The sequence below is a fragment of the Benincasa hispida genome, chromosome 11 (genome assembly GCF_027475165.1).
Source record: "Benincasa hispida cultivar pf3 chromosome 11, pf3_genome.v1.1, whole genome shotgun sequence".
In the NCBI taxonomy this organism is placed as follows: Eukaryota; Viridiplantae; Streptophyta; class Magnoliopsida; order Cucurbitales; family Cucurbitaceae; genus Benincasa; species Benincasa hispida.
This window is the reverse complement of record NC_143488.1, coordinates 74,996,906-75,068,994: the sequence shown is the minus strand read 5'-3', so window position 1 is coordinate 75,068,994 and position 72,089 is coordinate 74,996,906. Positions and strand designations below refer to the sequence as shown.

The following is a 72,089-nucleotide window of genomic DNA, read 5'->3' as shown; positions in this document are numbered from 1 at the left end:
AACCTTAGTCCCTATATGAACAACTATAACATGTGTACAATATTTACAGTAACCACCTAACAGACGGGTTACAATATCCTTATCCTTTAGTGGCAAAGCAGATGCAGAGCTTATCTTCTGAGGGTTTGACCACTACCTGGGGGAAAGGAAAACATTTGAAAACGGGGTGAGCTTGCTAGCCCAGTGAGTGACTTAAGAAAGATAACTAATTCTCATGCAAAATTCTCAATAAAGAGTTTAAACTGAAATGTAAACTTCCACAGTACTTTGGACTGCAGTATAAACATTTTCCAAGCATAAAGCATATAAAACTGTTTTAATCATGAAACATTAAAACTATTTTTCAGTTGAGAATAACCCCACTGTGGGTAAAAATAATCCCAACACCAACAGCTAGTCAAGAGATAACCCTTTTGCTCAATCTCTGACTCTATCTACCTACGTGCACGTGGCCATACTAAGTACCGTCATACCTTAGGTACTTCTACTCAGATACCTTCTCAAATGTCCTTCAGTATCAAGCTGCTAGGATACCTTCTCAAATGTCCTTCAGTATCCGGTTGGTTTGGTACCTTCTCAAACGTCCTTTACTACCAATAGATACCTTCTCAAACGTCCTTCGGTATTTAGTTGGGTGGATACCTTCTCAAATATCCTTCGATATCGTGTTTTAAGTAAAACTAGTCATAAATGACTTTTTCTTTAAAGCATGTAAAGTATAACACATATAAAAACATGGCTTTAAAGATACTAACGCATGCTAGGTATATTTAACACATATAAATAGCTTTTCAACAAACTTCCCACACATGCATGCGTTTAAAACATCACTCATGGTTTGCTTGGAAATCACTTTGTAAAACTAGCTGGCATGAGAATAATCTTCTTTAAAATATGCTTTATTTAAAACATTGTAAATCAAACATTTTAGTCAAATGTTTTAGTCACTCACCTCGATCGCTTAGGAACTTTTCACTCTAGTAGTTCCTTTTCTACCTCGGGTTCCCTTTTCACCCCTAGAATCCAGATTCAACTTACAGCTCAGATTACTCATAGTTCTAAACCTTATTTTGAGATATTTTCTTCTACAAAAATATTCTAAAATGTCTCAGGAAGCTTACCCTAAAATTTTAGCTCAGAAATCCTCGTGGTTTGGCCGGAATCTCAAAATCTTCAAGACTGACCCAAGCTTATCCGACAGCCTGACCCTTCTGTCTTCTTCTCAGTTTTAAGCCTGATCCCTTCGAGCTTTTTCTCCGGCAGCCCTACCCTGAAAACTAGACTTCCAGAGCTTTCAGGTGGCTTTGGAATCACTCCAAACGCGTGAGTAAATTGAGAGAACTCCTCGTCCCAAGTTGATGTTGTTTTCTAGATTTCACTGTCCAATGCGTCCTCTTTGAAATTCTATGATCAACGCATGAATTTTGCTCTCAACGCATGGATTTTGCTCAACTTTCCCACTCTTTTTAAACGTATTTTGAGTTGTGATCTGAAAAATGAAGTCTTTGGCCCTATTTATAGGCGTCCAAACCTTTTCCAAATTCGGCACCTCCTACTTGGCTGCATGTCCAAGTGTTTCTTCCTCATACTACCAACACATCTTTTTTATCAACGCAATCTAAGTGTCCTTCTCCTATGTAGCCAACGCATGAGCTTCAAATTGCATGTCCTCTGATGCAACCACCTCAAATGCTTAAGGCCTAAGGTTTCCTCTCAAGAAGACACATGGTTTGATGACGTTTTCTAAGTGATCTCATCCTTTATATGCGTCCAACTCTTGGATGTTCAACGCATAGTCCACTACTCAACGCCTAGCAACCCAACTTAGCCATCGCAAGAGCCAGCCATCACCAACGCATAGGATGGCCGCTCATCCTCGACGCATGGCTCACTAGGTGTCACCGCATGGCTTGCTTGACATGGCACATGGTGCTTGGCATAAGCGCTGGTGACCAACGCATGGGCGTGCTGCATAGGCTGGCCACTCAACGTATGGGCGTGCTCGGCGTATTGATGTTCGGCAGGGTGCTTCGACGCATGGGCATGGTCGTTCGACAAAGCGTTCGCTGCATAGACATGGCCGCTCGACGCATGGCAGGGGCGCTTGGCTGGCCATTCGACACATTGGGCAAGGGCGCTTGGCTGGCCACTCGACGCATTGGGCAAAGGCGCTTGGCTTCGACTGCTCGACGCATGGGCTGCCTTCCAACACATGCCTTGCCTATCTTTGTGCCTTCCAATGCGTCACCTCCGTCTTTCCTCCTTCAGCCGCATGCCATCACCAGCAACCCTTCCAACGCATCAATACAACCCTTCCAACGCATCAACACACAATTTTCTATACTTAGCCAAATTTTTCAAATTTTTTCCCAAAAGTCAAACTTCCAAATTTCCTCTTTTCTTCTAATTTTTCACCCTTTTCTCTACCATTCCACTCTAGTTTCCACATTAACCTACTCACCTCACTGGTCTCAGTAGGGAACATACTTAAGTAGAGAAATTAGGATTCGGGGTTCACATTGTTAATTGTTATGAGATTATCACATAATCTCATCAATTTCCACTATGGCCAATAGTTCTAAACAATCATAAACTCTTCCTTTTAGAGACCATTACATGCAAAACATGCAACTTTGAGTTTGATGAGAATTTGACACTAAAAAATATACTAACTCAAAGTGGGATTTAATGGGGCAAGTGTCTTCAAATAAAGACAACACTTAGCAATGTAAAAGTTGGAATTTCCCACTCACAATTTGTTAGATCTTTCCACTAACTTGGTCAATGGTCAAAGTTTGACCCTCAAAGTCAAAAGTCAACACATTTGAATTTTTTACTTTCAAAGTCAAAAGTCAACAATTTGACTTTCATTGCATTTTTACCTAGTCAACAATTTGACTTTTAATGTAATTTTGACCAATTCCATTTAATTTCAAAATTAATTCTAACAATCAATTCTAAAATTAAATTAATATTAAATCCAACAATAATCCCAATGAATATGAATCCCTATTCATAATCTTGATATTTAAATAAGATTTAAATATCTCCTATTTTCTCTCTCTTTATGTTTAAATCACAATTAAACATTAGGTTAAATATATCGTATATATTTACCGCTTTTCTCCAAAAACCGAATTTGAACACTTCAAATTCGTTCATCACACTGTTCTAAGGTTTAGTCCGATATGAGCTAGTAGGGGGACCTCATGGACCTACAGATCATGGGTTCCAACGATCCGTGATTAACTAGCTAAACTTTTTAATATAATTAATCACCACTCGTTAACTACTGGGTCACTTTACTAAAGTCCAGTAATTGCATTTCCTTCACTGTAGATATATTATGTCCACTCGGTATAACCATGATTAGTAAGTTAACCCTTCACAGGTTGTTCGTAATAACGACTAGGTCAAAAGTTGTTTTACCCCCGATATTACATCTTGCTCCTTAAGTCCCATTGATCCTCTAATGAATAATTGGTTTGTGATCCAATCACTAAACTGAGTCCCTCTCATGCCAATGATAGGGTGTGGCCCCTTGTTTAAGATCCGAAGTCAGCACTTTAGGGAACAACCTCTTTACTATCCCTAAAAGCAGGTAGGAGTGAATTTCATCTTGCACTATAAGTCCTTAACTATCTACCTGGTCTTACCTCTGAAATGGGAGGTTTATTGAGTCGGCACTGTTGAGCCAACCCTCGCTCATGCAAATCTAAGGATAATCCCGAATAAATAGAAGTTCATAGTTAGCTCAGGATTAAGGTCAAGTTACCTAAGTCATCGCATTGAAATAGTCAGTCTTAAACAGTAAACAGCATTATAGAGTAAGAGTGACTTATTTGTTGGCCTGATCTTATGCAAACTCATTGCATAGGACGCCCCCACTTCTCATGTCAATACAGGAACGAATCAGGATCACTTCGTTTGTAGTACTTTACAACAAATTGTAACAACTACAGAGTGAGTTGCATCCAATAGTGTTACCAGAATAAGGTACCCAGCCTTATTCATATACTATAGACTATTTTGGCTATTTACTGAACTTGTTCCACCCTTATGTGTCCACATAAAGTTCATGTATTCATATAATAGTCATGGATCTTTAGTTTATTGGATTTAGACTTTACAAGTGCAATTCACATATTCAATAACAGTTTTATTGAATAAACTTCAATAACATCTTTATTGATAATAGAGTATGTATAACATTACAAACTACAAGTTTTAGGACATACAACCTAACACTATCTAGGTTTTTACTAGTCCGGGAAGGTTTTATTCGGTCATCAACTTGTTTTCCCCCTACTCTGGCTCGAAGGATAAGTATTAAGCTTCCTAGACCAAGGTGGCAATGTAAAACTTAATGGAACCAATTTTATTCTACTTTTTTTTTCTTTTTCTTTTTCTTTTCCTTTTTTTCTCTACCTTTTTCTTACTTTACGCAAAAGAGGAAGCCTTATCCAGACTATGCCACACACCTTTGTTTTGGCTTGCCCATACAGGTTACGTGAAAGACATCCAACTACGAGCAACGTATCCTTTAAAGGTGTAGAAGTTTACTCATTCCTCAAGGGAATTTTAGCTCAGAGGGAAACTATAGGTGTCATAGTCGCTTCGAGTTAATCACACCCCTAAGGAAGAGGAGTAATCCCCTTCAAAAATATCATACAACATACTTTTACTATACTACAACATGCTTGCCTTTTATTCATCATACAACAGGCTTTTACTTTATAGAACAAGAGTTTGGAAAAAAACCTAAGCATACATTACTAAGTTGAGCTTCAGCTATTTAACAACTATCACCTGGACCTTTCAAGAGGTGACAACAAACATATGGACCAAATAACCTAATCCTAAGCATTCAAAACTACAAATAAGACGACTATGTGCTCAAATATGCAAGGGAATCAAGAAAAATGTTTAAATTTGGCCTAAAATCATGCATGCATTTTGTGAATCCTAAACAAAGTGAATAGAGAGTTATCTAAAACCTATCACAGAAGGTCATCATCACAATACATGCATCACAAAAATCATATCAGTAACTTAATCATAAAGTTCGAGCTCAGATGCTCAAGGACTTGCTAGACATGCATATATAACCACCATCTCCAACCTAAAATGATATCTTGTCTCCAATGTATCTCTAATCTAAGCCCAGAGAAAATAAAGACAAGGAAACAAAAAAACTCCCTTATAGACATTTTCATGCAGTTCTTTGAGGCGTGGTAGTAAGGCTCGCCTCTCAAAAGATGCTCTTCTCTTCTAGGGGGTCCCTACAAAAGAAAAACAAGAAGTTAATCTAGAAAGAAAATAAGGAAGATAGTAAATTTTATCATCTGACTCCCTCCATGAAGGAAAATTTTTTAGCGTTGGTTGCTCAATATGACCCGTCCCCCTTTCAAGGTATGAAGAAATTCTCGTAGTTCTTCGGCCCCTTCTTACTTGAGTTGATGTAGAACTCAACGCACTGAAGAAACTCATCTTCTGAAGGACGTCGAACAGGTCAAATTTGGGTTTTTTGATATATTTGGGAAAAAAAAAGAATCAAAAGACTCAAAGGAGTCCAAAGTAGAAAAAGACACAACAAAATCTTGAGAATAAGAAGAAGAAAACTAAAAATATACGAAATACCAGATGACAGAACAAGGCGAGGTCTTTCATCCTCTAACTCTATCACCTGAGATTCATCGGGTTTAAGCTCAGATTCTTCTTCTACCTCGACGACTGGGGTTGACCATGGTGAGAGATCCACGTCATCGTCTTCATCATCAAAGTGAATTACCTCATAGAGGACCGCCTCGGTAGCCTGAAGGTGATACAGCTGTAGTGGAAACTCCTCCAATCTCCTAACTGAGACAGCAATTTGAGCGAGCAAGTCACTCAAATGTTGTACCTCATCTCTAACCTCCATCTCGAACTGAAAGCTCTTTTGCTAGATATAAAGAAAATCATGTTGCATAGAGAACTGATAGTTAAGTAATTCTCTAACTATACCTTCTAAATACATACCTCGATCGGCCTTTTGAGTAAATTTTGACGGCTTGGGGCTGGCAGGAATGTAGTAGTACAGTTGTTGCACGTAGAAATTACCATATCCACAGGAGCGAGCGGTCCATCTAAATGGGTGCAAAGCTTAGGTTCCCAGTGACTAGGGTGACTTCTGAAGACAGAGCTCGTTGGCATCGGGCTACTTTGCAATTGCCCTTCAACCAACAACCGAGCAAACGAGATAAAATCACCAAGCAAATTTCTGAACTCAGAAATCTGATTGGCTCCTTGTTCTCTCTCTTCAACAACTTGCCTTGCACGCAACACAAAGTACATACTAACCACTCTGTTCTCCATGGCAAATCTGCACAAAAAAAAAAAAAAGCAAAAGCAAAAAAAATGTCTTAACTAGAAACTTAACCAAACGAACATAAATGGCATCCCGACAATGGAACCATTTTGATCAAATAAAAGAGGTCTCACAAAGCTACATAGGTTCCTTGCTCCTAATTAGAAAAACTTATGTACCTTAACAATCCATAGAGATGAAGAAGAGAGGTAGCACATTGAAAGTTACGGCCAAAATACCAAAGAGCAGTTTTTATAATCGCGTGAGGCACTACAGGCCGTAACGCGCGGCGTTGTGCCCTATTTTTTTAGCTTCTGTTTAGAGCGCCGTTGCACTCTCACCTGGGGGCTGTTTTGACATTTTCTCTTTCGTTTGAAGCCTCGGAAGTCCCAATCACTTCTAATAGCTCCAAATTAAACTCGAATGGCCCGTAACGCTTCAAAATGCATTATTTGCTCAAGAATCTACAATTATAATCATTTAAGCACATTAAACATAAGAATCAAGATAGATTAAAGGCATAAAAGTAGCTTTTTTGGAGAGCTATCAAGGTGCTTTGTGTTATGAGGGAGATTGTCTCCAAATCGGGTAGTGCTTCTTCATCTCGAGGATGGGCTACTTAATTTTTGTTGGCAGAAAGGGGGGAGAGCAGACTTGGTTTGGTTAGTGTTTTGTTGACTGTCTGCCCTTTTTTGGTTGGTGGTGCAATTGAAATTTTTTTTTTTTGTTGGTTCATTCGGTCTGTACTTATAATTTCTCTGGACATCTGTAGTCTGGTTTGTTTTTTACTGTATGTTCTTCTGGATTTTTTGTTATTTGAAATTGGGCTTCTGTTAATTGCGTTGTTATACTCTTGTATTCTGCCTTCAAAAATATATTAGCCAAAGAGGGAGTTTGTTAGAGTTTTGACATTGATTATATATTTATTTAAGGCAAGGTGTTATGGTTCTAACTATTTGCATGTTGTCACAGAAATTGTCTCAGTTATTGATGTAACAAGCGTCATTCCTATTGTCTGGACTTTCCTTATTTGAAAATTTTGGTAGATTTTATTTTCTGGATTCTTTCCATCTTTATAGCCTGTTGAATTCTTTTCGGGGATGTTTTTCTTTTCCAAAAAAATTATTTATTGAAGGTTTTGTGTCCTTGCTAGGATTGGCCGTAATTATTAAATATTTTGTAAATTTGGGTTTTATAGTGTGCGAGGACATTTGATTATCAAGAGAAAGTATCTTTGTTCTTGGTGGCCGATCTGTGCAACATCGTGTTATGATCTTTACTCACTGTATTCTGTTGTGCAAATTCATCAATTGATAAGTGTAAACAATTGAAGATAATTTCGGTGTTAGGGGGAGTCTAAGACATTATAAAGAAGGGATTCTTGGTCTTAAGGGGAGCTTGAAACTTTAATTTAGAGGATTATCTTTCCTAGGTACACTACCCCTCAGACGTAGGTGGTTTATCGTCGAACTGGATTAACAAACTCTGTGTGCCTTTACTTGTTTTTCTTATTGTTAGTTTATTGTTGTAACAGTACTCATTAGTGCTTATCGTTTAACGTCTATATTTTGAGTGAGGGGTCATCCTATCACTTTTTCATAATGTTTTCGAATGTTTGGTAGCAGATTTAGAAATTATTTTAATTTATATAAATGTTTTAAATGTGTTTTAATACTACATTCATAAACCATAAAATTAATCTGAGTTATCTACTTAATATTGTGTTGAATATAAATAATTGTTAATTAATTTATAAACATGTGACATATTAATCGTTAGCAAATTATTTTAAATGTCAAAACTGCTAGCAAAATGTCACAGTCTACGATAGACAATGATATTTTTCTATATTTGAAAATATTTTGGTTCATTTTACTATATTTGAATGCGCTCTTAATTTTTTTGTCTAATTATTATTTTATAATATTATATAATTTATAATATATTATATAAGACATAGTTTGCTTTCTAAAAAAAATATAACATGGAAGACTATTTTTAGATATTTTTCTTATTTATTTAAATATAATCCTTATTATAAAAGTTAAAATTAAAAATACAATGAAAATAAAAAATGCCGTTTTCAAAATTTGCACAATCACACTATTCCAGAAATAGTTTTCAAAAATAAATTTCAAAATTACCCGATGAACACATTTGCTAAAATTTTAGTAAATCTGAAAATACAAAACAGAGAATTAAACGTATCTTTGTTGTTATTTTTTAAAATAATATTAGAGTAAATTCTCATACTTTATATGTAAAGTATCTACTCTTAAGATGTATATACTTCTGTTATACATTAATTGAAGCCTTGTTTTTTCTTTCTTGATCAAGTAATGACCTTGAATCGAATAAATATCTCAAGCTAAATAGTAAAATTTAAAATTTATGAATATTTTATATTAAAGATGATACGTAAATTTAAATATAACAAACTTTAAAATATTGCATGAGACTGGCAAGAGTTCAAGTACCATATAATGGTTATATCATCGAAATCTTTTCGAAAAAAAAATATCTTTCAGTCCCTGAATTTTTAAGAATATACACGTTTGGTCCTCAAAGTTTCAATTTGATAAATTTAGTCCCTAAGTTTAAAATTAAGTTTAAAAGGTCCTAATTACGTTAATTAATTATTTTTATATTATTTTAAAACATTTTTTATTTTAAAAATAAATAAATAACACTAAGGGACTGTTTGGGGTCCAACATGAGATGATTCATTCTCACATCCTATATCATTTCAGTGTTTGGAGGCTCATTATCCTATCTCGATTTTAATTGTTTGTGGGCCTATTTTCGAAACATGTTTCGTATCTCACTATCATTTTCCTTCCGTGTATCGTATATTATCTTAGTACTACATATTCGATCGTTCAATTAAAACTCCTCAAATATCAGAATAACACATTCTATATCATCTTAGCACCCCAAACAGCCTCTAAATCTTCTCTTATCTCCTCCTCTACAGGCATCCCCACTTGTATTTCCATCTTAACTTCCCAAGCCATCAGAAATTTTCTTTTCTTTGGATGTTTTTTCAAATGACTTGAATTGCAATGCAACATTATTTTAGTGAGTTTAGTACAATGAGTCTCTGAGTATTGGTTGATTAGGGGGAACAAGCCTCGTTAATATCTCAAATTCTTCTTTCACTCTCTTCACCCTCACAGTCTCATCTTCCCACCCTAATCAGCGTAGATTTTTTGTGCCTTTTCTCCTTCAACACCAACCCAAAACAAAAACCCACTTTTGGTTTTACATTAATTTCTTCTTTCTCCATTGTTTGCATCAACAAAATCTCTACATGGGGAAGAAGATAAAAAGTCAACTAAAATGATAAATTAATTTTGTAAAGAAGAAGAAGAAGAAGGTTTCTAAAGAGGAAAATAACCAGTTGAGAGTTGAAGATGGAGAAGGTGAAGAAGAGATGGAATGGCGTGGAGGTAGAGTTGGAGAGAGAAAATATTTATTTTTTAATTATAAATACGTTAAAATAATATAAGATTACTTTAGTAGTATCATAAGGATATTTTAAACCTATTAGTCAAAATTAGAGATCAAATACACACATCCTTAAAAACTCAAGATCTAAAAAGTTATTCTTTTTCAATTTTCTTTTTAGTACTACGAAAATACTATAATTCTTTTGTTCATATTGTGTTCATAAATACTAGTGGATCACACCCTATTTATAACACATTGACGTAGTAAACAATAAAGTGAGGTAGTAACAATAAAGTGTTGGTGTAAATGATTTATCTATATCAATTGTAAAATGAAATGAAACAAGTAAAGAAAAGAAAAGTTAGAAGATCAATTCTTTTCTCTTGAATGTGTAAGGTGGTGCTTTCCCTTATGTACTTCTCTTAAAGTCAAAGATTCAATCTCCAAACACACCGAAAAAGGTGTAAGAAAATTAAAAATAAAGGCTAACGATAACATAATAAAATAATAATATTACTTCCTCTGTTGAATTCTTGAATACATAAACTCTAATCTAATATGACAAAATTCCTCCTTGAAAGAAAGAACTTCAAATGGTAACCCATTTTACGCAAATTCTATGTTTTAAGTGATGGAAAGTCCAAAAAAATACACATCTTTCCATCTTATTTCCATTGCCAATCAACTCAAATTCTAATCTTCTTTCCAGGTTGTATATCATCATCATCTCCATTCATTTCCTTCTCCATTTTCTTTTTTGCTAGTATCTTGTTGATCTTATGCAGTTCATTGTTGAGTTTCTGGTCCTTGTTTTGCTTTCGCGTCTTCCGACCATCTTGCATCTTCACACCGAACTGGAATGCAGCTTTTGGCATGGCTTCCTTCTGCTCATTGTACTTCGCCCACTCTTCCTCTGTCTCAAAGTCCCACCGGTGAAGTCGGCCCTTTGCCTACAAATATGAATTTCATAGACAATATTCAAATCCCAGTACGCTAACTGATAAGATTGAGCTTGCACTAAAGACTAACACAAAATAGTTTAAAAATTAAGGGTAATTGCAATTGGTACAACTTTTAGGGACTCTGTCGTGGATAGACTCCTATTAGCAAATATGATATGTAATTAATAGAATCTGAAAGTTGATCTAAATTTTGCTATATTTGCAAATTCTTTAGCATTGTGCTATATCTGCAAATACTTTGGACTTGATTGCTATATTTGCAACTGTCCATTTAATTAATTAAGACTGCTACTGAAGCACATTGTTAGAAATTACCCGGCCTCCCATGTCCATTTTCGATAAGTCATCTTCATCGTCACTGTCCACGACTTCACGGTTATACTCTTGATATCCTGGGTAACATTCAGAATAACTCTCTGATATGAAGTTGGGATCCTTCTCTCGTGCATCTCTCTCTCTCAGTTGCTGTAATCTCTGATCATCTCTCTTGAACACCGAGCCTAAACCCCTATCTTTCTCTTCTTGAGTCATGAGTCGGGGGTCCTGTTGAATGTTCGCTCCTGCTTGCATATCATACGCCTGCATGTTGAGCTGAAGGTACTGTTCAGAATAAGCCAGTTGATCAGAATATTGGTAGTCCTGCCAATCTCCTTGGTAGCCCGCAGGAAACGCTTGAGGTTGCATCACCCCATATCCATTCTGTAACATCATTGAACTCAGATAAGAACATAGAGGATTAAGAAAATTGGTCATAGCAACACGCTAATGACCGTGTATTTGCTTGCAATTCCAAATGCTGTTACGAATCTTGACGATGAGTAAGTAAAAAGGTCAACATACTGCTTCTTGCCATTCCTGAGGTGGTCCAGAGGGTGGGACAGGCCCATAAGCAGGTTCAGAGAAATAACTAGGTTTCTCCTTATTTCGGGGAGATTCTTCCATGTCTTCGGAAAGAGGACTCTGGCTAAGATCCTTACCAGGAACAGTGTAATCAACACCGTCACCGACAAAAATATCATCCTCTTCTACTCTTGTGACAACTGGCCCTTGCTTCTCTTTTAAAACTACCTGATTTTTCTTGAGAGGAGGTGGAGGGGGCAACATTTCTCTTTCCGTTTGCTTCTTTGGCACGCCAGTATCAAGTGTTGATGGCTTATTGTTTCCAACATATTCATTAACAATAGCTGAAATCTTCCCTGCAAAGAAAATACGAAAAGAATGGTGAATTAAAAAGTACAAATAAAAAAGGGATATGAACAGGATCCCATTTGCTTGATGAAAACTTAAATCATCATATCAAATAAATGTAAAATGGAGAAAGAGAATACGGAAGTGTAATACTTGAATTAAAAGGGCAAGCTGATCCATACATAAATAATGGTAGAATATTCTCAGACATAACATTGTAGTTCAGGCATTCAAAGAAGAAAAACAGGCTTCTGTTAAACCCCCAATCTTATTCAAATATAAAACAAGGGATAAGTTGGGAATTACACAGGAAACAAACAATGCAAAGGATGTGGGAGGGGATGAAAACCGTTGAGGGGCCACCAAAAGCTGCTATAAAAGGACAGCCTAGGGATCTGTGATGGCAGGTGATATTTTGGGTAAAAGCTGAGGGAAGCTTTTAAGGGAGAGACTGTCCAGCACTCTCAAATTTGCTGGTTTATCTTTTCTTTTATGTTTTCTCGGTTCTCTTTCCGAATTCGTACTAGAGAGGAGTTAGGGTTATTTGTTTTCTTTCCTTGTATTGTCATCTGAGGACTTCTGGTTTTATTGCTCTTTTCGAATATAAATAAATCCATATCAGAGTGCTGTGCTCTGTTTCTTGGTTTGCTTGTTAGGTTTTTGATTGCAGGTGAAGGGGAACCTAACAGTTTCCTAAATTCATTAAATGCTTGCACTTTTTATAACCACGTACACGTATATGTCAGAGTAACTGAGACTCCCAATAAACTCTACGAGTGCGAAATCTTTTCTTCAAACACAGTTCCATGAATTACAAACCTACATTGGCATGAGAGAAACTGAAGTACAATAATCATGCTTCCTATAACAGTTATAGAAAGAAGTGCAGTGACACATTGGAGAAGCAACTTTTCTTTCCTATCCTTTCATGTTACTCTAGCAGCATTTAAATAATGAAAAGAGGTGCAAGTGCCAACTACCTTTCACATCTTTATCCTTCTTTTTCTTCTTTAAAACCTTCCCGGAGGATCCAAGACGAAGATATGACATAATTTTAGCAATTCGATCTAACACAGAACCATCAACATTGACGGTTACCATTTCCTGCACCAGTAAATCAATGATGAAAATCAGAACATTGTACAAAACTTAAGAGGTAATGACGTGAGGAAAGAAAGATTTGACCAAGAGATCAAGAAGAAATGAACCTCTGGCACTGGACAGTCAGCTTTACTTCTATGCAAGGTAGTTGGAATATCGTGAGAATATCCACCCTCCTGCGAAAAAAGATATCAGGTCAGGTATGTAATATAGTAAAATTCAGTAAGGACGTCACAAGCAAGTGAGAGAATAAATTTAACTGGATTAAATGAATGACCCATGCCACTTTTACCAAACAAGGAGAAGGATACAGGATACAGGATACTCTCTGATGATTTAGCATCAACTATCTTCTTAATTGCTGATGAAGTGTGTGGTTGAAATCCGAAAATATAAAACAGCCCAATATTTAGGTCCATTGATGTTCAAACTGTTTAGAGCTAAACATCCTACTCAATGGTTGAAAACAGAAATAAAGAGAACTCTTGAAGAAGACTTTTGCACAACCATCCAGAAACTCAATGTTGAGTTCGGAAGTTTGAATCCTTCTTGAAACATCACCATGCAGATATCAAGGATTTTCATTCATTGATTCAACAAACCAGCCACCTTTATGTACTCTTCCAGACTATCATGATGAATACAGAATATTTCTAACTTCTAGTATTTCATTTCACATCCACATTACATGGTTGCGCATGAAACAAAAACAAAGTCTTCTTTATTCTCTCCCTTTTACTGATGAGATTATTTTTAAAAATCAATGTAAATGCAATTTACACTCTTTGTTTGTGCAATCTGAGGGTCCTCGAATTGGTTTTAAATATTTGGGGTTTACTTTGTCCAATTCTACTTATGTGCACCAATTCCATCCACATGGTCACACACGGTACAGATCATGAATGTAAAAATTGCAGAAAGCCATTTGAGCACATTTTAAGTTCAGATCAACAAGCAATAATGTGGGTAATATTCCAAAGAAAACACTGTTATGTTTGAATGATACCCCAGCTGAATGGAGGAACGAGGGAGGACCATGATATGTCCATCAGACAGCTTAATTTAAAAGATAAAAGGTAAACATTAATTACCATGTTATAAATAAATGATGTTCTACCAGGAAGGAACGTCTCATTTGACTTAATCCCCATCTGGGGCTTGATGATCCATTTGTATACAGACTGAAATACAGAAGAATGGCCAAAAAGAGTTAGCACAAACAGCCCAAATCTTCAAAGAAATAGAAACACTATTTAACAGAATTTTAATAGTTAGAAAAATAAAATACACCTTTGCTGTTGCAGTGCGAAACAACACTTGTTGATCTTCCTTGGGTGTACTGCAATATGCATTCAGAAAATCATTATCATTGATCATTACAATAAAAGAAAAGAGAACGCTGGAAAAAGAAAATCTCGGACACTATTATCCATACAGAATAGATAATACGAACAACGCCACAATTTGTTTCTCACTTAACTATAATGATAATTTTTAACATAAATCAATAAGTTATCAACTCCTAATCTTTTAAATATTTAATGCGTGTATGAGATGAAATAGGGAACTAATCACAAAAAAACGTAAGATTCGAAGACAAATATTATCCTGCTCTATAACTATATTGGCAAAATGAACATCAAGATAAATGGACGGCAATCAATTACCTAGCCTTCCCTTCAGCATCACCCCCAGCATCTGGCTTCTTGTCAATCTCACTTCTTACTTTATTGAGCAAGGCATAATCCAAACCTTTCACCAAGTGGGTATGCTCAACGTCCCCTGCATAAAGCAGTTCAAAACATTTATATAAAATAAAAATAATAACAACAAAAATGACTTGGGAATGTCTCCTGATTGACTTCAGCCATAACAGCTATAAAAATCAAAATTCCGAACAACTCCAGACACATAACTTTATGGTTAAGAACTTATCTGAAAGGCCACATCTCCATTACTTATAGACTAGCAAGGAGGAAAACGGGTGAGTTGTACTTGTAAAACACACTAACTATATCTACCGTCTTTGAATTAAATGCAAATGAAAAATAGTTCCTAATTTTACAGAGACAAATAACAAAAACTAAAAAATCTCATTCTACTGGAACGAACCTCCAAGGTACTTGCTCTTCTCAATGGATAACTTATGTGCATCAGCCGCCCTGGAAAAAATAAAGACTAAAAAAACGAACATAGGAAAGCAAGAAGCAAATACTTAACAAACAAATTACAGAAGAAAATTGCATTGAGCAGGTCTAACCGAATGTCGACAGTCCCAGGAGGTGCAACAGCATGAAAACCCAGCTCAGTGGGTTCATAATCAGGATTTTGATCTTCTCTACGTTCTTTAGCTCGGTCTCTGTATTTTGGCGTTTCTGGTTCTTCAGTTTTCTCCTCCCTGTTACAGAATGCATTGAAATACGGCGTATAAATAACATTGCCCTAAAATTTCTAACAAAATTTATTGCGGGAAGAAACTACAGCATGGAAGAATCAAATAAAACAATAGAAATCACAGATATTGGAGCTAAACTTACTTGTGACGAGCAAATTTATCCTTGTAATGCTTTTTTGCGGAACTCATTTACAGAAATTTTGAGATTGGAGGCTCCAACTGGATGAAGGGTAGGTTGAAACTCCGATGGACCAAGCTAGGGTTTTGCAAATTCCCAAAATTTGAAGGTACTGTGTTAGAAATTTCTTCCGATCAGTGAAATTGGGAGTTTTCACGGATGATGGAAACCCGCGAGAAAGAAGGGTAGAAAATGAAAATATGCACCTTTAGCTTTGCCCAATTTTGTCAATTTAATATATATACACACAAATGTGCATATATATATATACATTAAATATAAAAATATAAATAATTTTTTTACAGATAAAGAAAGTGTCAAAATATTTATAGAAAAAAAACACTGATAGACTTCTATAAGTTTCTATTGTTGATGTTGATAGACATTATTGGACTTTTTTCGATCTCTATAAAAAAAAAAAAAATTTTATTATTTTATGTAAATAATTTCTTTTATTTTTCTATTTTTGAAAATCCACCTATATAAAAAAAAATTGCAGAGAGTGAAAGATAATCGAACCTTTAAAATGGTAATTGTTATTTTTTCTATGATGTTATGCTTGAATTTAACATATCTAAATGTTATTAGAATATGCATTTAGTTTCGATTTGATTTTCTATTTATCTACAATTTGACATTAATTCCACAAGAAGTTTATTTTGTTGTAAAAATAAGGAGAACAACGGAAATACGGATATGAAAAAAAATATAATATAATAATAAATAAATAAATAACTAAAATTATAAATTTGGATAATATGTAAATTGAAGTGGAATTTTCACCAATGTATATCTAATTTTAATGTTCACCAGATGCCACTATTTATAGGCAAAATGGCAAGTAGAATGTGGACTTGCATGGATACAAGCATGAATAATTACAAGGCACATGGACAACATGAAGGGTGACATATGGCTCTGGGACATTAAGCAATGAGCATCTATTTATTATTATAATATTCATAATACTCAACTTTAGATGTTCATATATATATATATATATATATATATATATATGAAATATGCCTCGTTAAAATCTTATTAGGAAAAACCCAATAGAAAAAATCATAGTGAAGAAAAAAAAAGTGCATATTTCATTTAATACATACTCCTAAAATAATACAACATATTTACTCCAATCACGAGAATATTACTTAAAATCTTTGAGTCGCCGCATTCCAATGTTCTGCACCAATTTTTCAAAAGTTGCAGTTGGTAATGATTTTGTAAATAAGTCTGTCAGGTTATCCTCGAAAAAATTTATTGTACAGTGATGTCGTCATTTTCTTTAAGGAGTATAGAAAAGCTTCAATGAAATATGTTTTGTTCTATCTCCTTTAATATATCCTCCTTTAATTTGGGCTATGCAAGTCATGATATCTTCGTATAATATTGTTTGAAGATTTTTATTAGAAGACAAGCGCCACATGTTTCACGAATGTGCAGAGTCATTGACCATAGCCATAGACATTCTCGACTAGCTTCGTGAATTGCAAGAATTTCAGCATGATTTGAGGAAGTGATCATTATAGTCTGTTTCACATATCGCCATGATATAGCAGTTCCTCCACATGTGAACAGATAACCTATTTGAGATCTAGCTTTGTGTGGATCAGATAAATATCCAGAATCTGCATAACCAACTAAATCAAAATTTGATTTATTTGAATAAAACAAACCCATATCGATTGTTCCTCGGAGATAACGAAGTATACACTTAATTCTGTTCCAATGTCTTTTTGTAGGAGAAGAACTATATCTAGCTAATAAATTTACTGAAAATGCAATATCTGAACTTGTAGTATTAGCAAGATACATAAATGCACCAATTACACTAAGATACAACACTTCAGGACCAAAAAGTTCTTCATTATCTTCTCGAGGTCAAAATATATCTTTCTTTATATCCAATGAACGGACTTCGATTGGAATATTTAATTGGATGTGTTTTGTCCATATAAAATATTTTTAAATTTTTTCCTGTATAATTTGACTGATGAATAAATATTTCATCTGATAAATGCTCAATTTGCAAACCATGGCAAAATTTTGTTTTTCCGAGATCTTTCATCTCAAATTCTTTCTTAAGATATTCTATTGCCTTTGAAAGTTCTTCATGAGTTCCAATTATATTCAAGTCATCAACATATACAGTTATAATAACAAATCTTGATTGTGATTTCTTTATAAAAACATATGGACATAATATTAGATTATTTTAATATCATTCTTTCATAAATAACCACTCAGACGATTGTACCACATCCATCTTAATTGCTTCAATCCATATAGTGATCTCTGTAATTTTATTGAATACCATTCCCACGAATTTGATTTATATGTTTCAGGCACCTTAAATCCTTATGAGATTCTCATATAAATATAATTATCAAGAGATCCATATAAATATATTGTGACTACATCCATAAGATGCATATCGATACTTTTATACATAGTCAAGCCAATTAAATATCTTAGTGTAATTACATCCACCATTGGAGAATATGTCTCCTCATAATCAATACCAGATATTTGTAAAAAAAAAAAAAACCTTGTGCAACTAATCTTGATTTATATCTTGTGACCTCATTCTTTTCATTTCTTTTCCTCACAAATACCCGTTTGTATCCCATAGGTTTAACACCTTCTGGTGTTCAGACTACTGGTCCAAAAACCTGACGTTTTAAAAGTGAGTTTAATTTTGCCTCGATTGCTTCTTTCCATTGAAGCCAAACTTTTCTATGTGGCATTCTTCAACAGATTTTGGTTCAAGATCCTCATTTTCATATATAATATCAAGAGCAATATTATACGCAAAAATATTGTCAATAATTACATTAGTTCGATTCCATCTTTTTCCTAACAGACATAGTTTATTGAAATCTCATTATTATCTTTAGGTATTTCACCTTCCTTATTAGTCATGTCGAGGATTTCTTTATGTGCACCTCACGTTCATGATATCTACATTCAACTGTGCCCTGGAGACATGGTCGAAGCACATCCTTAACCAAGTCTTTCTCACTATTAATTATTTTTCGTTTTCGAGGATTTTTATCTTTGGAATCCACTGGTCTACCACGTTTTTGACGTGTTCTAGACTCATTAGTGACAACTTTATGTGTTGAAATATCTATTTTCAATGGAACATTTGTAGCTGGTATATGTGACCTAGTTGCTTTTTTTGCATCTACAAATGCATCTGATAGGAAATATTTGGCTCATGACCACAAGCTAATTATAATGGCAAGTACTAATGATAAGCTACTGGTCTGATGCGTATAAGTGACGCTACATGCAAAATAGCATGTCCCCATACAGATGAAGGAAGCTTAACTCTCATAACTAATGGTCTTGCAATTAATTGCAAACATTTTATAAATGATTCTGCTAAACCATTTTGTGTAAGAACATGAGCTACAGGATGTTCAACACTTATCCCAATTGACATACAATAATTATCAAAAGCTTGGGATGTAAATTCACCAGCATTATCAAGACGATAGATCTTAATTTTATAATTAGGAAATTGTGCTCTTAACTTAATTGTTTGAGTAAGTAATCTTGCAAATGCAAGATTTCAACTTAATAATAAGCACACGTGTGACCATCTACTGGATGTATCTATTAATACATAAAATATCTAAATGGTCCACTTGGTGGGTTAATAGGTCCACATATATTACCATGAATGTTGGGGTTTGTGCCCTAAAGTCTCGTGTCCAGTAGTTTGTAAACAACTTTGTACGAATACTTGTGATGTATAATATAAATGATATTTACTTCACTACTTGACTTTACACATTTAGATGTTTTTTATTTTAACACAAACCAATAAACTTAATATCTCTGGTTATCTGTATGTAACTTAAGCATGTATGTGGTGACATACAAGTGGATCATGTCTTGAGTGATAACCAAAATGGTCTGTAGTATATGGATATAGGAGGGAAACATTATCCTTGTAACGCTACGGATGCGGCTCGCTTTGTGGAATGGTCACAAATGTTGTGACTTGTCACAGATGATCTGATCCTGATCATTCGTGTAGGGGACATGCGAGTGGGGGCGTTCTATACAAAGAGTTTGTATAAGACCTGATCTCGAAGTGTTAATGTCTTGTCATATAACACCGTTCATGACTGAGACTTCACTTCATTAGGATGACCATAGGTAACACGACCTCAATCCTAAGTGAGTTGGAAACTCCTGTCATTGAGGGCGGTCCTTTGATTTGCATGGGTGCGAGTGGCCAGAACGCCGACTCAAACCTATCATTTTGGGGATTCGTATGATTTAGGAGCTGAGAACTCAACTACATAAGATGGAATTCACTCTTTCCCCGAGGCAAGGGTAAGTAGATAGATAGCTCCCTTAAGGGCTGATTCCAGGGTTGAACGATGTGGCCCCACGCACCTTCTCATGGCCTGAGAGGTGTTCACACATAGTAGGACTATGTTGTAAAGGGATCAGTGGTACTTAAGGAGGAAGATGTAATTACAGGGGCAAAAAGGTAAATTGGATTGCTGTAATTACGAGCATCTGTGAAGGGTCATTGTACTGATGATTGGTTATATCCAATGGACATAGAAATATATCTATGGCAAGAAGAGTTCAACTGTCGGTCTTTAGTGGATTGCCTGGCAGTTAACAGATGGTGGATATCGTGATTAAAGAGTTTAGTCAACTATTCACATACCGTTGGAGCTTCGAGCCATAGGTCCATAAGGTCCCCTTGATAGCTTGGATATGAGTAGAGAGTTAGTTTTTGGATCAATTCGAAATGTTCAAATTGACAAGAGGGAGTTCGATTATATATGATATAATTGAACGAGTTAATTAAATATGATGTAATTAACTTTATGTATGAGATACATTAATTTGGAGGAAATTGGATATAAATATGATTTATATCTAGTAGAGGAAAATATTATAATTAATATATGATATTAATTTATATGTTATGAATATGATAAGATCACATTCATTGGACGGTTATAAAGGAAATGAGAAGGCGCCTCTTCTATTCTAAATAACGGATGAGTGCATTATAAATAGCTGACGGTGTGTTAAGAACAAAGTGTGTGGATATTGTGAAAAAGAAAGTGTCATCGTTTAGAAAATCAGTGCCTATACGATAGTGACTGCACGATCGCTTACACATACGACATTGCTAAGCGATCGCATACCGATTACACCGTCACGCGCTATTATCTAAACGATCGTTTACCTTTTTCCTAAGCGATCGTTTAGCTCCCGGTATTTACTAAACGATCATATAGACGATTGCTTAGTTTTTCCTACACGATTGTTCGGACGATCGCTCACCCTTTTCCTACACGATCGTTTATCTTTTCCTACATGATCTTTTAGACGATAGCTTACTTTTTCTACATAATCGTATACTTCACCTAAACGATCATGCATCTTGTCTATGCGATAGACGACCGCATCTTCCACTTGCTTGATCGTTGTGTACGGTCTCTCTTCCTTCTTCCCTCTACCAAATCTGAACAAAGCCCACACTTTGGATTCTCACTCCAAAAATACTGAGGGCTCTGAGTGATTTTGTCTTCTCCGTTTCTTTCTGTCTGAGTGGTGATTGTTCGAGGTAGACGGTTGGGCTTCAGACTCGCTGTGAAGAAGAAATCTCCATCTGGTATGATTTCTTGATCTTTTTAGCATTATGAAAGTATGTTTGAATGTATATGCGGTAATTCTATCACAATGAATTGGAAAGATCAGCTTTCGCTCATAGGTACTCTTGAATAAGAGTTCCTTCAATGAATTTGTTTTAAAAATGCAGATGATTCAATCATCACTTTAGCTGGTATTGGTCTAGTTATCAATTTTCCTTGAGAACAAGCATCACATGATAATTCATTAAATTAAAGAATCTTTTAGCTCTTCAATGGATGTCTATTTGAATTCTCAATAATTCTTCTCATCATTATAGAGCTTGGATGACCCAATCGTTCATACCAAATTGTAAATATGTTTGGATTCATGAACTTCAGGTTCATTGTTGCATATGTTTCAATTACTCGTATATGAGTATAATAAAATCGAGAAGATAAAACAAACAACTCTTCCAATATATGTTTTTCATTTGAGACAGTGGATATGATACATAGATATTTCACATTATTCTTACTATCAGTCTCAATATGATAACCATTGCAACATATATCTTTAAAATATGTTTGGATTCATGAACTTCAGGTTCATTGTTGCATATGTTTCAATTACTCGTATATGAGTATAATAAAATCGAGAAGATAAAACAAACAACTCTTCCAATATATGTTTTTCATTTGAGACAGTGGATATGATACATAGATATTTCACATTATTCTTACTATCAGTCTCAATATGATAACCATTGCAACATATATCTTTAAAACTTAGAAGATTTCTCTTTGATTGACTAGATAACAATGCATTGTCAATTGTAAATTTTATTTCTCTAGGAAAAATAATATTTGTTATTCCAAAACCTTCGATCAAGTTTGCAGAATCTGATATCGTATTTACTTTTACTTTCAGCATTGTCAATTTGAAAAAGTATTTTTTACTTATAAGTACTGTGTGTAGTTACACTGTCTGTCAGGCATAGATCTTCTTTACTCATTTTTTAAACACCCAATATAAAAATTATCCATGTTTCTTCATTAAAAGAAAATAATTACAATAAGAAAAACAATACTTAAAATATACAAAAGTTACTAAAAAAATATGAAGATAGGTAAAAGAAAACAATGACATTAAGTCTAAATATTCTCAAAATCATAAGAAACACTTGATGTTCCATCAACTGCACCAATCTTCTCTTCAGGAGATTTAAAGAAGTCCGCCACATCCAAATTTATCATATGGGATAGTCAAATATGTCATTATCCTAGTATGCAAAATTTGCTTCCACATTTTTCTCTTTTTTCCTTCAGGGAGGCTTGATAGAGATCAACTAAGTGTTTTGACGTACGACAGGTACGTGACCAATGCCCAGTCATTCCGCATCAGAAGCATTTATTTTCAACACTTTTTAAACTCTTATCTTGTGGAGTTTTTCCTTTGTGATCATCATTTTGTGTGGTTCTTTTGAAATTTGAATGATTAAAATGACCACCACGAAAATAATAATTCTTTCTTCCTCTGCCATGATCACGACCTCGACCAGGATTATTATTAAAATCCACAACATTCACTTTAGGGAATGGTATCGTTCCGGTTGGTCGAGATTCATGATTTTTCATCAATAACCCGTTATTTTGTTCGACCAGGAGAAGACATGAAATTAATTTAGAATACCATTTAAAATCTTTCTCTCGATATTGCTGCTGTAGGAATGTATTCGAGACATGAAATACAGAAAATGTCTTCTCTAACATATCAACATCAGTAATTTTCTCTTCGCATAATAACAATTTCGAACTGATTTTAAATAATGTGGAGTTGTAATCACTTACTGATTTGAAATCTTGTAGCCTCAAGTGCATCCACTCATAATGAACTTTAGGAAAAATAACTATTTTTTTATGATCATACCTCTCTTTCAAATTCTTCCACAAGATACGGAGATCTTTTATTATAAGATACTCTATTTTCAATCCTTCATGGATATGACGATGAAGAAAAATCATAGCTTTTGTTTTGTCTTGACTGGATGTCGTATTTCCTTTTTTAATAGTCTCTCCAAGATTCATAACATCCAGGTGGATTTCGGCATCAAGTACCCATGACAAATAACTATTGTTGTTAATATCAATGGTGGAAAATTCTAATTTTGTGACATTTGTCATGACAACACTATCATAAAATATTGTACTTAGGTTAGAAATTTAATAGATATTGAATATGCAAAATAATATTAAATTTACTAATTACAACGAATAGGAAAAAATCAACATACCTTTAGGACCTACCTTTAGTGGGAAAAACGACAGTAGCTCGTGCTGATAACGTGTTGTAAAATTGAGGAGTATAACGGGAACACGGATATGGAGAAGATATAATATAATAATATATTTATATAATGATAAATAAATAAAATAACTAAAAACATAAAATAACCAAAATTATAAATTTGGAAAATATGTAAATTGAAGTAGAATTCTCACCAACGTATATCTAATTGTAAGATCTAACAAATGTCACTATTTATAGACAAAGTAGCAAGAAGGATGTGGACTTACATAGACACCAAGCATAATTACAAGGTACATGGACAACATGAAGGACAACACATGACTTTGGGACACTAAGCAATGGACATCTATTTAATATTATAATATTCATAATAATTTCAACTTTGTATAGTCTCTTGTGTTTTTCTATGGTTTGATCAAATATCATAAATAATATGTCAGTTTCTTTTTTAATTTTCATGCAGTCATGCAGATAATTTTATTTATTTATTTATTATCTTTTATAATAGATATTTATCTCACTCGATCATTTTCACCTTTATTATTGATATACTATTTTTTATATTTATTATCTATCACTAATAGATAAATAAATATAAACTAATGAAATTTTTTAGCAGGCAAAGAGTTGCTAGCATAAATAAATAACTCACTGCCATTTTGATATGGCTTATTTTTTATTGACTTAGTATCAAATGAGTACGTAAACAATCACATGTAGAAAATGAAGTAAAATACCATGTGTTTTCTATTTTTATTTTTAGGGAGTTTCATGTCGTGTTTTTTCTTCTCTATTTACCTTCATGTCAACCCTCTAATATGATAGTGCAAAATACGATTTTTTTCATGGAAGATGCAAATAAATAAATATATCCTAATATTTTGATACATATATGAATCTTAATTATTGAATTTTAGATTTTAGAGGATGTTCTCGATCGCCAATCTCATCTAATTTTTCTGTTCAAAATCGAAACTCAAAGCTATCGAGAAGGATGATTTTCTCATATGAACTTTCTATTAGCATCAAGCCACATAAATATCTTGCGATCAAGGAGAAAAAATTATTATGACGCAAATAATTCAAATACATGTTAATTGTTGTGAAATTGAGGAGCACAACAAAAAAACAAATGTGGAGAAAATATAATATAATAAAAAATAAAATAATTTAAATTATGAAAATAGGATAATATGGAAATTCAAAGTGTGATTTTGAAGTGAATTTTCTTATCAACGAGTGTGTATTTTTAAGATTTACCAAAAGTCCACTATTTATAGGCAAAGTGACATGTAAGATGTGGTCCCATGGACACCAAACATGAATAACTACAAAGCACTTGGACTACATAGAGATTGACAAGTGGCTTTTACAACATTCAACATTTGGCATATATATTATAATATTTATAATATTCCCCTTTAAATGCCCATATATATATAGATGAAATATGCCTCGTTAAAACTTTAATAGGAAAAAATCCAATGGAAAAAAAATTATAGTGAAGGAAAAAGAATATATATTTCATATAATTTATACTCCTAAAAGTATACAATATGTTTGCTCCTCTCATAGAAACACCACTTAAGATCTTTGAGTCGCCGCATTCCAATGTTGTTATAGATAATGTCTTTGTAAATAAGTTGACCAGGTTATCCTTCGAACAAATTTATTGTACAGCGATATCACCATTTTCTTCAAGATCGTGAGTGTAGAAAAGTTTCGATAAAATATGTTTTGTTCTATCTCCTTTAATATATCCTCATTTGATTTGGGCTATGCATGTTGTGTTGTCTTTGTATAATATTGTTGCAAGAATTTTACTAGGAGACAAACCACATGTTCCACGAATATGTTGAGTCATTGATTTCAACCATACACATTCTCGACTTGCCTCGTGAATTGCAAGAATTTTAGCACGATTTGAGAAACTAGTCGATATGATCTGTTTCACTGATCGCCATGATATAGCAGTTCCTCCACATGTGAATACATAGTCTATTTGAGATCTAGCTTTGTCTGGATCAGATAAATTCCAGAATCTACATAACCAACTAGATTAAAATTTGATTTATTTGAATAAAACAAACTCATATCAATCATTCCTTGGAGATAACAGAGTATATGCTTAACTTCATTCTAATATCTTTTCGTTGGAGAAGGACTATATCTAACTAATAAATTTATTGAAAATGTAAAATCTGGTATTATATTGTTAACAAGATACATAAGTATACCAATTGCACTAAGATATGGTACATCAAGACCAAGAAGTTCTTTGTTATTATCTCAAGGTTGAAATATATCATTCTTCACATCTAGTGAACGAACTTTCATTGAAATGTTCAATGGAAGTGCTTTGTCCATATAAAATCTTTTTTTAAAAATTCATGTATAAGTTGATTGATGAATAAATATCCCACTGATAAATGCTCAATTTACAAACCAAGGCAAAATTTTATTTTTCCGAGATCTTTTATCTCAAATTCATTTTTAAGATATTCTATTGCCTCTGAAAGATCTTCAAGAGTTCCAATTATATTTAAGTTATCAACATATATAGTTATACTAGCAAATCCTAATTGTGATTTCATTAAAAAAAACATGGGGACATATTGAATTATTTTGATATCATTCTTTCAACAAATATCCACTCAGGTGATTGTACCACATTCGTCCTGGTTGTTTTAATCCATATAATGACCTTTATAACTTTATTGAATACAATTCTCCAAAATTTGATTTATATGTTTCAGGTACATTAAATTCTTCTAGGATTCTCATATAAATATCATTATCAAGATATCCATATAAATTTGTTGTAACTACATGCATACGATGCATATCCAAGCTTTCATACACAATTAGGCCAACTCAGTATAATTGCATCCACCACTAAGAAAAATATCTCCTCAAAATCAATATCAGGTCTTTGTGAAAAATCTTGTCCAACTAGTCTTGCTTGTAACCTCATTATTTTCATTTTTTTTCTCACGAATATTCATTTGTATCCCATGGGTTTGACAGTTTCTGGTGTTTGAACTACTGGTCCAAAAACCTGACGTTTTGAAAGTGAGTTTAATTCTATCTTGATTGTTTCCTTTAACTGAAGCCAATATTTTCTATATCAACATTCTTCAACATCTTTTGGTTCGTGATCCTCATTTCAGATATAACAACAATAACAACATCATACACAAAAATATTGTCAACAACTATATTAGTTCAGTTCCATCTTTTTTCTGTCATGACATAGACATAGTTTATTAAAATCTCATTATTATCTTTAAATATTTCACTTTTCTCAATAGTCATGTCAAGGATTTGTTCATGCATATTTAAATTCTCAACCAAGTCTTTTTTACTATTAATTATTTTTTGTTTTTGAGGATTTTTATCTTTGGAACCTATTGGTCTACCATGCTTCTGGCATGTTCCCGATTCATTAATGACAACTTCCTATGTTGGGATATCCAACTTCTTAATTCCTCTCCCTAGTGTTGGAAAATTTGTCTCATTAAAAATGACAGTCAGCAAATCGAGCAGTAAATATATCACCCGTCAAGGGTTCGAGATGTTTAATAATTGATGGAGAATCATATCAAACATATATTCCTATCTTTCTTTAAGAACACATCTTAGTGTGTGGTAGTGGAGCAATTGGAAAATATACTTCACATCCAAAAATTCTCAGATGAAAAATATTTGGCTCATGGCCAAAAGTTAATTGTAATGGCAGTACTTATGATAAACTATTGGCCTAATGTGTATAAGTGATACTGCATGCAAAATAGCATGTCCCCATATAGATGTAGAAAGTTTAACTCTCGTAAGTAATGGTCTTGCAATTAATTACAAAAATTTTATAAATGATTCTGCCAAATTATTCCGTGTATGAACATGAGCCACGGGATATTCATCATTTATCCCAATTATCCTAATTCTACCAAATCATTTTATGTATGAACATGAACATAAGCTTAGGAAGTAAATTCACCAGCATTATCAAGATGAATGATCTTAATTGTATAATCAGGAAATTGTGTTCTTAACTTAATTATTTGAGCAAGTAATCTTGCAAATGCAAGATTTCGACTTGATAATAAGCACACGTGTGACCATCTACTAGATGCATCTATTAATACTATAAATATCTAAATGGTCAAGTTGGTGGGTTAGTAAGTCCATATATATCACCACGAATTCTTTCTAATTCTCACTTTAGCTGGTGATGATCTAATTATTAATTTGCTTTGAGAGCAAGCATCACATAATAATTCATTAGGCTGAAAAATCTTCTGGCTCTTCAATAGATTTCCATTTGAAATTTTAATAATTCTTCTCATCATTATAAACTCTGAATGACCCAATCTATCATGTCAAGTGGTAAATATATCTGGATTCATCAACTTCAGGTTCATTATTATAAATGTTTCAATTACTCGTATATGAGTATAATATAATCCAGAAGATAAAGCAAACAACTTTTCCAATATACGTTTTTTTAGATGAAAGAGATAATATATTGATATTCGACATTATTTTTACTATGAGTCTCAATATGATAACTATTGCAACGTATATATTTAAATTTTAGAATATATTTTTTTATTAACTAGAAAACAATGTGTTATCAATTGTCAATTTTGTTCCTCTAGAAAGAATAATATTTACTTTTCCAAACGCTTCAGTTAAATTTTCAAAATCTGATATTGTATTGACTTTTGCTTCTAGCATTGTCGATTTTGAAAAATATTTTTTATTTGTAAGTATTGTGTGCGTAGTTGCACTGTCTCTAAACATATATTTTATTTGCTCATTGTTTAATCACCCAACATATGAAAAGATTCATGTTTTTTCATTAAAAAGAAAATAATTACCATAAGAAAAAAACACTTGGAATATACAAAAGTTAACATTTACTAAAAAAAATCTCGAAGATAGATAAAAGAAAACAACAACACTAAATCTAGATATTCTCAAAGTCAAAAAAAAAAAAAAATACTTAATGTTCCATCAACTATGCCAATATTCTTTTCAAGAGATGCAAATAAGTCCACCACATCCAAATTTGTGATATAGGATGGGTCAAATATGTCATTATCTTGGTATACAAAATTTGTTTCCACATTTCCCCCTTTTTTCCTATAGGAAGGCTTGATAGAGATCAACTTAGTGTCTTGGCGTACAACATGTATGTGACTAATACCCAATCATCTCACACCAGAAACATTTATTTTCAACACTTTTGAACTCTTATCTTGTGGAACTTTTCCTTTGTGATTATCATTTTGTGTGGTTCTTTTGTCATTTGAATGATAAGAATAATCACCACGAAAATAATAATAATTATTTCCTCTGCCACGATCACGACATTGACCACGACATCAACCACGATTATTAACATTTACAATATTAACTTCAGGGAATGGTGTTGTTCTAGCTGGTCGAGATTTGTGGTTCTTCATCAATAACTCGTTATTTTGTTCGGCCACGAGAAGACATGAAATTAGTTTAGCATATCGTTTAAAACCTCTCTCTTGATATTGTTGTTGCAGGAGCATATTCGAGACCTGAAATGCAGAAAATGTCTTCTCTAACATATCATCATCAGTAATTTTTCCTCCGCATAACAACAACTTTGAACTAGTTTTAAATAATGTGGAATTGTAATCACATATTGAATTAAAATCTTGTAGCCTCAAATACATCCACTCATAACGAGCTTTAGGAAGAATAACCGTTTTTTTATGATCATACATATCTTTCAAACATTTCCGCAAGATACAAGAATCTTTTATTATAAGATACTCTATTTTCAATCCCTCGTGAAGATGATGATGAAGAAAAATCATAGTTTTACTTTGTCCTGACCAGATATCGCATTTTCTTCTTTGATTGTTTCCACAAGGTTCATAGCATCTAGGTGGATTTCAACATCGAGTACCCATAACAAATGATTATTGTCATTAATATCAAGGGCTGCAAATTCTAATTTTGTGAGATTTGTCATGGCGACACTATCACAAAATATTGTATTTATATTAGAAATTTAATATGTATCAAATATGAAAAATAACATTTAATTTATTAATTATAATAAAGACGGAAAAAACCAACCTACCTTCTGCAAGGGAAGCGACAGGAGCTCGTGTTGATCACGTGTAGTGAAATTGAGGAGCACAACAGAACACAAATATGGAAAAAAAAATTATAATATGGTAATAAAATAATAGAATAAAATAACTAAAAACATAAAAATTCAAAGTGGGATTTTGAAGTGGATTTTCTCATCAATGTGTGTGTCTTTTTAAGATCTAGCAAATGCTACTATTTATAAGCAAAGTGAGAAGTACGATGTGGTCTTACATAAACATCAAACCTAAATAACTACAAGGTGCATGGACTATATAGAGATTGACACATGACTTTTAGGATACTAAGCACCGAATATTTATGTTATAATATTTATAATATTAAGAACATTTTCTAATAGAAAAAACTACCGATGATTGAAGGCCAGTTTTCACATTTGTGTATTTTAGTTTTCCAAATCTCTCTCTCCGTCTCTCTTTATTGTTTGATTATTTTATCTTATTTTTATTTCGAGTACCTTTATCTCTTCGTTATAAGTTCATGTTTTATATTCAATATATATTTTAAAAAAGTTTAGATCAGCATTTTTTACCTAAATATTTTGATTGAAATCATATTTTAGTCTTTTTAGTTGTGATTTGGTTATATGTTGAATTTTTTAAAGAAAAATTACATTTTTTGTCTTGTGTGTTTTGGTTCATTAAACTATTTATAAAAGTATGTAAACTTTTTATATGACCAAATTATGCCATCAAAAAATAATTTAGGTATTTTTCAAAATCACTATTTAAATTTAGTCCTATCTATTGCTAACCCAAAGTTTATTTGGGCCTTGTTATGCCTATGGGAGGCCCATAAGCCTACCCATTAGGCCATTAGCCAAGCCCATTGAGGCATTTTGGTCTACTTTGAAGGTCTTAGTCTATCCCTAGCCATTAGTTTGAATTCTTCTTTCTGACTTTCTGTTTTGGGAAGAAGACGAGGAGAGGGGTCGTGACTCGTAGGTTTGTTATCTAATTTTGGGATTATTTGTTTTACATTTTTTATTTTTTTTTTTAATTTAGCTCTAAGATTAGGCTCATTTAAAACTTAAGTTTTAAAAATGGGTCGTGGGCTGAAAAATTGAAATCTAACCCAAAAAATGTCTTTAGCGTGTCCCCTTCATGTGTCTGGGAGGGGACACATGTGTTCGAAAAAAAAAATCAGATATTTTATTTCACGTATCTAACACGTATTTGAACGTGTACGTATCTGATATCGATTTTCTCTTACATTTTGAGATATGTGTGGTTTATACATTTTATGATTCAATTTTTTTATTTGAAAGTTGATATGAATAAAGCAATTAGTATGATGGAAAGTAGGGTTTGGTTCTGTCTAAAAAATAACATCTTTGAAAGATATGCAAAATATTGAATCCATGAGGACAATTTTGGAAACTTTTCCTTATTCAAAATTTCAAAGGTGGATTTTATAAATTGCATTTAAAATTTTTTTTTTTCTTTATATATATATAAAAAAATCCAAACAAGAAAAATGAAACAAATATTCCCAGCCAAATATCAGCTGGTGGTTGTGCTGTCAAAGACTACAGAAAGAACATCTCTCCCCCACCACAATTTGCTTTATCCATATCTTTTATTTTTAAAATCATTTAGAGACGTTTGAGGGCAAAAACTATCATAAGACTATAATAACTACCTCTCTTAAGTACTATTTTAAAACTTTCAATTAAGTACAGACAACACTATTTCAAATCCCTCATTCGCCATAATATTTACTATTTGCTATAAATTTTACTATTTTACATTCATCTTTTTTTAATTATTTGTGATAGTGTTTACTATTTTCTTTTCAAATTAAAATAGTTTACACATTAACCACATGTTATTATAACTTAAACTAAAATAATCTATCCTTCAAATACAAACTATTATAACCCAATTATAATAATCTAGGACTATAATAACCAATTTCTTGTTCAAACGCTCCTTTATATGTAAAAAGAAAAAGAAGGTATTTAAAAGAATAAAATAATATATTATTCTAATTGAGTTTTCAAATGATTAAAAATACTAAAGTTTGTGGGACATTAAAAAAAAACATAATTGTACTTTTACATTTGAAATTTCAATTATTTGTGGGCCATTCATAATATTCCATCCACGATATTGAAAAAAAAAAGGACAAAACTCAAATAAGAACTTAAAAGAAAGTCATTTCATCATAATTTCTCTATAGTTTACTAATTAGTAAGATTATCAAGGCAAAGTTCAATATATTTAATCACAAAGGCAATGTTGCAATGTTATAAGCTTGTCAGTATTTGAGGAGTATTTGAGGAAGGTTTATAAGTGATTTTAAAATAGTTAAAATTGCTTTTATCATGTTCAAAATCACTCTGTAACACATATTTAATCATTCAAAATCAATTCAATATATAATTTTACAATTTTATATACAGTTTTTGTACGATTAAAATTAATTTTAAGTGGTTACATTCAATTTTTTGAGCGATTTTAAAAAATGATAAAAAATATCCTAACAATTTCATAATTTTAGAGTCACTCCAAACATACAATTAGAGTACGTGAAAATTCAATTGATAAATCGATCCTAAGGATTTTAAGTGGCCACGTACATTTTTTTGAGTGATTTTGAAAAATTACAAAAATTATTTTAACAATTTCGGAATTTTGGAGTTACTTCTAAACATACAATTACAACACGTGAAAATTCAATCGATAAATCGGTCCTATGGATTAAGTGGTTCCATACATTTTTTTTAAGTGATGACAACAAAATTTCTAACAATTTCGGAATTCTAGAGTCTATTCCAAACGTACAATTAGAATACGTGAAAATTCAATTGATAAATCGATCCTAGGGTGTCTATTAGTATTTGCTGGTTTTGTCACACTTCTAATTTAGAATCTATTAACTGAAAATTTTCGATACATCTATGTGTCGATTAGGTACTTTTATATCTTCTCATCTACCTTTATAATTAATTGATTTGATTATGTTTAAATTACCATTTTATTCCTATACTAGAAAATGGGAAATTTTTCTATACTATGTTAGTATGACAACTTTCAATACTTCATCTACTTACTACGTGTCATGTCAACACACTTTTAAAAATAAAGCGAGACCCACTGACATTAATGTAAGATTCACAAATATCTATGAAGGCAAATTTATAGTGTGAACGAGGATAGTATGGTACTCGTGTATCACTAGAGAAATTCCCTAAAAACTAGTTCAATTTTAGTTCCAATCCATCAATTTTAATCTATTACTTTCAATCAATCTTAAATTTAATCCTACTATTAGTTTATTGTTGTGTTGTCTTAAAAAAATATTGACATTTCACTATAAATTTTAGAAACATATTCGTATATTTTATTTTCTTATATGATAATAATAATTATTATTGAATCGATTTTTGACAAAAATGAACTTTAAGAGAATAAATTTAATATTTATTAACAATATAGTGACTAAAATTTGACATTCGAAAGTACATAAATTAAGATGGAACCAAATTTATAATATACGAATTAAAATAATGTTTTTAATATTAAATGTAAAATACACGGACTAAAATAATATTAATAAGGTTAAATTTCTTATTGTATAGTTTCGTCTTTGATTTTACATGGTCAAAGTCAAGCTGGAAAATGATGAGGGTAATGGCAAACACGCCATATTTGATTTGGTTCATAACTATATGAATTTGAAAAGTTCCAAAGATTTGATTATTTCAAAAAATATATATTCTTTTAAATAGATTTATATTTTCTTAAAAGCTCACAAATAGTAATAAACATGGCGGCCATATAGAAGGGTACTAATTATAAAAAGTTTGGGGAAGATTCATAAATCATGTGATGATTACTTTATATTTTATATGAAAAAGAAATATCTGATTTTTTAAATTGAATTAAAAAATAATTGTTGTTTGCATTTAGTTTTGAGATATTATGGATTACTATTAAAAAGTTTTAACCAATTTGAATTTTAGTTTAAATCCTATTTTGATTCTTAAATTTTGAATGTTTTATTTTGATATTTAAACTTTTAAATACGTCTATTTTAGTTTTTAAACTTTTATAAAGTGTTTATTTTGATCTTTATTATTAAAATTTTTATTAACTCTCTGATGAAATTGTGTCTAACATGTGTTGTGCAAAATGAATGTGAAGTAAAATGCCAACAACCATCGCGTCAAAATACTGAACGATCCAAATCTTGACCGCAAGATGACTTGCGAGTTCGATAGAGAATTGCTTTATCACCTAATTTAATATTGAAACCCTATACTTTTTAGTGTGACTAACTTATTTGGTAGTCTAGTCATCTTATCATTTTGTTTAAAAATTAACAAAATTTTAATAACAAAGACCAAGATAAGCATTTTTTATAAGTTCAGAGACTAAAATTGATGTTTTAAAAAGTTTTGGGACCAAAATATAATAGACTTCAAAGTTCAGGTACCAAAATAGGATTTAAATCTTGAATTTTTTTTATTATTTTTTTTCTTTTATATATTTGTATTTTTTCGATATTATATTTAATGGATATGACTTGTAAAAGTTAATATTATTGGCAAGAGTTTATAAGACATGATGTATATTATAACATGTGAAAGAAGAAAAATATAGAATCGGAGAACAAATGTTGAAACATGTTTTTGCGAAACTACGGTTAAAATAAGGATAATGTGTCAGAAATGGCCAAGAATAGCTCAAGTTAGTAAAGCGGAGGACTGAAAATCCTCGTGTCACTAGTTCAAATCTGGTTCTTGGCACATCATGAACTTGTATGAGTATCTATTCTACAGATTCATTAATAATATAGATCATGAAAAATATCGATATGTCATGATGTCTGGAAATCTACCTTTAACTAAACTATATACATTTTTTTACTCTATTTATAGATGAGTAAAATAGACAAGTAAAGATAAATAGGATATTTATATAAATATATAAAGGATGTATATAGATATGTAAAAGAAAAGAATTTTATTTTGTTTCCTCTTCTTTTTTATTTGTTCATACATGATACTTTATACATATTTGGAAGGTTCAACTAGTTCATTATAAGACCCAAAAATCTAGACTAGAGGAGTTGAAAGGCGGAATGACCAAGATTCATCTCAGATACAGTACAAATAGAATCTGATTCTCTTTTCATATTATATTTCTTTATTTCTCCTTGTGTGACTACACTTTTTAGAATAAATCTAAGTCATATATGTGATACATAGTTCATAATGCACAACTCATTTAATTCATCCTATTAGCTCATCTCATCCAAAAATTTGATAATCTCACCAAATCTTTAATTGTATTTTTTTTTTATATATTCCAAATCAACACATTTGAATCTTGATCTAAAATAACAGAGTCTCTATCAACTATCGTTGAATTATCAACAATTTTGTTTTAAAAGAAGGGTGAAAAATGTTATTGATGAATTTTGGCCAAACAAAATAAAGCCAAAAAACAAAGATAAGATAAAATAGAATCAAGATTAAGATAAAATCAAGATTTTTAAAAAAAGATAAAATAAGATTTAATCCAGGTGGTTTTGGATGATGAAAAACCATATTCCTAATCCTATATTGGTTAAATCTCATATCTGAAGTAGGATTAAGATAAATCCTAGGTCAAATCTCTAACTTAAAACGTCACTTCTTCTATATATCTTCAATTCTCTTACTAACTTTATCAAAGTTATTTTTCTTTTTGCAAGTCATCTCTTCCTTAAGTTGCAAACTTACAATTGTTGTCACGTGGAGGTCAGATGTATTTTTTCTTGGCTAAAATTTAACATCAACAGTGAATGTGTGTGAATAGATAATTAATTGATAAAATTATGTTTGCAAAAAAAAGATTTTGTTTAAAGGACGTAACGGTTTGTAGCTGCAAGTTAGATTAATAATTAAAAAATTGACATGACGATACAAAATAGTCGAAGTAATTATGATATTAATAATCTTTTAGGGTGTATGTTCAAATTTCTACTCTTACTTTTGAAATGCAAGTAGACTAATATTCTAAAGAAAGTTAGACTTTCTCCTTTTATATCTATGGAGAAAATGAGTAATGAATAAGTTTCAACATTTTCAAGGTGTTCGGATTTTTTAAATTTGAAGACATAATTTCAATTAATTAGGTGGGTCTTTACGCCCATAAGTAGTTAATGAGTGCATTACTAGACGTGTCTAGGTGAACTCTTGAGTTATCTGTTGTTGATGTCAAATCTTGATGTCATCGACTATCAATTAATTAAGTCTCATTTTTCCTCTGATAATTATTAAAGATTAAAAAAAATCTACTCATGCTAATAATGGCGTCGAAGACCCTTTTCACATTTTAGGTTGGTTCTCATAGAGAGAGTCTAGCCTTTGCTTCTACAAGCTTCATGATTTCATGAATCTACGACTTTTAATGGAGTTTACTAATACATTAATCAAATGAGATATACTTAGGTCAAAATGTTGATCTTACTTGTACAGATATAACATTACAAAGGTAAGATGAGAAGTCAAATTTAAAATATCACTATAATTCTAACCAATTGAATTAGCTGACGTCACACATATCTAACGAAAAAGATTAAAAGGATCATTATTTAATTAGAGTTTAAAATCGTTATTAGACCTTAAAAAAGATAAAATTAGTTGATTTTAGAAATCAATGATTTTTGTGATTATCTTTTTTTTTAAAAAAAAAAAAAAGAAAAGAAAAAAGAAAAAAGAAAAGAAGAAGATAGATAGTCATAATCAACAGGAGGGAAATCGAGACACCAAGTCAAAAACTTCCATGATTAACCAAGTAATTATCTTTACAATTACCTAAAAATAAAATATTTCATTAAAAAAAATCCATAGAAATAAAAAGAGAAATTGCAAAAATGCCTATGAATTATGGAGAATGTTAATGATCACTCCCACATTTTTATTGATTCAAACAGTTGTCTTCCAAAATTTACAAAATTTTATGACTGGGCCCTTAATAATATTCCAAAGTACAAAAGTAAGATTATTACAATAAATCTGTTATAATTGATTTATTTTTAATTATATAAATTTTGAAAGCTATTATAATTATTAAAAAAATCCTAATTATGAAATCAAAAGAGGTTTAAATGTAATAGTCTCATAGTTCGAGAGTTATATTAGAATAATTCTGGTAATTTGTGAAAGTTTATGTATTTTACAATATCCAAGAGTTTAATTGCAACGATTATTTACCTTTTAAATACTATCGCATTTGAAAACTATAGTTGAAGCGAGCATACTTCAACTAATATTTGGTTTGAATTTTCTTATCATTTATTATACTAAAAGATATAAAAAGAAAAATTACAAAATTAATTATTTTAAGGTGAAAAAAAGAAGAAGAAAATTGATACATAAGGTTATGGTTTGATGGTAACAATTTCACAGTTCAGTGGTTTGTGTTATGGATGGTCTTGGACAAAAAAAATTTTAGTTCGCGAAAAAACGATCGTCATGTGAGAATCGGAGAAGTACATGAAACGGACTAACGAACCAAGAGAGGAAAAGACTGAGAGATAGAAGGAAGTTGGGCTGAATGGTCCAACTCGCCTGCCTTGGCCTCTGAGGCCAAGATGAGCATCCCTCGACTATTGAGGCCCACTTACCGTGGATCGTAATCTTTGCCCTTGTAGCATAACCAAATCGACTTTTTCTAATCCTCCTTATTTTTTCTAATCCTTTTTAGGTTTAGGATCCAAAATCCACCAATAGTTAATATAGGGGGACATAGACACCTTTAGATAAGTTTTTCTCCCCTATCTCTAGCTTGCTCTGACTTTTTGCTAAATACTAACTTAAGCATTAGAGGTTATGTGGCCGACACCATACTAGTGTTTTCTTTTCTTGTCTTCTAGGTCATCTTCCTTCTCTGAAATTATAAATTCACGGTCGAATGCACGTAAAAGTCAAGTGAGTTTTCCTGATTGAATTTTGCTATTAATCGTTTGAAAATAACAGTAATTATAATTCAAAGAGGATTCAAGTGTTGAAAGGTGTGTTTGCATGTTTGGTTTAACTTTTCAAGTATTTTTGAAAATAAATTACTTTTGTAAAAAATTGAAATGTTTGATAATTATTCAAAATAATTTTGAAGTATTTTTAAAGTGTATTTTTAACGGTGTGTATCAACCCAGTTTAATTAAAAATGATTTAAAAGAAAATAATTTTTTTTTCTTTAGTAAATCTAAACCGACCTAAATTCAACAACTTGATAAGTTTAGATGGATAATAAATGGAAGTAAAAATTCAAGAATGAGATTGTAATAATGGGATAGTTAAGGGATGATTTTGCAATTTTGTAGAAGATAAAATTTTAAAAAAGGAAAATCATAATGGAAATGACGAGATAATTAGTTGGTAAAAAAGCTCCGACAAACTAACCTCCAACGGATCGGCGATTCACTCCGAAATCTAGCCGTCCATCTCCTTCCTATCTCTCTCTCGTTCGTGTCCATTTCTCTCTGCTCAAACTTTTTTCTTCTCTCTCTCATCAAGAATATCGCAGAAATCGAGAAACCAAATGAAAGAGACCTGATACGACAAAGAATTTCATTTAATTTAGGGTTTCCAAATCGTTCTTCTTCTCTTCCCCTCCAAATTCTGTTTCCCTCTGAGAAAGCTTTCCCCGCTTTGGTATTCCCCTGTGTTTTTTCTCTTTTCGGGTTATAAGCTTGATTTTGTGATTCGAAGAAGTAGGGGAAGGTTTTCTGTAATCTGGGTCGTTTTTTGGCTTCTGGGTTTCTTTAATTTCACGTTTTCGAATCAGATTTTGTTCGAGGGAAATGGAATTTTCGCGGGAAAATACGAACGGGTTGTGATTCTCAGCTCTTTCATCGCCTTCTCCGGTCATTTTAGGCTCTTTTAAGGTATGGCGGTTTCTTACTTTTGCTCGTTTCATATTATGGTTTTGTTCTATTTGGTTTCGCGGAAATGATTTTTGAAATTGGAGGAGAAAAGGGTTCGCTAATGATGTTTTTGTGAACGTTCGTTGTTTTCTCTGTTTGTTGATCTAGGTGGTTGTAGTGGTATGAAGATTTCATATTATTAAGTTCTGACTTCGTTTCATCTTCTCTATCAGGTAGTTCTGTTCCCTTTGTTTCTGATCTTGGAGGAAGAAGAGCTGCTTTTCTGGAGGGGAGAGAATTATATTCAGAATTCCACATTTATCTTTAGTTGTAGAATCGAATTGTGTTGGAATTTCTATTCTAATTGATTAGAGTTTGAATGCACATTGGTTTATGGATTCGGAGGCACTTCCATCTTCATTGGATTTGGTGAAATGCTGTAATTGTCCGTGTAGTTGTTCGTTGTCTACTACTGGGCCGTCGACTACTTGGATTCGATCTGTAAAACGAAAGTATGATGAGTTGGATTCAAATAGCCCATTCGCTATTGTTGGGTTGGATAACTTTTCTGTTATACGGGTAGAAGTTGAGAATGAATGCAACGCATTGCGGGAGATGGTTAGCAGTCAAAAAGAAGCAATTCAGGACTTGTATACTGAACTCGAAGAGGAGAGGAATGCTTCTTCATCAGCTGCTAATGAGGCAATGTCAATGATATTGAGATTGCAAAGGGAGAAGGCAGAGATCCAAATGGAGGCTCGGCAATTCAAACGCTTTGCAGAAGAGAAGATGGCACATGATCAACAGGAGCTTGTAGCATATGAGGATTTGTTATATAAGAGAGAGCAAGCTATTCAGTCTCTCACTTGCGAGATACAAGCATATAAACATAGGATGTTGAGTTATGGGCTAACGGAAGCCGAAGCCGATGGTGAGAGGGGTCAGCAAAGTTGTAGCCAGAATACAGTGGAATATGAGGCCCAGTGTGAATCTCCCATGTATGATTACCCTCCTCTAAGATGCAACTTAAATGAGGCTCAAGGTCCTTTGGACCAAGATAACGATATTGCTGATATTGAGAAATATCCCTTTGGTGAAACCCCACGCAATCGAGATCATGTAGTGAATTTGGGAAATAGGATCAGCCAATTGGAGAGAAGTTCTAGCTACAATCAGCTGGATGGGGACTTCTTCGGTACAAAGAACGTTTTAGAGAAGGTGATTGTGGGGCAATCTCCTAGGAGGCCAAGACATTCCAGGAAGTTTTCCAACGATTCAAGTTTCTTCATGGGTATGCCCCAAGTGAATGAATCTCCAAGATACACATCAAGCTTCAAGAAGGAACACGTCTCTCAGAGTGACGACTACTCTAATTTGAGAAAAATGGATAATGCATCAGAAGTTGGAGATGACATGAGTGATAGAGTTTATACCATCGACTCTATTCACAATGGAGCAACATATAATGGTTTTCATGAGTCCAAACCAGCGGTTGGTATTTATGAAGACTATCTAACAACACCCAGAGGATCACTGAATCAAGTTGATGTGGGAGATCCCGAAGTCAAAAAACTTTATTTGAGGCTTCAGGCACTTGAAGCTGACAGAGAATCAATGAGGCAAGCGATTATTACAATGCGAACAGATAAAGCCCAACTGGTGTTACTGAAAGAAATAGCTCAACATCTATATAAGGGGATGGCACCAGAAAGGCAAGTAGTGGTGAAGAAGCCATCTGTTATGGGAAGCTTTTCTTTCATGGCAGTTTTTAAGGTGATTTAGCTGTGTTTATGTTGTTTCCATGAAAATACTTTATACTTCTTCCAATTGGTTTGTGTTGTCACATTCTATATTTGTACTTCGTTAGTCATTTGAACCATGGTATGCTTGTCGAATGCTGGCTTGATTGTGGATTATGAACGTATGCATCTGACATTGCCTTTATCTGATGTTTCTTTTGCTCATACTTCCATCTAATTCTCGTCCACCTTTTATGAATGCAGTGGATTGTATCCTTTGTTTTCTGGAAAAGAAAAGCCCGTCGTAGCAAGTAAGTAGCTTCTTGCCATACTACATGACAGCTAATTAAGGATCTATCTTGATTTTCTTCCTTTTATCCTTTAGCTGTTCGCTTGAATAGTTGAATTCTGTTAGACATGTTCCAATTATTTATTCATGTGTGCTATCACTGCCATGGAGGTGGACTGGGGACTGGGGAGATAAAGTTCGCTGTTTGCATTGTTGTTTTAACTAGATTACTACCAAACCAATGTTTAATCTGTAGATTTGTAGAAGATAACAATGTTGTGGGAAGTCTCTAGCTTGTTAGACTTTCGTGTTGATTAAGTGATCCAAAACATTCTTACAAAGTATATCATTCTACTTTCGCATGAGTTTAATGAGAAAGTCTATGATGCCACTGTTTTTACCACCATTATTCATCTCTCTTATGGAACTGTAGGTACTTGTTTGGGTTGTCAAATGGTGTTGGCTTGCTAATGCTTCTTGAAAAGGGTCAACACGGGCGGCAGTGGAGATGTCTTTCGAGCACACAAGTTTGAAACAGCTTACCCGATGTTCATAGCCAATCGAACCCGACATCCCTAATATGTGTATGTCAAGTGAATATATTTTCGCTTTTGGTTTTTCTTTTTTGGATTCATTGTAGCAGCAGGAAAGGGTAGCATGCAAGTTGTTCGTTTATTTCATTGTTTGGGGATTTGATTGATTGTACGTTGCTGGTTGATCTGTAAAGCTCAGATATGATATATAGGAATGCTTTGGTCGTTTTGTTTTGACGAATTCTGCTCAAGGAACCTATCGTCTGATAGTCCTCACCTGTATATTTCAGATTGAAGAATGATTTAGCCAGTTGAATGCAATTGCTGCCTTCCTTTTCGACCACTTTGCTTTCGACTACTCACTTCCAAGATTTTAACTTGTGGTGGCTAGTTTGTTGCAATCTATACCTTCCGCTTGCCCTTTGCTTTAACATTAAATTTCTTGTCCGTTTTCCTTTTCTTGTTTGAATTGTACAGTGTCCTGTGGCCTCTAATTCTTGTTATTTCATGGCTGTGACAGTATCCTTGTCTACCAATTGAAAATTCTCTAGTTGAGAGGAGAGGATTAGGTCTGTTATGGGTGGCGAAAGTTTAGTACAAGAATAATATCCATACTTCTACCTCTACCACTTCAACTAACAATCTTTAGAATTTGGCTAAAAGCAAATCTCAACGTAGTTCAACTAGTTAATATGAATGAAAATAATATTTGGAGTCTGTTTTGTGGTCAATCTATGTTTGGTAAATATTTCTATCTACACATGTTAGAGTTTAAAAAAATAATATCCAAATAAGGGATTCAATTAAAATAAAGTTATACTTAATGTTTTAAGATGTGTTTGATAGTATATTAAAGAATTAGATTCTAATTAAAGCAATTATTGATTGGTTGGGATTGGTTGTAGTTACCGTCAAATTTTAGGTTGAATATATACTCTTAACTAATTTATTTATGAACATATTTTAGTTAATTTTCTTATTAATTATTATTTCAATAAATTATATAACAATGATTTTAAATTTTAAAAAATAATTGAGTTTATAATATGAATAATCATTCTTATATATATATATGTTTTAGCATAATGTTGCATTTTAAAATTTAGATATGTTAAAAATATAAAAAAAGTCGTTTTTAAGAAGTTGTACAGTTCGAATGAACACATCTTTACTAAATTCATTGAATCTAAAAACATCAAACAAATCCATATTGTCAACCAAAATGTTCTTTAGGAAAAAAACATGTGAAACTTTTGGCTAAACTTAGTCCGACAGCCTCTCCGAATTCACATTTAAGCAAATTGGAGGAAAACCTCTCTTCGCCAATTTCTGTAATTTGGGAAACAACTCCCAAATTTGCCATTCTGGCCAATGCGTCTGCGTTATCAAAGTTGTTTTTTTTTGGTGTGTGGAGATAAATGCGTTGCTAAATTTGGCCCATATTTATTGCTAAAGAAATCCAACAAACGCCTTTACTCTCACGGAAAACGTAATGAAAATAATAAAGGATGAAAAAAAGAGGATGTGGATCCCATATAATAATCAAAATTAATTACATCGATGATCCTTTCCTCTATAATAGGATTACGTATATTGAATACAGATTTTATAGCGAGGTCCACATTTCATTAAGATTACAAGAAGTGATTTCTACATAAAAGATTTTAAGAATAGACACATATTACGTTAATGTTTTGAACATTTCATTTTTTACAAAAAAAAAAAAAAAAATCTATTGGTCTCTCTATTTTCACTAATATCAGTGATTATTTATAATTTAGTCCTCACCTACGTTATATATATATATACTCTCTCATGTATATTCTCTCTCCCCCAATAATATATTTCATATATTCTCTCTCCCATAATTCACACTCATTTCTTTCTCTTTACTCTCTTTTCTCATTTCGGCGATGTGAGTTGTAGGTGGTAGATGACGACGTGGGGCGAATTGATGGCTCAACACGTGGTGGCACGAACGACTTTGGGACAAATCGATGGCGTGGACGGCGTGGGGCGAATCGACGGTGATAGGTTGAGTAGATTTGGTCGACGTTACGACGGGATGAGCAAATTTGATTGACGACGACGGGGAGAGAGATCTGTGGTAGCCATGGCTAAAGAAGAAGAAGAGATGAAGATGGAGGGTTATGTATTATAAAACCCTATATGAAGATGAACTTTATTTTTTCCTATCTTTTACATATACTGTGATTATGCTTGCTTTTTTTTAGTTTTTGTAGGAAATTTGATATATACTGTGGTATATGTATTCGTTTATTTGATATAAATGAGTTTTTTTTTTTTTTTTTTTTTTTTTTTTTTTTTTTAAATTTAGACTTATTGTATTAAGATATATATACTGTGGTGTAAATTATATATTGCAGTATATTTCATATATTGGTTTATACTGTGATTTATGTAAGCATTGAGTCAATCTCTAATTTATAAATCGTAGTATATTTCATACATTGGTTAGAATATTTTCAAATGCCTAACAAAATGTTCTAAGGTATATTTAAAATAATCATGAATCCGTCCAAATATTATAAAGTATATTTAAAATAATCATGAATCCGTCAAAATATTCTAAGGTATATTTAAAATAACGATTAATTCATAAAAAAAAATCAATAAATTGATATGTACAAATAAACAACGGAATATATTACATGTACAAGTGAACAAACAACCGCAGTTTGTTCCATCTTTGGTATAAACCATGTTTTGACCCATCTTCGGTATAAACCAGTTGTCGATTGAAAGGGGGTTTCAGTCTGAACCATGTTTTTTCCATCTTCTACTTCTGCAATCAATAGTCAACAAAGAGACGGAGCAATCAAGGACAAAAAAAAGGTGCATTTTGAAGGGATAGAATTCCCGAAGCCGCCAAAGGTATGAATGCATTCGTGCCTCTAATTTTGTTTTTACAGAACTTTAAAAGTAGAGTGATGGAAACAACTGGATAAACATAATCCCCTAAGCATGCTTTTACTGTGAAATTACAGAAAAGATAAGGGATATCACATACCCTTGAAGAACCATCTTCTCGTTTCCTCTCTACTGCACGAACACTAACATGATCTCCATTGCTTCTCTCGAACTCGACAACTCCAACACAACAGCAACAATGGGGACGTCACCGCAACGTCTTCCTCATTATTCTCAAGGTGAGAATCACACAGACTTTCGTGGGCTTACCTTTTAATTTTGATGTAGGGAGAATATGAGATCAGAATTTGTTTTGCAGAGGGAATAAGATAATAAGGAGAGAACTGCACAAAACACTTCTGTGTTTAAAATGAATATCAAGCTCAATTAAACCAACCACCCATCTCTTTAGCTGCCTCAATAACTCCCAAGGAGTTATAAACTTGAATCCAAAATTCAGACTAAATTCAATTATATTAAACTAATTTAATATAACTAAATCCATACTATATGTTAGATCCCATATAATATATAACCTATAGTTTATTATATCGTATATAATTTAACTTATAGATTTGTTGAGATTGGTGTCCTAAATCTCTTGTATTCTCGTAGTTTGTAAACACAGTATAAACAAATTGTTATTAATAAAATATTTATTATTTTATGAGTATACACTCAATCCAATAAACTAAGATTCCAGGTTATTTTATTTAATTTAAACAAGTATGTAGAGACATAGAGACAGATATTGTTTGAATAATAACCTAAATAGTCTGTAGTAGTGAATAAGATTGGGTTATTGGGGTTGATGCCCTAAATCTTGTAGGGTTCTGTAGTTTGTAAACACCTGTATGAACAAACTCTTTGTGATGTAATAATATAAGATATTTTATTCACTACAGTATGTGAAATATGAGATATTTTAGTTGCATTAACCACAAACCAATAAACTAAGATCCTTGGTTGTTGTTGTAACTGAAGCATGTATGTGGAGACATACAAGTGGATTGTGCTTTAAGTGATAACTTAAATGGTCTGTAGTATATGGATAAAGGAGGAAAACTTTATCCTTGTGACGCTACGAGTGTGGTCCGCTTTGTAGATATTACAAATGTTGTAAAGTGATACAAATGATCTGATACTGACCATTCATGTATTAGACATGCGAGCGGGGATGCTCTATAGAAAGAAGTTTGTATAAGACCGAACCATGAAATGTTTAGTCTTGTTATATAACACTGTTCATGACGACTTTTATTTCACTAGGATGACCATAGGTAACATGACCTTAATCTTGAGTGAGTTGTGAACTCTTGCCTATGAGGACGGTCCTTTGATTTGCATTAGTGTGAGTGGCCAGATCGCCGACTCAAACCTACCACTTTGGGGATTCGTCTATTTGAGGAGTTAGGAACTCAGCTACACAAGAGGGAATTCACTCTTCCTTGAAGCATGGGTAATTAGATAAATTGCTCCTTTGAGGGTTGATTTCGGAGCTTGAACAATATGACAACACACCTTCTCTTGGCTTGGGAAGAGTTTACTCATAGTAGGACTATGAGGTATTGTTCATTAGAGGAATTAGTGGCACTTAAGGAGTTAGATGTAACTATAGGGGCAAAATGGTAAATTAGCCCAGTTGTACTTATGAGCGATTTGTGAAGGGTCATCGTACTTTTGGTTGGTTATATCCGATGGACACAAAAATATATTTGTAGTGCGAAGAGTGCAGCTGTCAGTCTTTAGTGGAGTGTCCGACGTTAACGATATTGGACATCGTGGTTAAAGAGTTTAGTCAGCTATTCACGTACCGTTGGAGCTTCAAGCTACAGGTTCATAAGGTCCCCTTGGTAGCTCAATGGATTCATGTTGAGAATTAATTTTTGGGTTAGTTTGAAATGTTCAAATTAACAAGAGGAAATTTGATTATATATGCTATAATTAAATCGATTCAATTATATGTGATATAATTGGTTTGATGTATTAGATACATTATTTGGAGGAATTAATATAAATATGATTTATATTAAATGCAATGTAGGAGAAAAAGAACTATGGTTTATATATTGCATGAGATGTGATATTAAAACTATAGGTTATAAATATAATATTGATTTAAAATCAAATCAATTATGAGATAATGCCAAAGGGCGTTTGACAAAGTGAAGAAATATCTATTCAATCCTCCCATCCTGGTACCGCCAACGCCTAGTCGATCTTTCCCGATGCATCTGAAAGTAATGAAAGCATCCATGAGTTATGTCTGTCCTTGGTTAGCCGATGAAACTGGTAGGAAAGAAAGAGCAATATACGAGATTGACAAGAAGTTCATTGATTATAAGACAAGGTATACGGTTCTAAAAAAAAGTGGTTGTGTTTAACCATGAGCCTCGCAACGCTTACACCACTACATGTTGAACTATACAACCATGTTGATATTGGTTTTGGTTTTTTCACCTAATAATCAACTTAGTGGGAAGTTTTAATCAGTTATGATAACTGATGGATAAAATAAAAATCGTTTTCATTTTTTCATAAGTGAACGCTAAAAAGGAAAAAAGTTATACAATAGTTTGAGAGAGTAAATGATCGTGCATAGAGTTTTTCTATACGATAGTCGCTCGATACTAAACGATCAAGTACCTAAGTCTACATGATAAACTCCTGTCTTCTCCCACTTGCTCGATCGTCTACACGATCGTTTAATTCCTCATTCCTTCTACCAAATCCAAAAAGACTCTACAACTCCTGGATTCTCACACCGAGAATACCAAGGTAACCTCGTGGTAGTGTCTATTTGCTGTTCGAGGGTCAAGGGTCGAGTTCCACTCGATTGTGTTAGAGGATTCTACAGTTCGTGCTATTCACTGGTTTGCGTTCGTGCTGTTGGACGCTTAGTTGAGTTTGATTGAGGGATACTAGAAGAAAAGTTCTTCAAGGGTATGTTCACTCGATCTTTTGTATTTTCTTCTTAAAACATGTTGTAATTTAAAGTTTATGCATAACTGCTACTGTTTGATTGTAAATTTGTGTGTTCTTTCACAATGGGGTCTAGAACGATTTGCTTCCGCTCACTGGTTCTCTTTGATAAGAGTTCCTTCATGGGTATCTTATCCTTGTGACACTACGAATATAAGATATTTTGTAGATGTTACAAGTGTTGTAAAGTGCTATAAATGATCTAATTTTGATCATTCACGTGGAGAAATGTGAGCGGGGGTGTCTTATACAAAGAGTTTGTATAAGACCGGACCAGGAAATGATTAGTCTTATTATATAACACCGTTAATAGTAGAGACTTACATTTCACTCGGATGACCATAGGTGACATGACCTGAATCCTGAGTGAGTTGTGAACTCCTACTCCTGAAGGTGGTCCCTTGATTTGTATGGGTGAGAGTGACCAGATTGCCAATTCAATAAGCCTACCATTTTAGGATTCATCTTATTGGAGAGTTAGGAACACAGCTAAATAAGACAAAATTCACTCATTTCTTGATGTTGAGGTAAGTAGACAAATTGCTCCCTTAAGGGCTAATTTCGGAGCTTGGACAATGTGGCCACACCCTCTCTTACCCCGAGAGGGACTTGGTCATAGTTGGACTATTGTTCATTAAAGGAATCAGTGGTACTTAAGGAGTTAAATGTAACTACATGGGAAAAATGGTAATTTGGTCCGGTTGTACTTACGAGCAATTTGTGAAGATTCATCGCATTATTGATTGGTTGTATCCAATGAACATAGAAATATATCTGTAGTGGGAAGAGTGCAGCTGTCGGTCTTTAGTGGAGTGACCGATAGTTAATGGAAGTTGAATAATTTAACTAAAAAGTTTAATTAATTATCCAAGTACCATTAGAGCTTCAAATGTCTCATTTTAGTGAAGGGGCACTTGATCACCATACGGTGACTTTTGTCCTACCTCACTGAAACATCGTTGCAAAATAAATGTAACTTAGGGTACACTAGACTATTTTTCTAGAATTTGATTGGTTGTCTTAAGCGGTTTAATGTAAGTAGACTAAAATAGTTTGTTCTTTTTTAGCAAAATCTTTAAAATGGCTACTACTACTTTACGTTTACTCGCCGCGGATAGTTAACGGGAGAGATTTACGCTAGTTGGCAATCAACAAAATTCTGATCATCGATAATCTTCACTTTGTCCTGATGAAGGATCGTCCTCCCATTCCAATTGCCAATGCTCCTCAAAATGTTTGGGAAGCATATGATCGTTAGACACAAGCGAATAAAAAGGCCCGGGCGTATATCTTGGCAAGCCTTAATGAAGTCTTGGTCAAGAAGCATGAGCCCATGCTCACAGCTCGTGAGATCATGGAGTCTCTGAGGGGAATGTTCGGATAACTGTCTACACAGCTCAGGCATGATGCTCTAAAGCACATCTTTAATGCTCGTATGTAAGAAGGAGCATTTGTTCAAGAACACGTTCTCAACATGATGGTCCAATTCAATGTAGTAGAGATGAATGGGTCGAGCATCGATGAATCCAGTTAGGTTAGCATCATACTGGAATCTTTACCTGAAAGTTTCCTGCATTTTCATAGCAATGCTGTTTTGAACATGATTGACTACAACCTGACCACTCTACTTAATGAGCTACAGATCTTCCAATCCTTGTTGAAAATCAAGGAGTAGAAGGGTGAAGCAAATGTTGCTTCATCTTCTAAAAGGTTCCATAAAGGTTCGACCTCTAGAACTAAGTATGTATCTTCTTCTGGCACTAAAAAGTGGAAGAAGAAAAAGGGTGGAAAGAGGAAAGCTAACCCCATAGTTGCTGCTCATAGGGGTAGAAAACCCATCAGAGCTGCAAAAGGAATCTGTTTCCATTGCAACCAAAATGGTCATTGGAAGAGGAACTGTCCCAAATATTTGGTAGAAAAGAAGAAGGCCAAACAAGGTAAATATGATTTACTTGTATTGGAAATCTGTTTAGTGGATGATGATGATTCTACTTGGATTATTGACTTTGGGGCCACTAACCATGTTTGTTCTTCAATTATGATCTCAAATCCTTCATAAAATTCTTTGATCCAACGCACGCAAAAATCTCAATGTTACCACAATTGCTTACACTACCATCTTATTAACTACTAATTGTTGAAACTCAGTAAAGGACATTTGATGATGAAAATCTATTTCAGCTACTTTGTATTTAATATAATTATCTCTCTCATTTATAAGATTGAAACAATAAGAGTACTTATAAAATGTAGTATATAATAAATCATATATGCAGAAATATTTTCAAAATAACTCATATATTATATATACCTTAGTATACAAATAGATATAACAACAAAATCAATATATACTTTAGTATATAGAATTGGAACAGTAAGAGTTCCTATAAAATGCAATACATAAAAAAATCATATATGCAGAATGATTTTTAAAATAGCTCATATATCATATATATTTTAAAATACAAACATATTAACAACAAAATCAATATATACCTTAGTATACCTAAAATTAACAAAATACACAAACGGTATAAAATGTATATAAATAACTAGTTCTTTGTGTCAAAGATAAAATGATAAAAATGAAAAAAAAAAAAAAAAACTATATAAACAACTAGTTCTCTGTGTCACACACTATACAAAATAATATATTGCATCTAAAAATAATAATGTATATACAAAATTTAAGCACTTACAACTAATCCATTTCAATATTGAGGAAAAAAAACTTATTGAATATGCAAAAGAAACTGAAAAAAAATAAAAACCAAAGAAAACCAAAAAAGATGAAATGTATGAAGAAATATATAGGGTTTTGGGGGGGAAGAAGAGAATGCATGAGGAAAACAAAATTGAAAGCATGGGAAAATGGAGAAAAAAAAAAGAATTGTAGAAGAAGAATGATGTGAGTAACATGAAAAAATGAAGGAAAAAAAAAATAAAGATGGAGAAGAGGAGGGTGAATAGTGCATGAAGAAAGTAGAAGAAAAAGAAATAAGAAAATGCATGAAGAAATTAGATAATGGAGAGAAAAAAAAACACAAACCTTTTACGACCAAGAAGAGGGAGATGAAGAAGAGCAAGAAGTAGAATGATTAAAAAGAATTTTTACATAAAAAAAGATTAAAAATGTATTAGAAGATGAAATCTCAATCCATTATTAAGCCAATCTAAAGCACGTTAAATGACTCAAAAAGGTGACTAATTAATGAAAAATGATAATTACATACAAAATAATGATAAAAAATGACAATAAAAAAATAAATAAAAAAGGTAAATTTATAAAAAATAACACTAAAAATCTTTATCGGAAAAATATAAAATTAAAGATATTTTTGAAAAACACGACTCAAACATGATTTTTTAGGTAAAAATCTTAAAAAAAAAAAAAAAAACTATTATGAATTGATTTAAATACCCAAATGTAGTTTATATTTTGTGGATTGCTAGCTTTCATTTAAGGACGAAAATCCATATGTTTTTGGACCTCTTGTGCCAGCAAATGGCTTGAAGGAGTTGGTACGAGAATTGAGATCTATGTTGCCAAGTCCTAAGTAAAGGCTCTCAAAGCCCACTTCTATAACTTCTACTTCGATTAATTGATTGTCATAGTCGACGTTCTTTAATAATTATATGGGTAAAAAAAATTTCACTCTCATAATATGAGAAATTTTCACTAACTTTAATATGAGAATTACTTCTATTAATTAGTTGTTATGTCAACATTCTTTAATTAATATATGAGTCTAATAAGAGAATTTTCATGTTTTTATAAAACTGCAAATTTTTACTACCGGTAATATGAGTACTATTTCAATTAATTAATTGTCATATCAACATTTTTTTAATAATAATAATATGAGTCTAACAAGAAAAAATTTTCATACTCCCGTAACATGGAAAATTTTCTCTGACTGTAATATTAGTATTCCGTTAATTGATTGTCATGTTAACATTCTTGGATCTAATAAGATAATATTTTCACTCCTGTAGTACTAAAAATTTTCTTAACTAACAACATCAAATAATTTTCTATGAAAAGGCAAAATTTTAGTGTGAATAGAATGAGTATATATTAGAAAAATTTTTATAAATAGAAAAATCTCAAAAATATTTATATTTTATAAAAAAAAATTTAAAAAGTGCTTTGTACTTCATTTTTTCCTTTTTATATAAAGTGTAAATATTTTTAAATAATTATTTATATTAAAAAAGGCCGTAGGTAAAAGTATCAATTAATAGTCTAAGCTGACAGCATAGAGAGGATAAATTGATACGTTGGTGTTTAATTTAGACAACATATCAATTTAGGGTGTGAATTGGTATTTTTTTTTTTTTTTAAAAAAAAGGAAAAATCCTAAAGAGAGAGACAGCAAAACCAAAACAACCATTTTGGGCAGAAGTATCGGCAAATTCTTGTAACTTCGTCGCCAAAACCCCCAAACCCTGCGGCAGCGCCAGCAAACCTCGGCCAACAGAGATTTCAGCTTCTTCCATTTTCATCGGATCCACGAAGATCTCCACAAATGTTAAGCTCCAAAACTCTGCTCTCTCGCGCCATAAAGAGGAAGAAAAGCAAGAAAATTACTGACAGGAAAATCAAGAGCAAAGCTGTTTCTCGAGATCGAAATTCCGTTTCCAAAAAGTCCCAAATTCGGGAATGCAAAGAAGAGGACGGTGAATTTGGTTTCGGCCTCAAATCCTCTGCAACATCTTCCAATCATGGGGTCCAACCATTAGGAAATCTCTATCTCGCTTCAGGCACCATTAACACGAGAAATACAGGTCTGGGTAATATGCAGACTTTGACTGACGAACTTGTTCTTGATGTTTTAGGGTTCCTCGATGCTACCCATTTAGGGGTTTTGGCTAGTGTGAGCAAATCGTTGTATGTTTTTGCTAATCATGAGCCTCTTTGGAGGAATCTTGTGTTGGATAATATTAAAGGTGGTTTTCTTTATAATAAAACTTGGAAATCTACTTATTTAGCTGCTTTTCATCCTTCATTTGATGATTCTGTTATTGGCATATCGGGTTTGAGAGTGAGGGATTTCTATTCTGATCATCTTTTTCAGAGTTGGCTTTGTGCTAACCTTGAAATGAAACCTGAGTGGCTCGAAAGAGATAACATTGTTAGAAGAAAAGGGATTTCAGTTGAAGAATTTGTATTGAACTTTGAAGAACCAAATAAGCCTGTGTTGTTGGAGGGATGTTTGGATAATTGGGTGGCCAGGGAAAAGTGGAATAGAGATTATTTGATTCAATTGTGTGGTGATGTTAGATTTTCAGTTGGGCCTGTAGATATGAAGCTTGAGGAGTTCTTTTTGTACTCTGATCAGGCAAGAGAGGAGAGACCATTATACCTGTTTGACCCCAAATTTGCAGACAAGGTTCCGAGATTGGGATCGGAATATGATGTTCCAGAGTACTTCAAAGAAGATTTATTTGGTGTTTTGGGGAAGGAAAGGCCAGATCATCGATGGATTATAATTGGACCGTCAGGATCTGGCTCGTCGTTCCACATAGATCCTAATTCAACCTCAGCTTGGAATGCGGTGATTAAGGGGTCCAAGAAGTGGGTTTTGTTTCCACCTGATGTAGTTCCGCCTGGAGTACACCCCAGCCCAGACGGTGCTGAAGTCGCTTGCCCTGTTTCGATTATTGAATGGTTCATGAACTTTTATGCTGCAACCAAGACTTGGAAAAAGAAGCCTATAGAGTGCATCTGCAAGGCTGGGGAAGTGATCTTTGTGCCAAATGGATGGTGGCATTTGGTGATAAACTTGGAGGAGTCCATTGCCATCACACAGAATTATGTCAGCAGGTAAATAAGTTACTCTATGTTACATACCAAATAAATAAATCATTTGCTTTTGCTGTTCCTGTAATCGTTGATAAATCATGTGTGAGAAAAGCCAGGAGGAAGGGTATAATGCTTGGAAATGAAGAAACTTAGAAATGTAATATGAATGGTTAGGCAGTTCAGTCCTATAGTTTGTGATATATAGGAATATGATCCTCTGTTGTAAGTCTTGTAGTTATTGCCAGACTCGCCATTTCTTTTGAAGAGTAGCATTCATATGATATGATTAACTTCCGTCAGAAATCATTAGCTAATCTTGTCCATTGTGTCCCTCTATGGCATATTTCTATTTCTTTGTGATAAACCTGACGGCTGATGCTAAATTGTTTTTTAAATGGTAATACTATTAAAAAATGACAGTACTGAGGACGGCCTAGGACACAGGGGCACGGCCGATGCTTGTTCGAGTAAGTCTGCCAAGAGGTCGGGATGGGGAGTAAAAGTTGGTAGTTACTTTAGGCATTCTATAAGTTAGCCTTGAGGGAGAGTTTGGGTGACGCAAAGATCTCCCTAAGTTAATATGCACCTTCATATATTGAGTAAACTTTGGTGTACTTTAGCTTTCTCATTTCCATAGTTCCATTTGGTGTGAATGAGATGTCTATGTTGATTCTCAGTTTCTGATTTGCAGAAGAAATCTATTGAATGTCTTGGATTTCCTTAAAAGACCAAATGCAAGCATGTTGGTTTCTGGAACAAAAGATCGTGTGAATCTGTATGATAAATTTAAAAATGCTATCGATGCTTCTTTCCCCGGAACCGTTGATCAGTTGGCTCGGAAATCCGAAGAGAAGGCGACCAAACAGAAGAAACTTTCTTTTTGGGACTCTGTGGCAGATTCCAATGCTGGCGCTTTCAAGTTCTCTTTCTAGAGAAACAAAATTCAAGCAGAGAAGCAGCCTGTGGAAGCAAAGCTATCAGAACCCCCATTTGCTGGAACGTAATAGGTTGTTTTCCATTGTGTTTCACTTTCAATGAAAAATTTTGTCTATGTAGCTGCTGCTTCTCGTATTTGGAAACATTCTGCCATGAGCCTGTTGAACAGTTTTGACTTATAATGAATTTTTTTAGAATAAATTGCTAATTGCAATTACCCCTTCCCTTCAAATTTTCAATTGTAAAAATTGGATCCTCAAACGGTTAAAATCAGACCATTAAACTTATATTTGTTGTAGAAAATGGACCTTCAAATGGTAAAATTGAACATTTAAACTTATTCAATTGTTATATTTTTATAATTATGTAAGTTTGAGGTTACAATTTTAGACTTGTATAAGTTTAAGGGTGTAATAGTAATTGTCACCATACTTTAGGTTGGTTTTTGTAATGTCATTTTTTTAAGGTAATGGATAATACTAATAATTAAGTATATAATGACATTTTAAAAAATTTGCAAATATAGTATAATCTATTAATGGTAGATCCTATTGTTATATATACTAATATTTTGGTGATTCCTATATTTGCAACCGTTTTTTCTTTTTAAGAACATCACACATTTGGGGTGGGAGATAAAAGGGGACTAGAGGAAGTAGTTATACTTATAATATAATTAGTTAAATTAATATTAATTATAATCAATTATTTTAATTAACTGTTAATACAAATATTTTGATTAAACTTAATAATGTTAACTGATTCATTTATAAATTATAATTAATATATAAATAAATAAATTCATTTAGCCCATGGGCCTAGCCTTTGGGCCTAAGTAATTGGACTTAGACCTTGAATTTGGGCTATTCTAGTATTTTAGGCCCAAATTAAGCCCATGTTTGGGCATTTTGGACATACAAACGTCCAAATTATAACCTCAAATTGGGCGAAATTAATTTTACTCAACCTAACGTTCGTGACGAAAACACGTGACGTCATCAGAATTTGTCTTCAATTTCAATTTGAGACACAAAACTCTTAATTGGTCCTAAATTTGATGATTTTGGTATTTCGTCATTAATTTAATAAATGACGTGGCAATCCGTGATTGGTCCAAAAATTTCTCCTCAATGCCAATTTTCGAGATTTGTACAATGTGGGTGGATGAATCTCGAAAAAGATAAAACTGACATCGATATGCAAAGTAATTTGGTCTTGACTTTGATGCTCCCTATTTAGTTAAACTGTGAATTTAGTGCATAAGTTTAACTAAAGTTTATAATAGAAGACGACCAAACTTTTAATTTAAGAAAAATCTAACCTTTATGTTAGACTTAATTTGATTTGGATAGATAAAAGGCAGAAATTCTCAAATTTTAAAAAGAAAAATTCAGGTTTCATCCAAATTAATTTGATTTAGAGAGAAAACTTAAATTTTTGAATTTAAAATGAAAAATCAAGTTTCATCCCTAATTTAATTTGATTTGAAGATTAAACTTAAAAAGATGGTTCTAAGAAAGAAATTTGGGATATGGCCAAATTTACCAAAAAAAAATTTTGAGCTTTGTCCCCAATTTAATTTGATTTTAGGGATAAAATTAAAAAATTTTGGATTCAAAATGAAAATTCAAGTTCCATCCCCAATTTATTTTAATATGGAGTTAAAACTCAAAAATTTGGAATTAAAAATGAAAATTCAAGTTTCACCCACAATTTAATTTGATTTGTAGATGAAAACTTAAAAGTTTTGAATTTAAAATGAAAATTCAAGTTTCATCCTTACTTTAATTTGATTTGGAGATAAAACTTAATTAATGAAAAAAAGGTTTAGTACGTGTCCAACGATTTTAGAAAAGGATGAGAAGAAAAATAATAAAAAAATAAAATTTGGGGCTTGAAATAAAATTTTTAACCAAATAAAATCTAGATTTAACCAAATTTTGGATTTCCTGATTTGATTCTGGATTCAATGAACTCCCTGCTCAAAGCCTTCTGCAATCCTATCTCACGGAAAGGAAACCCTCTCTTGTCGAACCGATCCACGAGTCGAGCTCCTTTTCCAGTCGTCGAGCCGTTGCTCCTCGTTTTTGTCGCGAAGCCACCAACCGTCGTTGCATTGTCCGCGACCCGAGCGCCGCCGCGAGGCTTCCACGACTGTTCTGCAGTCGACCGCTGTACATTGTCGCTGCAGAACAGCCGTTTGCCAACTGTTTTTGTCAGATTTTGAGAGTTGGAATTTTGACCCTCCACCACGTTCACTCAAGCATGACTATGATTAAGATCCTTAAAAAAAATGAAAAGTATAGGATGGAATAATTTAATCACTTGAGGTCAATAGGATAAGAATAATATGTACACAATATATTTTGATTATATTTGTTCAAAATTGTTAGCTTTCAGAGTATATTGTTTATTAATTTAATTAACCAATTATTGTAATTCTAAGTAGACACTTTCAGTTTTGAGAATGATTTTTTTTCTTAAAAAGATAATTTTAATAATATTGAACAATTGACGATATTACTTACGCCATATATCACTAGATAATCTAATTTTGTAATTTGGAAAAACATAAGGATGTTTTTAGAAAAACTATATGTTGTGTCTTTTGTATTTTCAAAATTGAAATAAGATTCAAAATATTATTTTCATTTTTTAAGGAAGTTTTAAAATATTAGATAAACATGAAAAATTGTTGAATTCATTTTTTTTACCGAATCTACAAACACATCAATTAATAAAAACCTATTACATCTTTATTTGGAAAGGATAATTATAAAACCAACTAAAATATTTCATGTTAAAACAAAACCTATATTATTTTTGTACTTTATTTTTTTCTGATTGGGAAGATAAAAATCCTAATTAAATTCTAATGAATAAAAAATTAGATCTAATTCGTTTATATATATTATAGGAATTTGAATATGATAAATAATAATAGAGAACTTCTTATAAATAAAAAAATCCTAAAAATATTTACACTTTATAGCAAAAACTTCCAAAAATGTTTTGTAGGTTTCCCGAGAAACGTATTTTATGGAGTTGGACTTGTTTTGCTTGTTGATGATTTCTCTCTAGACTAGGCTCTCTGGAAGTAGAATTGCTGACCCACTTGGAATGAAAAGAGCTCCTCTATTTATAGAGATCTTCGAAGAGCTTCATGGACTTGGACCTCGTTGGCCATGGGTCTAGGCTTGGTTAGCCCATGGGCCTGGACTTTGGGCGTAATTAATTGGACTTAGGCCTGGTCTTTGGCCCAATTAATCTGATTTGGGCCTATTCTGGCATTTTTAGGCCCAAATTAAGCCCATATTTGGGGACAAATACCCAAATTGTAACGTCAAATTAGGCGAAATTAATTTTACTCAACCCAACGTTCGTGACGAAACACGTGACGTCATCAGAATTCGTCTCACTTTCAATTTGGGACACAAGTCAACTCTAAATTAGTCCTAAATTTGATGATTTTAGCATTTCGTCATTAATTTAATAAATGACGTGGCAATCTGTGATTGGTCTAAAATTTCTCCTTCTCTTTCCGAGATTTGTGCACAGATGTGGGTGATGAATCTCGAAAAAATAAAACCGACATCGATATGCAAATTAGTTTAACTAAAATATGTAATAGAAGACAACCAAACTTTTAATTTAAGAAAAATCTCAACCTTTATCTCAGATTTAATTTGATTTGGAGAGATAAACGTAGAAATTCTCAAACTTTAAAAAGAAAAATTCAAGTTTCATCCCAAATTAATTTGATTAGGGACAAAATTTAAAATTTTTGAATTTAAAATGAAAATTAGAGTTTCATCCCTAATTTAATTTGATTTGGAGATTAAAACTTACAAACTTGATTCTAAGAAAGAAATTTGGGATATGGCTAAATTTACGAAAAAATTTAAGCTCTGTCCTCAATTTAATTTTATTTTAGAGATAAAATTCAAAATGTTTGGATTTAATGAAAATATAAGTTCCATCCCTAATTTAATTTGATATAGAGGTAAAACTAAAAAATCTAGAATTAAAAATGAAAATTCAAGTTTCATCGCAATTTAATTTGATTTAGAGATGAAAACATAAAACTTTTGAATTTAAAATGAAAATTCAATTTCATCTCCACCTTAATTTGATTTGGAGATAAAATTTAATTAATGAAAAAGATTTGGTACATGGCTAACAATTTTAGAAAAGGAGGGGAAGAAAAATAATCAAAAATCAAATTTGGGCTTGAAATAAAATTTTTAACCAAATAAAATCTAGATTTAACCAAATCTTAGATTTCCTGATTTGATTATGGATTCAGTGAAGTCCCTCTTGAACCCTTCTGCAATCAAATTTTGTCTACGTAAGCTTCTTCTGGTACTTGGAAACATCCACGAGCCTATTGAACCATTTTGACTTTAATAAATTCTTTTTAGGATAAATTGCCAAAACCACTTGCCGTAATTGTAATTACCCCATCAAACTTTCAATCGTAAAAATTGGATCCTCAAATTGTTAAAATCAGACCATCAAACTTATATTTGTTGTAGAAAATGGACATTCAGATGATAATATTGAACTTTTAAACTACTCAATTGTTATAACTTTTATAATTATGTAAGTTTGAGGTTTCAATTTTAAATTTGTATAAGTTTAAGGATATAATAGTAATTGCAACCATACTTTAGGTTGGTTTTTGCAATGTAATTTTTTTAAGGTAATTGTAATGGATAACACTTTTAAGACTAATAATTAAGTAATTAACAACATTTTAAGACTAATAATAAAAACGGTAAATCCACACGTGGAACGTGACATGTCGTCTAGAGTGATTAAAGGCAAAATTAGGGCTTCAGAGTGCGCAAAATCACAAAATCGAATCACTGGATTTCATATTTATTCGATTATCTGGAATTTAATTTCAAGTTTGGAAAAAGAAAACAAAATATTATTATTATTATTATCCTCCTTTTCAGGAAACTGGAATGATTTGTTTCTCTGTTTCCTAATTTGATTTTGTAAACCTTTTCTTTTAAGGAAATTTATGGAAGACACAACCCTTATATAAATCCCATCATTCCATCGTTCTCACTTCAATACTCACATCTTCAATCCTTTCTTCATAATTCGTAACTCAAAAGATAATAAATGGATCTTCCCAACGACGTCGTATTGGAGATTTTGAGTCGATTTCCCCTCGATCAAGCTCGTAAAATTCAAGTTCTCTCAAAATTCTATAACAAAGCTAATTATCACTCTTATTATAAAACTTTACTATCCCAAAATCAACATGGACTCATCTTAGACGGCTTCCTCCTCCAAACTTTCAAATCCAATGCCCACGTCTTGTCCTTTGTTTCTCCACAACCCAACAACAATTCCCCACCCTTAGATTTATCTTTGAGTTTCCTTCCCGGTCGCAATCCTCAAGTCCTGGCCGTTGCTCCTAATGGTCTTCTCTTATGCGAAACTCAACACCCGATCCACTATAGAAAATGTTTCTACACAATTACTAAACTTTCCACAAAGCAATGTAAAGGACTTCCTATTCCCAAAACTAGATTCTTTACCAAAAATATTGCCTTGTACATCCTTCGTTCAAATCCTCTCCACTTCAAAATCCTACGTTTATCTCAAGATCAAATTCCGTCCAAACGCCCTTTGCCATTTTGCTATACCATTTGCGAGGTCTTTGATTCAGAATCTTGGAGGTGGAAGCAGTTACACGATATTGTACATGATTATAATACAGGATTTGTTGAATCTCATTGTGCTCCTGTGTTTGCTAATGGATCAGCTCATTGGAAATTAAGTAATGAGACTTCCATATTTGCTTTCGATTTCCACTCCGAGACTTGGACTTGGTCTAAAATTGCAATGCCGGATACTATAATCAATGGGTACGAGAATATTAGGAAAAATGATAGTTTTTCGAGATGGTGTACCGAGCTTTTGGAGTATGAGGGAAATTTAGGAGTAATGCGGAAGTTTTATGGACCTCCTGCCTCGACAGAGCTATGGGTAATGGAGAATTCTTACCACAAAAGAATTTGGACCAAAAAGTTTGATTTTTCGGGGTCTATGCCTATGACTCTTTACGGATCAAATATTTTGATGATGTGGTTATATAATCAGAACGTGATGTTCTCTAATATAGAGACTGGGGAGTGCAAATACAAGAAGTTGGAACAAAGTCATTATAGTGTACCCACGATGGTATTTCCGTTCTTGTCAGATTTTGAGAGTTGGAATTTTGATCCTCCACCACGTTCACTCAAGCATAAGACTATGATTAAGATCCTTTGAAAAAATGAAAAGTATAGGATGGAGGAACTTAATCACTCGAGGTCAATAGGACAAGAATAATATGTACACAGTATATTTTGATTATATTCGTTCAAAATTGTTAGCTTTCAGAATATATTATTTATTACTTTAATTAACCAATTATTGTAATTATAGGTAGACAGTTTCAGTTTTGAGAATGATTTTTTTCTTAAAACGATAATTTTAATAATATCGAACAATCGATGGTATTACTGACGTCATATATCACTCGATGATCTAATTCAAATTTTGAAATTTGGAAAAATATAAGGATATTTTTAGAAAAACTATATGTTGTTTCTTTTGTATTTCCAAAATTGAAATAAGATTCAAAATATTATTTTCATTTTTTAAAGAATTTTTAAAATATTAGATAAACATGGAAAATTGTTGAATTCGTTTTTTTTTTACCGATTCTACAAACACATCAATTAATAAAAGCCTATTACATCTTTATTTGGAAAGGATAATTATAAAATCAACTAAAATATTTCATGTTAAAACAAAAGCTATATTATTTTTGTACTTTATTTTTTTTTTCTGATTGGGAAGATAAAAATCCTAATTGAATTATAACGAATAAAAAATTAGATCTAATTCGTTTATATGTATTATAGGAATTTGAATATGATAAATAATAATAGAGAACTTCTGATAAATAGAAAAATCCTAAAAATATTTACACTTTGTTGCAAAAATATCCAAAAATGTTCACACAAGGTTTCCTTAAGAAACATATTTTGTATGCGTTGTGGTTTGATCTATAGTACTTGATCCTCTGATTCTCTCTCGGTTGGGTGGAGTCTTTTGCTTGTTGATGATTTCTCTCTAGGGTTTCTGGAGATAGAATTGCTGACCCATTGGAATTAGAAGAGCTCCTCTATTTATAGAGATCTCTGAGAGTTTCCTGGTGGCCATGGGTCTAGGCTTGGTTAGCCCATGGGTCTGGCCTTTTAGGCCTAATTAATTGGACTTGGTCTTTGCCCTATTAATTGGATTTGGGCCTATTCAGGCATTTTAGGCCTAAATTACACTCATAGAAATTAATTTTACTCAACCCAACGTTCGTGATGAAAACACGTGATGTCATCAGAATTCGTCTTCAATTTCAATTTGGGACACAAATCAACTCTTAATTGGTCCCAAAGTTGATGATTTTGGCATTTCGCATTAATTTAATAAATGACGTGACAATACGTGATTGGTCCAAAATTTCTCCTCCAACAAATGCCCCTTTTCGAGATTTGTGCACATATGTGGGTGGATGAATCTCGAAAAAGATAAGACCGACATCGATATGCAAAGTAATTTGATTTTGACTTCAATGCTCCCTAATATTCTGGACTTGATTCCTATATTTGCAAGTGTTCTTTCTTCCTAAGAACATCACACATGTGGAGTGGGAGATAAAATGGGACTAGAGGAATTAGTTATACTCATAATCCAATTAGTTAAATTAATATTAATTATAATAAAATATTTTAATTAACTGTTAATCCGAATATTTTGATTAGACTTAATACTGTTAACTAATTCGTTTATAAATCATAATTAGTGTGTGTATATATATATTTATCGTCTTAACTATTTAATATCACTTTATATTATTAATAATAAAAACGGTAAATCCACACGTGGAATGTGACATGTCGTCTAGAGTGATTAAAGGCAAAATTAGGGCTTCAGAGTGCGTAAAATCACTGGATTTCATATTTATTCGATTATCTGGAATTTAATTTCAAGTTTGGAAAAAGAAAACAAAATATTATTATTATTATTATCCTCCTTTTCAGGAAACTGGAATGATTTGTTTCTCTGTTTCCTAATTTGATTTTGTAAACCTTTTCTTTTAAGGAAATTTATGGAAGACACAACCCTTATATAAATCCCATCATTCCATCATTCTCACTTCAGTACTCACATCTTCAATCCTTTCTTCATAATTCGTAACTCAAAAGATAATAAATGGATCTTCCCAACGACGTCGTATTGGAGATTTTGAGTCGATTTCCTCTCGATCAAGCTTGTAAAATTCAAGTTCTCTCAAAATTCTATAACAAAGCTAATTATCACTCTTATTATAAAACTTTACTATCCCAAAATCAACATGGACTCATCTTAGACGGCTTCCTCCTCCAAACTTTCAAATCCAATGCCCACGTCTTGTCCTTTGTTTCTCCACAACCCAACAACAATTCCCCACCCTTAGATTTATCTTTGAGTTTCCTTCCCGGTCGCAATCCTCAAGTCCTGGCCGTTGCTCCTAATGGTCTTCTCTTATGCGAAACTCAACACCCGATCCACTATAGAAAATGTTTCTACACAATTACTAAACTTTCCACAAAGCAATGTAAAGGACTTCCTATTCCCAAAACTAGATTCTTTACCAAAAATATTTCCTTGTACATCCTTCGTTCAAATCCTTTCCACTTCAAAATCCTACGTTTATCTCAAGATCAACTTCCGTCCAAACGCCCTTTGCCATTTTGCTATACCATTTACGAGGTCTTTGATTCAGAATCTTGGAGGTGGAAGCAGTTACACGATATTGTACATGATTATAATACAGGATTTGTTGAATCTCATTGTGCTCCTGTGTTTGCTAATGGATCAGCTCATTGGAAATTAAGTAATGAGACTTCCATATTTGCTTTCGATTTCCACTCCGAGACTTGGACTTGGTCTAAAATTGCAATGCCGGATACTATAATCAATGGGTACGAGAATATTAGGAAAAATGATAGTTTTTCGAGATGGCGTACCGAGCTTTTGGAGTATGAGGGAAATTTAGGAGTGATGCGGAAGTTTTATGGACCTTCTGCCTCGACAGAGCTATGGGTAATGGAGAATTCTTACCACAAAAGAATTTGGACCAAAAAGTTTGATTTTTCGGGGTCTATGCCTATGACTCTTTACGGATCAAATATTTTGATGATGTGGTTATATAATCAGAACGTGATGTTCTCTAATATAGAGACTGGGGAGTGCAATTACAAGAAGTTGGAACAAAGTCATTATAGTGTACCCACGATGGTATTTCCGTTCTTGTCAGATTTTGAGAGTTGGAATTTTGATCCTCCACCACGTTCACTCAAGCATAAGACTATGATTAAGATCCTTTGAAAAAATGAAAAGTATAGGATGGAGGAACTTAATCACTCGAGGTCAATAGGACAAGAATAATATGTACACAGTATATTTTGATTATATTCGTTCAAAATTGTTAGCTTTCAGAATATATTATTTATTACTTTAATTAACCAATTATTGTAATTATAGGTAGACAGTTTCAGTTTTGAGAATGATTTTTTTCTTAAAACGATAATTTTAATAATATCGAACAATTGATGGTATTACTGACGTCATATATCACTCGATGATCTAATTCAAATTTTGAAATTTGGAAAAATATAAGGATATTTTTAGAAAAACTATATGTTGTTTCTTTTGTATTTCCAAAATTGAAATAAGATTCAAAATATTATTTTCATTTTTTAAAGAATTTTTAAAATATTAGATAAACATGGAAAATTGTTGAATTCGTTTTTTTTTTACCGATTCTACAAACACATCAATTAATAAAAGCCTATTACATCTTTATTTGGAAAGGATAATTATAAAATCAACTAAAATATTTCATGTTAAAACAAAAGCTATATTATTTTTGTACTTTATTTTTTTTTTCTGATTGGGAAGATAAAAATCCTAATTGAATTATAACGAATAAAAAATTAGATCTAATTCGTTTATATGTATTATAGGAATTTGAATATGATAAATAATAATAGAGAACTTCTGATAAATAGAAAAATCCTAAAAACATTTACACTTTGTTGCAAAAATATCCAAAAATGTTCACACAAGGTTTCCTTGAGAAACATATTGTGTATGCATTGTGGTTTGATGAGATAGAATTGCTGACCCCATGGAATTAGAAGAGCTCCTCTATTTATACAGATGTCTGAGAGCTTCATGGTGGCCATAGGTCTAGGCTTCATTAGCCATGGGTTTCACCTTTGGGTCTAATTAATTGGACTTAGAGCTGGTCTTTGCCCTATTAATTGGATTTGGGCCTATTCAGACATTTTAAGCCTAAATTAAGCCCATATTTGAGTGTAAGCGGACAAACGCCCAAATTTTCAATTTTGATAAATTGATTTCATAAATCAATTTATTTTAATAAAACTGAAAATATTATTAATTTTATAAAATTAATTTCATAAATTAATTTTCTTAATAAATTTAATAAATAATTATTTAAACAATTTAAATAATTCTATTTAATTTAATATCAAATATTAAATTAATTGTATACAGTTCCATCTCTTCGAGTATTTAAAGCATATTTAAATATTATTTCTCCAATTTTATTTAATTCTAATTTGAACACTTCAAATTAACTTATCACGCTATTCTTGAGTTAATCCATTTACGAGCTAGTAGGGGGACCTCACGGACCTACAAATCATGGGCTCCAACGATCTGAGATAAATTGGCTAAACTCATCAGACTGATCTAACCCCCATTCGTTAACTAATGGGTGATTCCACTAAAGCCCGTAGCTGAACTCCCCTCACTATAGATATATTATGTCCACTCGATATAACCATGATTAGTAAGTTAACCCTTCACAGGTTGCTCGTAATAACGACTGGGTCGAATCTCTATTTTACCCCCGAAATCACCTTTTTTTCCTTAAGTCCCACTGATCTCCTAATGAACAATTGATTTGTGATCTAATCAACAAATCCAATCCCTTTTGGGCCAATGAGAGGGTGAGGCCTCTTGTTCAAGATCCAGAATCAACACTTAAAGGGAACAACCTCTCTACTAACCCTATTTGGGTAGGAGTGAATTCTGTCTTGCACCCTATGTCCCCATCTATTCATCCGGTCTTATCCTAAAATGGGAAGCTTAATGAGTACAGACAGTTGGTCTACTCTCACCGTTTGCAGATCAAAAGAAATAAACAGGAGTTCATAGTTAGCTCGGGATTAATGTCAAGTTACCTAGGTCATCGCTTTGAAATAGTCAGTCTTAAACACTAAACAATGTTATAAAGTAAAAGTGACTGGTTTCGTGGTCCAATCTTGCACAAAACTCATTTGCACAGGACACCCTCACTTCTCATGTCACAACATGCACGAATTAGGATCACTTCATATGTATCACTTTACAACTTTTTGCAACAACTACAGAGTAGGCCGCATTTAATAGTGTTACCATAATAATGCACCCAACCTTATTCATATACTATAGATCATTTTGACTATTTACTCGAACCTGATATACTTGTATGTCTCCATATAAAGTTCAAGTACTCATGTAATAGTCAAGGGACTTTGGTTTATTGGATTTCTAAATAATAATATATTCAATAACAACTTTATTGAATTTTCAGAATAAGTTCTATTGTTTATAAACCATGAGTTTTAGGACATAAAACCCAACAAAGTCCTACTTGGACTAAAACTCCAGTGGTAACTTATATATCCGATATATAAGACTTAGTTTCTAAGTTTTATTGAGAAATACAATAAACTAGGGCATCCCATACCCATGGTTTACTATTTGGTATCCTATACCCGATATTTTTTCCACTTGCCCTAGGTTATTAACCTGGTATTTCTAGTCCTACTAGGTGATTCTCGAACACTATAGCCGAGAGAATCATTGTAAACATGTTAGTGTACAATAGGCTTTCATTAAACTATATAGGGAATGCATCTAATTCTCAATAATGACCAGAAAGCATACTTTCCTCCCACTGCATTGAGGTACTCTCAACTCTTTGATTAAGATGCGTTTGATCCGCCTTAACAACTTTTGTTAACAGTCAGATATAGAAATCTTTAAACTTTCTATACTTTGATCTTAGCCGTTTTAAATATCTGAATATTTGCAAATGACTTTTAACAATTTGATTCTTAACAGAAGTTGCTATGAGATAAAACAAACATATTTTCTGAAAATGAACATTTCATTCAAAACAAAAATTTGTACAATATGTTCATTACAAGATTTACAAAAACAAGTAATAACATCTTCAACAACAATTTCTCCCACTGGATTAGCTGAGTAAACGGTTCCCAGGATCTAAGTAGCCTGTTTACCTTTCTCTACTTTCTTCACTGCAAGATATTTAGAGCAATTTCTCTTCTAGTGCCATTTCTCGTTGCAGTGGAAACATTTCCCTTTCTCTGCAGCGGTTTTCTTGCTTCTCTTGCCAGCAGGCTTCACCGTTTACTTCAGCTATATTAAAGTGGACCATCATGTCCAGGACATGCTCACGAACTGAGGTCCCTTCTCTTATACGGCTGTTATAAACGTATTTGATAGCATCATGCCTTAGGATGAAGGACGGTTGTCCAAACATCCCTCTCAGAGATTCCATAATCTCTTTGGCATTACTCATATTCTCGTGTTTTTTGGCCAAAACGTCAGACAAGCCGGCGATAATATAAGCACGGACTTTATCATTCGCCCTAATCCATCTATCAAATGCTTCCCGAACAGTTCAATTGGAATTAGAGCTGGGAATGGGAGGACATTCCTCCGTTAAGACAAATCTCAAATAGTCTATTGTAAGTATTGTGGTCAAATTTGATTTCCATGTTACATAGTTATCCTTGATCAGTTTGTCGAAGCCAACAATTGTATAATTGAACTCGTCATTCTGAAATTATAAACAAAATCTATAAGTGAATTGTTTTTAAATCCAATCAAGTTTTAGCAAAATGATAATGTACCCATAATCATTATTTTTGCAACGATACTTAAGTGATTTAGAACAAATATTACCGTGGGGCAGTCAAGAATTCCTTCACAAAAGCAAGACAGTTCTTGACCGAATACTATCTCCAGAATAACTCATATTCCAATAGTCATTTAATTATCGTTTTCGGTCAAGATCATTACTAACACTTAGTAAGTATTGTAAGTGTAGACCCGCCATTTTCAAATCTTACAGAACGGTATGAGTATGCCTCCAAAATAGAAGACTAATACCCAAGACAGAACTATAAGACCCTATTCATTTTACTGAAGCCTGGGTCGTTCCGAATTCTATGTTACAACCCTCCGAGGGGATCGTCGTGATTAACAACTAGATAGTGCCGCCTAAAAACGATAGCAGGTGCAACATAGGAACTCACGGTTCAAACTAATGGAGGAGATCATAGGACAATGTTGACACATTTCCTTCACCCACTTACTATTAACGACTTCCCCTATTCACCTTGTTATTGACCCATGCAAACACTTTTCGAATGGAGTAGTTGAGGTAAAATCGACACGAAGCCGAGCATGGATCTCAAGGTGTGAACTTTTGAGGATGTTGTTGGGGTTGATGCCCTAAAGTCTCATGTCTTGTAGTTCGTAAACAGTATACAAACACTTGTGTTGTTAATATATGATATTTACTTCACATCTTGTATTTTCCTTGGTTGTTTGTTTTATTTGCTTTACCACAAATCAATAAACATAAAATCCCTAGTTATCTATATGTGACCCAAGCATGTATGTGGTGACATACAAGTGGATCATATCTTGAGTGATAACCAAAATGGTTTGTAGTATATGGATATAGGAGAGAAATCTTATCTTGGTAATGCTACGGACACGACCCGCTTTGGGGAATGGTCACAAGTGTTGTAACTTGTCACAGATGGTTTGATCCTGATCATTCGTGTTGGGGACATGCGAGCGGGGGCGTCCTATACAAAGAGTTTGTATAAGACTTGTCCACGAGGTGTTAACGTCTCGTTATATAACACCGTCCATGACAGAGACTTCACTTCACTAGGATGACCATAGGTAACATGACCTCAATCCTGAGTGAGTTGGGAACTCTTGCCATTGAGGGCGGTCATTTGATTTGTATGGGTGCAAGTGGCCAGGTCATCGATTTAAACCTACCATTTTGGAGATTCATCTGATTTGAGAGCTGGGAGCTCATCTACATAAGATCGAATTCACTCCTTCCTCGAGGTAGGGGTAAGTAGATAGATGACTCCCTTAGGGGCTGATTCCGGGGCTTGAACGATGTGGTGCCACACACCTTCTCTTGGCCCGAGAGGTGTTCACACATAGTTGGACTATGTTGTATTGTTCACTAGAGGAATCAGTGGTACTTAAGGAGTGAGATGTAACTACAGGGGCAAAATGGTAAATTGACCCAGTTGTACTTATAGCATCTGTGAAGGGTCATCGTACTCATGATTGGTTATATCCGATGGACACAGAAATATATATGTGGTAAGAAGAGTTCAGCTGTTGGTCTTTAGTGGAATCACTGACAGTTAACGGATGGTGGATCTCGGGGCTAAAGTGTTTAGTCGGCTATTCACGTACCGCTGGAGCTTCGAGTCACAGGTCCATTAGGTCACCTAGGTAGCTTGGATAAAATCGAGAACTAGTGTTTGGGTTAGTTTGAAATGTTCAAATTGACAAAAGGAAGTTCAGTTATATATGATATAATTGGACTGGTTAATTATATATGATATAATTGGCTAAATGTATGAGATACATTAATTTAGAGGAAATTAGATATAACTATGATATATATCAAGTAGAGGAGAAAATACTATAGTAGATATATGATATCAAACTATAGGATATAAATATAATATGATTATATTTATTAATTAAATTAATTGATTAATTATTTGATAATTAACTAATTTGTCCACGTTCGGACGTGGGAAGTGTGTTGTGTTGGTTATGGTAACTGGCGGATTAAAAATGAAAACAGTTTTCATTTTTCACAATCGTGCATTCATATTTTCGTCCCGCCCAAAAAGAATTCGTGAAAGCGATCGTGAGAGCCTATACGCTAGAAACTCGTTCATCTAAACGATCGTCTACCTCACGTTTTCTCAAAACGATCGTATACGTTTTTTCTAAACGATCGTTCAGCCTTTCATACACGATCGTATAGCTCTTCTATACGATAAGCATTTCTGCTATATGATAGCACAGTTTCATATCTCACTTGCTTATCGTCTACACGACGTGTTGTCCTCCGTCCTCTACCAAGCTCACCAAAGCCCACTCTTTGGGTTTTCACTCCGAGAATACCTGGGTTTCTCTAGTGGTGGTGTTGTCCCCACTGCAGTGTTCGTGTATGTTCTGATCGTGCTGTTGCAGTCGACATACCCGCCGGGTATTGGTAGAACTGTTGGAAAGCTTCCGCTGCTTAGGGTTCAGACGATCGAAGAGAATCTTTAACTAGTATGAACCCTTTCCCTATTATTTATTGTGTTCTGAGCATGCCAATAATTAGGTTTATATGCAAAACTGTTAGTGTTGAATGCATATCTTTTGTATTTCGGTCACTGTGAAATCGGAGCGATCTGAACTCGCTCATGGAACTCTCGGTATGAGATCCTTCAATTGGTATCAAAGTTAGGTTTCTGATACTTCGATTTCATTTGTTGCAATGAAATAACATATACATTCATAGTGAGTGCATTTCTACGCTGTTTTAAATGTTAAATCTGCTGTGGATGTGCCGGATTAATGAATGTTTTAGGGATGAATAACCTCGGTTTGTTTAAATCCTTTTACATTTGCGGTTGTTTGTAAAAGCCCCTGCGTTTTTGGGCATAAATAATCGTTATCGAGCCTGTATTCAAAGTTTGTTTGAATTTTTAAGTCGTTCATTAATTTTGGCAGGATCCATAAGCACTTCAATTCATTAATTTTGGCAGAAATGAAAGTATGCTTAAATAGAAATAAATGGGTTTCAAAGCATACCTTTGAAGAAATTCCTCCAAGCTCGAATCCAGCTGAAAATCTTCTCTGAATCTTGTTGTAGACTACCCCAAGATCTTTCTTACTATTCTCTTGGTGCTCTAGATTGAGTAGTGGGACTCAAAATAAGCCTGAATTAAGGAAATTTGGAGACAAGCTCATAGTTGCAACCCAATGTGAAGAACAACTTCTTCTACGAATTTTCCAGAGAAATTCTATCAGTTGCATTCCTTTCAAAACACTCTAATCTCTTCAATATATTGTAGACTATCATGCAAAGAGATTTGCTGCATGAGATGCAGCTCATGCTTGGAGTTTAATAAAACTTGAAGAGGTGGGTTGTTCGTGAGCTATTTCATGAAGATAATGGAAAAACCTTATTTTCTATTTTGTGATTTTTCTTCTTTTTCAATTTTGATAAATTGATTTGATAAATCAATTTCTTTTAATAAAACTGAAAATATTATTAATTTTAAAAAATTAATTTTCTTTATAAATTTAATAAATAATTATTTAAACAATTTAAATAATTATTATTAATTTAATATCAAATATTAAATTAATTTTACACAATTCCATCTTCAAATATTTAAATCATATTTAAATATTATTTCTCCAATTTCATTTAATTCTAATTTGAACACTTCAAATTAACTTATCACACTATTCTAGAGCTAATCCATTTACGAGCTAGTAGGGGTACCTCACGGACCTACAGATCATGGGCTCCAACGATTTGAGATTAATCGGCTAAACTCATTAGACCGATCTAACCCCCATTCGTTAACTAATGGGTGATTCTACTAAAGCCCGTATTTGAACTTCTCTCACTGTAGATATATTATGTCCACTCGATATAACCATGATTAGTAAGTTAACCCTTCATATGTTGCTTGTAATAACGACTGGGTCGAATCTCTATTTTACCCCCAAAATCACCTTTTTTTCCTTAAGTCCCACTGATCTCCTAATGAACAATTGATTGTGATCTAATCAACAAATCTAATCCCTTTCGGGCCAATGAGAGGATGAGGCCTCTCGTTCAAGACCCAGAATCAACACTTAAAGGGAACAACCTCTCTACTAATCCTATTTGGGTAGGAGTGAATTCTGTATTGCACCCTATGTCCCCATCTATTCATCCGGTCTTATCCCCAAAATGGGAAGCTTATTGAGTACAGACAGTTGGTCTACTCTCACCGTTTGTAGATCAAAGGATAATCCTAAACAAATAGGAGTTCATAGTTAGCTCAGGATTAAGGTCAAGTTACCTAGATCATCGCTTTGAAATAATCAATTTTAAACAGTAAACAACGTTATAAAGTAAGAGTGGCAGGTTTTGTGGTCCGATCTTGCACAAAACTCATTTGCACAGGACACCCCCACTCCTTATGTCACAACGTGCACGAATTAGATCACTTCGTATGTAGCACTTTACAACTTTTTGCAACATCAACAAAGTAGGCCGCATCTAATAGTGTTACCAGAATAAGACACTCAACCTTATTCATATACTATAGATCATTTTGACTATTTACTCGAACCTGATCCACTTGTATGTCTCCATATAAAGTTCAAGTACTCATGTAATAGTCATGGGACTTTGGTTTATTGGATTTCTAAATAATAATATATTCAATAACAATTTTATTGAATTTGCAGAATAAGTTCTATTGTTTACAAATCACGAGTCTTAAGACATAAAACCCAACAAACTATCCTAAGACTATAATAACCACCTCTTGCTATAGTAAATATTATTTTTAAAACTCCCAATTAGTTACGGTTAACACTATTTCATAACTCCTATTTGCTACAATATTTATTATTTGCTATAGTTTTACTATTTTACATTCATCAATTTTTTATTCTTTGCTACGATGTTTACTATTTTTTTCTCAAACTATAATAGTTTACTATTTCAAACACATACTATTATAACCCAATCTAAAATAATCTACACCCCATACATAAACTATCATAACCCAACTATAATAACCTAGGACTATAATAGCCAACCCTTTGCCTTAAATGTCCCATTTATTTGTTGTTGAGCTTTAAAAAACTTTTACGGGCATTTTTTATTTTCTAGATCTTCTCAAGGGTTTTCATACAAATATTCATTGTCTTTGTACCTTTTTGATGTTTTTACTTTGTAAGTTTTATTATAAAAGCACATTCAACGTGAACTTTAAATATCCTTCATATAAGTGAGATTTTTGTATATGGATATAAATAGTAAAAATA

General features: G+C 32.9%; 6 protein-coding genes across 7 annotated transcripts; 4 read left to right on the top strand and 2 right to left on the bottom strand.

The window, feature by feature from the left end:
* Positions 1–10,288: 10,288 nt before the first annotated feature.
* Positions 10,289–15,869, bottom strand: SMU2 (RED family protein). The gene is made up of 11 exons (XM_039050055.2): positions 15,585–15,869; positions 15,308–15,445; positions 15,160–15,209; positions 14,715–14,829; positions 14,338–14,386; positions 14,139–14,228; positions 13,155–13,223; positions 12,927–13,050; positions 11,599–11,954; positions 11,074–11,457; positions 10,289–10,746 (listed from the first exon to the last, which is right to left on the bottom strand). The coding sequence occupies exons 1-11, from the start codon at positions 15,629–15,631 to the stop codon at positions 10,483–10,485; spliced, it is 1,686 nt and encodes a 561-aa protein (XP_038905983.1). The 5' UTR covers positions 15,632–15,869; the 3' UTR covers positions 10,289–10,482.
* A 5,531-nt stretch (positions 15,870–21,400) lies between these two features.
* LOC150032895 (uncharacterized) lies at positions 21,401–23,419 on the bottom strand. The gene is made up of 2 exons (XM_090307071.1): positions 22,789–23,419; positions 21,401–21,474 (listed from the first exon to the last, which is right to left on the bottom strand). The coding sequence occupies exons 1-2, from the start codon at positions 23,417–23,419 to the stop codon at positions 21,401–21,403; spliced, it is 705 nt and encodes a 234-aa protein (XP_090163197.1).
* A 14,640-nt stretch (positions 23,420–38,059) lies between these two features.
* Positions 38,060–41,465, top strand: LOC120091102 (myosin-binding protein (Protein of unknown function, DUF593)). 2 transcript variants are annotated; one of them, XR_005485657.2, is made up of 5 exons: positions 38,060–38,582; positions 38,795–40,334; positions 40,565–40,611; positions 41,023–41,173; positions 41,413–41,465. XR_005485657.2 is itself a non-coding variant. In XM_039048943.2 (4 exons), the coding sequence occupies exons 2-4, from the start codon at positions 38,955–38,957 to the stop codon at positions 41,120–41,122; spliced, it is 1,527 nt and encodes a 508-aa protein (XP_038904871.1). In that variant the 5' UTR covers positions 38,060–38,582; positions 38,795–38,954; the 3' UTR covers positions 41,123–41,363. The 2 variants fall into 2 exon arrangements, 1 of the variants encoding a protein (XP_038904871.1); XM_039048943.2 differs by lacking the exon at positions 41,413–41,465 and having other exon boundaries at positions 41,023–41,363.
* Positions 41,466–51,337: 9,872 nt separating this feature from the next.
* Positions 51,338–53,978, top strand: LOC120089685 (transferring glycosyl group transferase). Its single transcript, XM_039047047.2, has 2 exons — positions 51,338–52,862; positions 53,533–53,978. The coding sequence occupies exons 1-2, from the start codon at positions 51,565–51,567 to the stop codon at positions 53,771–53,773; spliced, it is 1,539 nt and encodes a 512-aa protein (XP_038902975.1). The 5' UTR covers positions 51,338–51,564; the 3' UTR covers positions 53,774–53,978.
* Positions 53,979–58,910: 4,932 nt separating this feature from the next.
* Positions 58,911–60,068, top strand: LOC150032894 (F-box protein At5g49610-like). Its single transcript, XM_090307070.1, has one exon. The coding sequence runs from the start codon at positions 58,911–58,913 to the stop codon at positions 60,066–60,068; it is 1,158 nt and encodes a 385-aa protein (XP_090163196.1).
* A 1,986-nt stretch (positions 60,069–62,054) lies between these two features.
* On the top strand, positions 62,055–63,212 carry LOC150032893 (F-box protein At5g49610-like). The gene has a single exon (XM_090307069.1). It carries the CDS (start codon positions 62,055–62,057, stop codon positions 63,210–63,212), a length of 1,158 nt encoding a protein of 385 aa, XP_090163195.1.
* Positions 63,213–72,089: the final 8,877 nt, after the last annotated feature.

Excerpts from the sequence above, each read along its gene's own strand:
- LOC150032894 (XM_090307070.1), top strand. The coding sequence starts at position 58,911 with ATGGATCTTCCCAACGACGTCGTATTGGAGATTTTGAGTCGATTTCCC.
- LOC120091102 (XM_039048943.2), top strand. The coding sequence starts at position 38,955 with ATGGATTCGGAGGCACTTCCATCTTCATTGGATTTGGTGAAATGCTGT. Across the intron at positions 40,335-40,564 it reads CTTTCATGGCAGTTTTTAAG|TGGATTGTATCCTTTGTTTT; the intron begins GTGATTTAGCTG and ends TTATGAATGCAG. Across the intron at positions 40,612-41,022 it reads AGAAAAGCCCGTCGTAGCAA|GTACTTGTTTGGGTTGTCAA; the intron begins GTAAGTAGCTTC and ends ATGGAACTGTAG.
- LOC150032895 (XM_090307071.1), bottom strand. The coding sequence starts at position 23,419 with ATGACAAATGTCACAAAATTAGAATTTTCCACCATTGATATTAACAAC. Across the intron at positions 21,475-22,788 it reads TAATAATAATCCTGGTCGAG|GAAAATTGATAACTAGACCA; the intron begins GTCGTGATCATG and ends CTTGTTCTCAAG.
- LOC120089685 (XM_039047047.2), top strand. The coding sequence starts at position 51,565 with ATGTTAAGCTCCAAAACTCTGCTCTCTCGCGCCATAAAGAGGAAGAAA. Across the intron at positions 52,863-53,532 it reads ACACAGAATTATGTCAGCAG|AAGAAATCTATTGAATGTCT; the intron begins GTAAATAAGTTA and ends TCTGATTTGCAG.
- SMU2 (XM_039050055.2), bottom strand. The coding sequence starts at position 15,631 with ATGAGTTCCGCAAAAAAGCATTACAAGGATAAATTTGCTCGTCACAA. Across the intron at positions 14,387-14,714 it reads GATGCTGAAGGGAAGGCTAG|TACACCCAAGGAAGATCAAC; the intron begins GTAATTGATTGC and ends TGCATATTGCAG. Across the intron at positions 14,229-14,337 it reads TTCGCACTGCAACAGCAAAG|TCTGTATACAAATGGATCAT; the intron begins GTGTATTTTATT and ends TCTGTATTTCAG.
- LOC150032893 (XM_090307069.1), top strand. The coding sequence starts at position 62,055 with ATGGATCTTCCCAACGACGTCGTATTGGAGATTTTGAGTCGATTTCCT.